Here is a 72,089-nt window from a genome sequence, read left to right as displayed (position 1 = left end):
AGGTTGTGCATCAGGGCTGGTAACCCGGTATGTAAAAATCCACTACCAATCATTAGCGGACCGGAGTTCTGCTGTGGCGACCCCTAACCGGGAAAAGCCGAAAGACACAAACAAACTTTTTATTAGTTCGGCTAGTCCCACTAGGCCAGTGTCCTCTTTTTTTAGACAAGATCCAAGGTGATATTCATATTGACTAGAAGAAATCTGGACAGGGAACTTTCTCTACACTTTTTTATAAGCATCATTGGATCACTTGCATCCACTTGAGCTACCACCAACTCATGCAGATGGGACCTGAGTTTAACATCTCATCTGGAGGACATCTGTGAAACAATGGCAGGGCAGGATGACATATTCTATTATGTGTTAGCCACATTGTGTCAAAAAAAAGTAGACTAAATATGTAAGCTTATAAATACAATACAGACAGTAGCTGAGTATTCACCGATGTGTTATAACATTGTATGACACTACATATAAACTGTAAATTCACTGGTTTAGAGAAATAAGCAGAGATTATTGAGACATCTAGCAATAGCCAGGTAAGAAGGATAACATTGCTTGAGACAGATATAGCTCTGGACAAGTTGACAGGTTATGGCAGATTTCATTGCATTTCAGAAATTCAAGTAAAGAAGACTGATTTGTAAAAAGATAAAATAATAAACAGAGAGACAGAGGGAGTTAATGAAGAAGAAACTTAACAGAGCGATGCAGATGGAACTAAGGCAAGTCTACATGCCATAAAAAGAGAATATTGCAAAAGTTAGTACATATACTGTGGTAAAGAGTATCCTTATAAAGAGAAGTGCCCAGATCTAGGAAATGTATGCAGAAATGCATGCTAAAAAGTCAGTTTGCTAGTGTATGCAGAAGCTGAGGTATTAATTATAAGAACAGTAAAAACAGAACTAATTTCAGTGATGGAAAATGTCAATAATAATAGATCATATGCAAGAAATCTGACCCAAAGGTAAAAATGAAGATAGTGATGAAAGAGCATTACATATCTATATATATATATATATATATATATATATATATATATATATATATATATATATATATTTATATTTATTACAACCCACAAGGGTCAGAAGTGGCACTGAAAATATGAACATGTTAAACAGGGAACAAATGATGGTGATAACCTTAGAATAATTAGTGATAATAACATTAATTTATGTATACATCAAGCTAAAACCAAGATAAAAAAATGAGCCAAAGAAAAAGAGCTCCAGACAAAGAAAACCAGGTCCGATAATGAAATAAATCTTCTTCCTTACTTTATTACAGTCCACAAGTATACATTAAGCGCTTTTCGTCATACCATTTGGGATGACTTCTTCAGATAAAATACATATAGCAGCCTCCAGCTTAAATACTCCATTCAAAACCAATTATCTAATTAACAAAATGAGTTACTTTAAATTACAGGATGTTTAGAAAAGAATCCGCCCCTGAAGTTAAATGGGCGATCCTAGACTGCAAACTGTGTAAAAGCATATATGTAAATCTTTCTTAAAGTGTTAAAAAGCTCATAGATAACCTAAATCTCACTAAGCTTGGACCCCCCCCATACACACTTTGATTCTTTTGTTTTTATGTATATAAAATTGTCCAAATGTACAAGGAAGATGTATGCAAGAACACAACAATGAGCACTCGAACTGCGATCCCTATGCTATGGTAATAGTAGTAGAAGTGGCACTTAAGTATGAAAGTTACATATATTTTTGCGTGATTACCTATTACTTAATATTAAATCTTAAGACATTATAAAGCAGATATACTCACCCTAGCATGTATTTAGGTGTTCCAATCTTCTCCTGTACAGCTGCCTTTTCGGTGTGATAAATCCAGGTGCTATAGACATAAACTGAGCACTTTGTAATATGTACTGATGGCATGCAGTGCCATTTTAAATGTGTACTTAATATATGTTGTACTTACAGTACATAGATGGGACCTGCCATGTCATTACCATGATGACGACACTGTTCCCCCATGTGTGGGATGCCGGTTGCACAGGTGACATCCTGGGCTATTTTTTACTTCAGTCTTAAATTGAGGCCCATTATAGCCCTGTTGTATTAGCCACTGTCCTTAATCCTTATAGAGAAGGTAAAGATATAGTTTTATCACATTGTCATTTCACCTGTGCACTCTAAAATGAGCACTTGCCTTTCCATCCCCACCCATGATGGTCTCACCTTGGAAAAATATAAGAGAATTATAGCCCACATCAGGTCTTACATGTCCCATCCATCTGTTGTACAATGGTGTGCACTGACAAGCACCTCATTTGAGTGACAGATGGTGGCTAGGGTACTATAGAGACTGTACTTCTGGGGTTCAAAAGGGCAGTTTAAGGAGTGAAACATTGAGGTCCTCAAAGCCAGTGCCTGCTATTCAGTCAGAAAGTTCTACAGCAATTCCATGTCCAGGTAGCAAAATACTAAGTGACATTGCCCAAGTAAAAGCATAGTCTGACAGCGTGTGCCCAGTGCTGCCTGCAGGGACCCAGGCGAGTGTATGGCATGGAGTAAGATTCTGCACAATGTTTACCTGGTGTGTTCATTGTGCGAATTGAGTGATTCAGAAATAATAATGAGCTGAGACCTAATTAACATAATCGTCGCACCCAGATGGGTGCATCTGCATGATATAAGCATGATGAGCAGCACAGTGCCTCACTGTACTATGGGAGAAAAGACTGCTGCTAGAGTTTGACTCCTGCCAGTCGTTATTTTTTAAAACAAATGTCATCAGCCTAATATATCTACTTGTATAAGGTAAATTTTACTTTTTCCAAATTCATTTTTTTGTACTGTGGATGCTTTTAACTGCTACTCAACCTGTTGACTATCAGGATCATAGGAGGTCACTAGGCTATTGACCCTGAGGCCTTTATAAGCCTAGCCAAGAGTTTAGCCCATGTTTAGACAAGTCAGCACCCAGACCCCCTGTCCAGCAGGGACACAGGTGGGATCTCATGAGTCTATTTTCTGTTTCCCTTCCAGTTATCCAGGTTGCGCTTAAAAAGGGTTAATGAGGTACTCTGCTTGACGTGGAGAGGGAGTCTATTCCACAGACAGGGGAGTCTCTGGGACACAAATCTGTCCTGCCAACAAGTCCTATTGATATCACAGACCAGGTTGAGGTCATGCATATTGGTTGTTCGAGTGGAGCTTGACTTGTGGATATGCAGTAGTCCCATCAGGGATGTTTAAGTTTGTCAGTACTTTTAGGATGTGTTGGTTGAAATGCAATGAGGGTTAGATTGCATGGGCACAGCAATTTAGTGACCTGTAGGGTTGTTAAGCTGGACAGGAGATACAGCCCTGAGCTCATATTCAGGGACTGTTAAATGCAGTATTAGTGTTTTATGCATGACATAGATGTCGGTAGCCAAAATATTTGTAACAGTGATAATCGCAGTGGTGTCCTTGATCATTTACTGTTCTGTCATTGTTTTGTGGAGATATGTGCTCAGTAAACCTAGATGCCTGTCATTTACTTAGAGTGTTGATACAGAGATCTAACTTTTAGGCATGAATACAGCGTACTATATGGCTAAGGAATATAGTAGTAGTGTTAGGATTTGTTACGGCCATGCAGGACCAAGGCTGTTAATTTCCTGTTTTCCATATCAACAGAACAATGCCTGCAAAACAGGAAAAACAAAAAGACTAATGCATTTGCTTCAGCATCAACATCCATACATAAGCCTGAATTCTCTGATGCAGAGAATGAGGTGTCAATTTGGGCCTTTCGTCTCCATGGCCAATGGCTCTTTGATGTGCATGCAGCTGCATGTGGTCTGCGTGGGCTGAGACTGCCACCAATCTGAATGTGGTTGGTGGGCAGGACCAGAGGTATGAAATGGAACACTGGAGGGTCACTGATATGATTCATAGTGCCATTCACAGAGCAGACGTCATGACATGGGAATGTTTGGGAGCAGATAGGAGGGCTGTCAATTGTACCATCTCCACTGAGTCTCATGCTGTGGTATTGGATGGTGGGGCAGGGCAGAGCAGGACAGGACAGGACAGGCTCAATAGAGGATCCACTTCAGATGCCCTAAGTATGTATCCCTATTTCACTGTATCAGTAACTGCAAGTCCTCTGTAGCCCTTTGCCAATATGAAACAATTAAAGCTGTCTGACTTACAGTATGCAGGTACATCTGGGATTCAACAGCCACAGCCATCTGCACACAATATGGTCACAGGATATTAGTTTTTGGCATGGTTTTCACTGTAAGAATCTCAGGTTCATGAACACATCTAGTGATGGATCATACTTACACTGCATATCTTATCTTTGGTGTATTCCCTGTGTGTTAAAACATCTTGATTAATATCACATATTACATAGTAAAATGAGCGCACAGTCAATTATAAAACAGAAAAAAGCATTAAAATGATTTTTTCCCTTTATACATGTTATATAAATATAATTTTTTGTCTTAATTATTCAATTTAACATTACACAGATTGCTCAAGTCCTACCTTCTATGGAAATATCACTCCTTCTTCAATGTTTACAGATTCTGTGTATTTCTATGTAGTTTATTCCTTCCCTTTTTTAATGATCCCACCTCCATTTCTTTAGTTTCCTTTATAACATTCAGTAATTGTAATAGTTCTGTTACAGTTGGGTTTGATTTCCACTTCTTAGCAACTTTAGTAATTGTTTTTTGGCAACCAACAGCATTAAACTTAGTAGGGCTTTATTGTGTCTTGGGAATTCAGTTCCTATATCTCAGTTCAAAAGAATAATTTCCTTAGTTAAAATAATTTGCTCCCCAATATTTCTGACATAGTAACCTATTTATCAACTTGTTACATTCCCCCCACAAAAAAAGTGTTCCCAGGTACCCTCTCTTTCCCATTACACATAGCTCCATGGCAGTAATGGAACAAGCTTGTGCCTCCAATTGCTGTCTACCTGTGAAAAAAAAAAATCTCTGATGTTTACTTGGGGTATAAAAATACCTATGCAAACACTCCCTTGCAAAAATCCTAAACATTCTAGATTTTGTTGCATACTTGGGTGCATACAAATATCTTCCCATTGTTTCTTTGTATATTGCCCTTGCATTCTAATTTCCCAATCTTGTCTAAACTTTTCTGATAGGTTCTTATAGTGACCATGAATTATTTTATATGCCTATTAATTGTGTATTTTTATTGCAGCTTCTATTCTAGACTCTGTTATAAACTCAACCAGAGCAGGTAATTCTTTATTCAGCACCAGCACTTCAGAACTGACTCTGCCTGAAGCAGCCTCTGATAATGGTAGGAATGATCTGGCAAAGTTAGGATACAGAATGTGCACACTAATCACTGGGAATGTGACCACTGCCTCATCTCACAGACTAGGGACATGCCCCTGTATGCCTGCAGATACCCAGACATTAAAAAGAGAACATGTTGATGGGACACCATCTGTTAGGTAAGAGTGCTGGTTGCCAGAAGAGAGATGTATGCATCTGCCCCTAGCATCCATGGTCAGAGAGAACCACACAGAGTGGTGGGTGGGTTAGTAATGGCGCCCAATGCAGACATGGTTACCGCCCACTCAACATATGTGCAGGGCCATTGAGGAGACCCAGGCCAGTTCCATAATAGCCATGACAGAGACAGTAGGATCTTCCAGGGTGTGCATGATGAAATATGGGAGTGCATGTCCCTTACGTGTGGTTACTTGGATTAACTGAATTGCGCACAAGAAAGTGCAATGTCTTCCCTGGCTTACCTGCCAGGGGTGAGGAGCCATCCTCACAGCTTGTCATCTGCTACATCCATTGATATTAGTCAACATTGACATTGACATGTGAGCTCCCACTCCCACAGTGCCACCACTTCTACAACATCATCTACCGTGGAGGTGTCTGCTTCCCTGGGAGGTCATCCCCATGGTCATGACCATCATCATCATGCCACATGTGCCAGCAGACACCGCTCAAGGTCACGCGACACACAAGAATCTAGTCATGGTAATAATACATCCAGTGCGACTCTTGGCTGAGCCAGCTTTTGTGGACACAGACATGCATGGGACACGGAATCCTCTGCCATGCATGCTCTGGACCTGCCCAGTAGACCATACCACAGTGCTGCAACTCTTGCTAAAGCTTTGTCCCTGCAGACATACACTTACACCACCTTAGCACCCCAGCACATAACACACCTCCACTAACCTTGGGCTCTTCTCAACATTAAACTACCCCCCCCACATACCTGAACTGACATTTCACATAAAAGCACTTTTTACTTCCATACTGCTCAGCACTCATACTTACTCACTTCCTTATGAAAGACATGCACTCCTGTACTCTATTCTCCACCTGTTGCAAATGATAACTGGGCCCTGTGCTTCATGCACTGTTACTTTGATTGCCTATGTTTGAGGAATAGAGTGGCCAACCTATGCGTGGGTAAGCACAGCCTGGTTTTGGTTTCCATGCATCATTTTTACTGTAGTCTAGCTGCTTGACTCTTGTGTACTATGTTGCAAAGATACATGCAGTCTGCTGCCTTTTTGCTTGAGCCATGACATACTGTGCCCACCTCTGTCTGGCATGATCTTTCCCTACTGCTGGCTCCTTCTCTGACTCTTCTAATTTAACTTCCACTACCTGTTGTGCTGGCAACTGTTCATGGTGCAAGTGACCACGCTGCTGTAGCTGCCTCCTAAATATAATTTTGTGGAATACTTCACACACACACAGTATTTTTGCACTTGCTAGGGTCATACTGTGGGGCACCACTGGATGAATCCAAACAGCAGAAGTGTGCCTACAGCAGCCTGAACATACACCCAATAATGTTTCGAGGTTGTGAAGGTGCATATATGGCATCATCAACAAAATGGGTCTGTGGGAAGTCACCCCCCAAACTATTCGTACAGGTCACAAGTGCACCATGTATGGGAATCATGACAACTGCCTGGGTAACTTGCACACACATTGTAGATGATACGCTGTGCATTACAGACCACCTGAAAGTTGGAGTGACACTCTTTGTGGTTCATATACCTCCTTCCCAGTTCAGCAGGTGGGGCCTTTATCTCAATGTGGGTACATTTTATGACTCCCAGTATCTCAGGGACATGGGCTATATCATAGAAATCCCACACTGTGTTGGCTGTCTGTTCTTGAATATGTTAGAACCACATATATCCCTCTACATGCTGAAGAATGGTGTTGAGAAACTGATGGAGTGTTCTCAAGGCAGATGCGTCTCCAGTAGGTCACTAGGTAGGACTCTATGGCTCCTCAGGAACTGCAGATGAGGCTGACATATTTCCACAGTTTCTTGTATGGTGTCCCTAGAAACACATTACCAGTCTGCAATGTCTGTGTCATGGTGACCATAGAATGTTAAGTCAGGTCGAATGACTCTGTGCCTCCTTGGCTTACGTTGCACACCATCACACATGGCAGAGTCAGTAAGAGCCTTTTGCAGATACACATTTACAATAGCTGTGGCAACCTCTAACATTACATTATTAACATTAACTAATTAACATTGTCCGGACATGAACAATGGGTCAAGTTCAAAGGTATAACGGGGGGCAACTCTGTTGTGCAGCATTTAGTGTTTTCCCATATTTTCATACATTACTCATTATACATACTCATTATCTGGTCATTAATATATAGTGGATATAAAAAGTGTACACACCCCTGTTAAAATGCCAGGTTTTTGTGATATAAAAAATGAGACCACAATAAATGATTTCAAAACTTTTCCTACCTTTAATGTGACCTATAACCTGTACAATTCAATTGAAAAACAAACAAATCTGTTAGGGGAGAAAAATATAAAAAAATAAAAATGTACAATGCGCTGGTTGCGTAAGTGTGCACACCCTTAAACTAATACTTTGTTGAAGCACCTTTTGATTTAATTACAGCATTCAGTCTTCTTGGGTACACACTGCCATCAATTAAAGGACTCTGATTAACCCCAAATAAAGTTCCACTCTCCTAGTAGGATTTTCCTGACATTTACTCAGTTGTCTGCTACAGCAAAAGCCATGGTTCGCAGAGCGCTTACAAAGCATCAAAGGGATCTCATTGTTGAAAGGTATCAATCAGGAGAAGGGAACAAAAACATTTCCACAGCATTGGATGTACCATGGAACACAATGAAGACAGACATCAAAAAGTGGAGAAAATATGGGACAAAGGTGGCATTGCAAAGAACTGTACGTACCTCCAAAATTGATGAAAAGACAAGATGAAAACTGGTCAGGGAAGCTGCCATGAGACCTACAGCAACACTGAAGGAGCTGCAGGAACTTCTGGCAAGTACTGGTTGTGTACTACATGTGACAACAATCTCCCGTATTCTCCATATGTCTGGACTGTGGGGTAGGGTTGCAAGACAGAAGCCTTTTCTTACACACAAAAACATCCAGGCACAGTTAAAATTTGAAAAATAATACATCAAGTCTCCCAAAAGCACATGGGAAAATGTGTTATGGTTTGATGAGACCAAGGCTGAACTTTTTGTCCACAATTCCAAAAGGTACGTTTAGCGCAAAAACAACACATCACATCACCAAAAGAACACCATCCCCATGGTGAAGCATGGTGGTGGCAGTATCATGCTTTGTGGTTGCTTTTCTTCAGCTGTAAATGGGGCTTTAGTCAAGGAGGAGGGAATTATGAATGTCACTTTTGACCAGTCACTTTTGGCCCAAAACCTTCAGGCGTCTGCAAGAAAGCTGAAGATGAAGAGGAATTTCATCTTTCAACACAACAATGACCCTAAGCATACACCCAAATCAACAGAAGAATGGCTTCACCAGAAGAAAATTAAAGTTTTGGAATGGCCCAGCCAGAGCCCAGACCTAAATCCAACAGAAAATATGTGGGGTGACCTGAAAAGGGCTGTGCACAAGAGATGCCCTCGCAATCTGACAGATTTGGAATACTTTTGCAAGGAAGAGTGGGCAAATATTGCCAAGTCAAGATGTGCCATGCTGATAGACTCCTACCCAAGAAGACTGAATGCTGTAATTAAATCCAAAGGTGCTTCAACAAAGTATTAGTTTAAGGGTGTGTACACTTACGCACCTAGCTTATTGTTTGTTTTTTATTTTTTGCTCTAACAGATTTGTTTGTTTTTCAATTGAATTGTACAGGTTATAGGTCACATTAAAAGTGGGAAAAGTTTTGAAATGAGTTATTGTGGTCTCTTTTTTTTTTATATCACAAAAACCTGGCATTTTAACTGGGGTGTGTAAACTTTTTATATCCACTGTAAGCCACCAACAACCATGTTATTTGAGCTAGCCATGTCATGTAGCTTGGTTTTCTGAAATACTCTGCACATGGCTCTTCAGTATGCAAGTTCGCTTAGAGCAATGCTGCAACGTTTGCTGAATCCAGCCCCTTGTCTTGTATATAAATTTAGTTTGTTAAAAGTATTCAAACTGGTTGAGCATGCTAATAATTGTAAAGTAGCCTGTTGTCACTTTAGCCAGCATGTTAATAGATATTATTTCAGATTCATTTATGAAGTTTACACTTGAATTTTAGTTTTGTGCTTTTAGTTGTTAATTGACAAGAAATGGCCCCCTTTGCTTAATTTTGGACATCTGGCATGATGAGAAGTACAAAGTAGAATTGTGTATCCCAGTAGATGTATATATATATATATATATATATATATATATATATATATATATATATATATATATATATATATATATATATATATATACACACACACACACACACACACACACACACACACACACACACACACACACACACACATTCTGAGTTTCTTTTATTTTGATTAAACCACAGCTATGAGTAGAGATCACACCATAGCCATGGAGTTTACATTTAAACAAGCTGGATTTGTTTAAAGGATGCATGAACGGTTAGAGACTACAGCATGAATTCACTGTAAACAGATTTCATAGACTTTAATAAATATGAATTCTTTATAAACCAAATTTTAGCATCTCCCCATTTCCCAATAAGTACATTTATCAAAATAATCTTACTGCAGTGCACACTTGCCATCAAATTAACAGTACCTGATAGTAATCCAATTTAAAAAAGCATTGACTATTGAATAGTTGTATTTGCACAGCTCAGTCCACCAGTATCTGTCACTTATACTAATTTGACTAGGATAAACTACAGAGATTTCCTTCCAAAAATATAACCTTTAATCAGGAAGTGTTTTATTCTTAGAAAAACTAACATTTCACAAAGGCCTTGTCCTACCCCAACCTCCACAACAGAAAAGCAGGAAGGTTACTTACATTGCTGAGGATAACAGTAAGTCCAGCAATTACCAGGACATTTTATATGGAGACCAGAACTTTGAAACAGGTCCACAAACCAGTAAATGTAGAAAGTGGCAAATTTAAGTAAGCGCATTCACTAATATAGTGTAATGATCATGTCTGGTTAACTTAATACACACCAGGATGCCATACAATAATGATGGCTAAAGTAGTCTTATAATAGCGTAATAATTCTTTGTATATGACTGATGCAGGTTATTCCAAATCATATAGGCTCTAGGGCCGATAGCCTAGTACCAACCAACCTATAATCAGGGCTAGGAGAGTCCATTTTTGGGCAAAAGTCTGCTTGACCTCAGTGGTGTGTCAGTTGTGAACCACCTACCCTTGCACATCTTAAATTGTAGACACATTGTTGTATACATTCTCAGAAAACACACACACACACACACACACACACACACACACACACACACACACACACACTCTCTATTAGTAAGGGAACGTTGCTGCACAGACCTGTAAAACTACATTTCTCTAGTATAGACAGACACAAAATGTTTTGATGCTTGTCTTGGCTGAATCTGACATGCAATTGTCTTAGAGGAACTTTGGATCAGGTACCCTGCCTTGGTAAGATAAACGCTGCTTTTGCACATCAGCAGTAATTGGATTCTACAGAGTTGCCAGGACTCATCATTATGACAACAAAGGCTCTCCCCTTAGCATTTCAGTCTTCCTGCATACGAAACAGAACTCTGTCGTATGTTGTGGGAGTCAGACACACAGCTTACAATTTCAAATTTCATAGGCAGGCAAGAAACCTAGTCATTTACTAATATGAATAGAGATTTTGCTTTGGTCTGATATATGCCATCATTAGCTATAAATGAGATCACCTGCATAGTAAGTGAGAGATGCTCTGATATTTTATATTGTATGAGCACAGTTGCCATATACATGCATATATTCAGATCATAAACTGTACACATTCCAGCTTCATATGTACTACAGCACCAATGTACTATTGTAAGTATAACGTATAGACAGTCCTGAACAAAAATGCATTATTTTCAGCAAAATATTTTAATGACATCACTAGACTACAAAAGCAAGAATACAGATGTCTTAACTACTTCACAAACATAAAGATGCAAATATTTGGTATAAGGACGGAGGACATATGCATATTATGGAGTCTAAAACAAAATGTATACATTTCAGTAAACTGTGTGTTTAACTTTATGTTAAGTACATCACCCAAACTGATCAGAAGGTGCACTTATAGTCAGAATGCAGATGGAGCTGTGTGTGCATGTGAACTGTGACATCATGGCTGCCACAGTGATTTTTGTCTGAGGGTGCATCTTCACACTCAGATGTTTTAATACTCCAGTGAATAGCCCAGTGCAGCCACATTCCAATACCTTTTCAACTAGCAGGTTGTATTAGCTTTATAGCTAGGTTTGTAATCCAGGCCTGTTGAAAGGCACTTTTGTACTATTCCTGGGACAGTGCATGTTAAAATGATCTTGCTGCTTAATGACTCTAGAAATTCATGAAGCAGTAATATTTCAAACATCTCTTCCCTCTTTTTGATACTGCGAATAGATGCAACTCTGTTGTCATGTTACTTGTCTAGGTAATAGGGAAATGTAGTGAAGGTTATTTATTTATCTGTTTGATGCCATATGGATTAGCCAAAGACCCTTTTCACTCATGGCTCAGCTTAAAGTTACATGATGTATTGGGTCTATATTAGTTCGCCAAAAGTTATTTTCAGTGAACACCTTTCCTTTGACCCCTATTCAGCAAAAATCACTTCTGCGATTCGCTAAATTTACCAAGGGCAAGGAAACAACCCACAGCCCAAAAGAACCAACAGCTAACTAAATCAAACCAACCCAAGTGGGGGACTTTACCCCCCAACACCCCCAACTATATATACCAACTCCGAGATCACACTACAGTGGGGAAAAGGGCAAAATTGTGTAGTTGACCAAATACTTCCTTGCACTTGGTAAAGTCAGCGAATTGTGGAAGTGATTTTCGCTGAATAGGGCTAGAAGGGAAGGTGTTCACTGAAAATACAAATTAGTGCAAACCAATACAGAACAGTTAGTCGAATATGATAATGGTGCACTAATTTGAGAAGGCTAAGTATCAGCAATAAGTGCATTGGAAAATAACACAATATTGTCTTGGCAGAAAAAAGTAGCAGTGAAAGAGACAGAGCAAACTGAGCTAAAACTGAAAAAGTGCATACACGAGGTAACATTAGGACTTGTGAAAAGTAGAAATTCCTAGATGAGGGTGTAGAAATCTTGTTACAATCAGCTAATGCCTGCACTGGGTTTAATGTTCTTCCTGAGGATTCAGGAATCACTTTTAATCACTGAATTGACAGCCTTAGAGTAATCTCTTACATGATCTCAAAGGTCAGGGGATATTCCACAGAGAATTGTATAGGTGTAGCATCTCACGATGTAAATTGATCTTAAACCATGAAACAGTTCTGGATGGTGAAACCACACATTGAGGCATTTCAACAATAAAGCAACCATAAAGGTTAAGAATAGTGACACTTCACGTAAAGGAATGGGAACTTGAGTGGGGCATGACCATTTATTTCTGTGGGGAAAGATATCATGACCATGGTGTAGTAACTTCAAAACAAACATCCCAAGGAAAAGACTTGTGCTATCCAAAATACAGAGGATTTTTTTATGAAAAGAAAAACAGTGGTGCAGTCTTGTTCCAGATATTGTCATGAACTGTCAGATCTTGTTCAGAGTGATCTAGAGGAGTCTTTTATGGAAAGACAAAGAACATTTTCAAGTCTGGATGCCTGGCTAATCTTCACAGTAGAACATTTAACTTCAAGGGTGTGAAGTCTTGTTATTTTCTGACTATATTTTATTTGGTAATACTTTAGCCACAATAAACTCTGTATTCTGTTACACTAACTGTGAAGAAATGAGCCACATATGTATTTTTATTTACTTATTTATTTACATTTGTTAACCAGGTAGTGTCTGACTGGGCAAGTAGCCCATTTCCAGGGAGACCTGGGAAGAAAAGCTCTAGTGCATTAACTCTTAGTTAAGAATACATGTAGTAGTGAATACAGTAATATTACAAAAAATGCAATTAAATAAAAAAATACAATTAAACAATTTAAAAATAATAAACAACATGTCAGGCATGAAACTACAGAGGTATACAAAATCTATCATACAAGAATTGCTGTTTGAAGAAACATAAGGTTGTTGTTGTGTCTTTCGGCTTTTCCCAGTTAGGGGTCGCCACAGCGGAACTCCGGTCCGCTAATGATTGGCAGTAGATTTTTACGCGCCGAGTTACCAGCCCTGACGCACAACCTTCAACAAAGGTACACCCATTCACACTTGTCTCCCCACAGAAGACGCTCTAGCTGAGAATCGAACAGGACAATGTCTTACTGTGAGGCAACAACGCTACTGCAGCACTAATTGCTTAAAGGTGTTGAAGAGAGGTACATGAGAAAGAAGATAGTGAATTACTAGGAGAAAGACACTAGCCAGGAGCCATGCAGGGACAGAACCAGTTGCTATTGAGATAGTCTTTTAGTTTTTTTTTAAATGAGGACAAGTTGGGATTTTTTTTTTTTTGAGGATGTGCTGAGGATCCATGTAGATATTTACAGCAGCAGAAAACCTTAAGGTTTTGCTGATCTGGTCAAGAGTTGCTCATGGTAGGTAAGTGTTAGGGTTTTTTGCAAGGACATAAATAACAGTGAGTATAATTTTTCTAAATTAGTTGTGAGCCTATTTACAGCCATCTAAACCTGAACCACCATATGATCTTTTTATAGGCTATTTTTGATCTCAGAAGCAAGTGCTTTCAGCCCCAAAATAACTAAATCAGCCACAGAGAGAATCAATGTAAGGCTTTCATATCAAGTGTGGGGTCATTAATCATATTGGAAAACCGGATGGAGCTTTATATATACCCCATCAGCTCAAAAAAGTGCCCAAATTTGTATCATATCTGCCTCAATGCTGTGTGAAAAGTTCTGTTTAAAATGTAATTGCCCAATCAGGTGAGTATTTAATACTGAAAAGCACATTATTTCATTGTTGATAGCAGACTATTTCAACAGATATCATAGGTTCATAGGTTCATACTAGGCTATCTGCCCTAGGGCATTTATAAGCCTAGCCAGAGTGTGTTTGGCTTTCGCCACCCATTTTAAATTAATTTTGCTATGCCCTTTTTCGAGGTTAGTATACTGTGCCTCTGTCTAACAGTGACACAGAAGTGATACCCGGAGTAAACCTACGATCTCCCATCCACTCATCAAGATTCCTCTTGAAGAGAGTCAATGAGGGACTCTGCCTAACCTGGACTGGGATTTTATTCCAGAGTGAAGGGAGCCTCTGGGTTATGAATCTGTCCCTCCAGCATGTCCTATTTATTTCAGTGCTGAGGTTCAAGTCTCTCGAGCGTGTAGCTTGATGGGATTTGGATTTTCTGAGGTGCAGCATATCCCTTAATTCCGGGTTGGACATGGCCTTATACGTCAGGCACAGGTCACCTCTGAGCAGGCGGTATGCCACTGAGTAGAACTGGAGTTTCTTTAACCGGGCAGCATATGGCATCTGTTTGAGCCCTTTGATCCTCTTGGTGAGGTACTTTTGGGGTCTTTCCAGTTGCTGCAGGTGTTTGGTAAGGTACATCCCAAAAGGGGCATTGCACTCGATTATGGGCCTGATGAGGGATGAGTAAAGAGGCACGATGACCTCCCCTAATCTAGATGTGAATCCCTTCATGATTAGGTGGGCTATATAAAATGTTTTTCTAACCACTTTGGCCACGTGGTTGTCAAATGAGAGATTGTTATCAACTTGGGTCCCCAGGTCCCTAATTACTTCTTCTGTACTTAATGGATTACCACCTATGTGGTAATTTGTGGGCACTTTGTTTTGCCAAAGGGGATGACTATACACTTTTTGGCGTTTAGCTTGAGGCCATGGCTCTGGCACCAGTTGTCTGTTTCTATAAGGCCCTTTTGGAGGATGCTTGTGTCGGCTGGAGAGTCGATTATGGCGCCCAGTTTGCAGTCATCTGCGAACTTGGTCAGCCACAGTCCTTCCATGTTGGCCTGTACCTCCGAGAAATATATACCAAACAAGAGAGGTCCCAGGACTGAGCCTTGTGGGACGCCACTTGTAACTGGTTTAGAGTCTGACATGGCTCCAGCAATTCTAACCATGTGGGTTCTGTCCTTGAGCCAGTTTGAAACCCATCTAGTGACATAGGGGTTTATATTTAAGCTGGTGAGCTTATCTATAATGCCCGAGTGGGGTATTGTATCGAAGGCTTTTGCGAGGTCCAGATAGGCTGTATGGACCACCTTCCCTTCGTCAATGGCCTTGGTGACTGTTTCAAAGAAGTCAACCAGGTTTAAGAGGCAGGATCTGCCCTTAACAAAGCCAAACTGGGTAGGATCCAGTGTCTGTAGGTCCCCAATATCTTTATTTATGAGGTCCATGATGATCCTTTCCATAGCTTTGCAGACCAAGCTAGTCAGGCTTATGGGGCGATAGTTTCCAGGGTCCGTTGAGGCACCACCTTTGTGGAGAGGGACCACTGTTGCTGTACGCCACTCTTTGGGTACATATCCTGTAGTAAGGCTGAGATTGAACAGTAGTTTTATGTTTGGGTTTAGCTCTTCTTGGAGTTCATGTAGGACGCAGCCTGGGACACCGTCTGGTCCCATTGTTGCTGTGTTTTTTGCTTTGTAGAGGACGGCTCCCACCTGAGCATCTGAGATGTCAGGGGGGGCAGCACTCCGCTGGGATAGATATTTGCTCTTTTGGTGGGGGGGGAGTTTGCGCTGAACCTGTCAGCTAGGATGTTGGCAATGTCTGTGGGATCAGTGTATTTTTTGTCATTTTGGACTAATTCTGAGCATATCTGGGAATTCCCACCCAGGTTCCTAACATAACTAAAGAAAGCCTTGTGATTATCCTTAGTGTCCTGTGCAATTTTTCTCTCGAAGCTGGCCTTTGACGATTTTATGAGTGCCCTTAGTTTTTTGCTAATACTGAGCAGAGATGCCTTCCCTTTTGGGATTTTGCTCTATCATGTAGTAGCTTCCTCCTTCTATTGTATAGTTTGTTTATGGCTGGGGTCCACCAGACAGGTTGTCTGCCTTTGGAGGATTGGGTCTTGGTTTTATTTGGGATTGCATGATCCATGCATTCCTGAAGGTGTTCATAGAATGCATTTATAAAGGATTCTGCGGTCTGGGCCGTATTTTCCAAAGGCCCGGGGGCTTTGAAGGATTCCACCTCGGTTTTGAGGAGTGTGAAATTTGCTTTAGAGAAGTTTTTCACTGTGGTTTTCTGGGCAGGGGGTGGGGTCGGGATGTGAATATCCAGTGAGATCAATTTATGGTTTGATCTTACCAGTGAGGGATACACTTCTGGTCTGGAGCATAGAGTCCCCATGTTGGTGATGATCAGGTCCAGTATGTTTTCCCCTCTTGTGGGAGTGGTAACAAGTTGTTCCATAGCATTTGAGTTTATGAATTCTAGGAACCTTTGGGCAAGGGTGTTGGAGCTAGAGTAATGCTCCCAATCTATGTTTGGGTAGTTGAAGTCGCCCAATATAATGGTGTTCAGAGAGACCTTCATATTTTCCAGTGTTCTCAGGAAGGCTGAGTGGGGTTCCTGGGTTTGGGAGGGTGGTCTGTAGCAGGCTATAAACTGGAAGGCAGTTTTACCCACTGTTAGTTGCACATGGATAGTCTCTGATGCTTCGTGCTTTGCCACCAACCTGGAGGTGTGGGTATCTTTGATGAATATCGATACTCCCCCTCCTTTTGTGGTTCGGTCCAAGTTTTGGGGCTGAAAAGCATGGTATGAGGTATAACCTGGTAGTGCTGGGGTGCTCTCGGGAGTCCTGAACCAGGTTTCTGTTACTGCACAGATATCGATGTTCTCCATGCTAAGGAGAGTTTCGAGTGCGTGCATCTTGAGGTTTAGACTTCTAGCGTTGAGTAGCATTACTCTTAGTTTCTTATCCCTTGTGATACCTATGGAGGTGGGTTTGTCTTTTGAGCCTTGCCTAAAAAAGGCACTATGGGGGTAGCAAGATATCTGAAAGCCCAGGGGTGACAGGTGCAAGCCGTCCCTAGCAAAGCATCGTGGCTTGTCGTGCATATCATCCCAAGCTGACAGGCATTGGATCCCCTTTGAATGACACCAATACATAAGCCAATTGTTGAAATTGATCATCTTGTCTTCATATTGTGGCATCATTCTTGGTGAGGGTAAGATGCTACTCAAGGTCAGGGTCATACCAGCCTGGGCTACATGCTCAGAGAGCTCCTCTATGTCTCTTTTCATGTAGTCCAGGGAGGTACGTCTCAGGTCATTCACACCAGCATGGACAATGACTGAGTCATATTTGTACTTGCCTTGGAGTGACCTGAGTGCTTGTGTTATGTGGCGGATCCTAGCGCCAGACAGGCTGCTCACCGTGACCTTCTCCTTGTTCAGCCTGGTGAGCGGGACGTTAGTGTGCCTGACGATAGAGTCACCTATTACAAGTGTATCAGGTGTGTTGTTTAGCCTTAAGGGCTGTGACTGTTCGGCACACTGGCTTTGTGAGATATGTGTTGCACGTGTTTTGTTTTGGGGTAGCGGTTGCTTGGGTGTCTGCTTTGGAGGTCTCTGCTGCTTAGGCAGATCTTTATTTAGAGCCTCCGAGTATGTTTTTGTGTGATTATGTGTTTGTTTGCTGTCGTGGTAGGTCTATGTGAGACTGGAATTGTAGTGAGTGTGGTTTCCTTCTCCTCCTGACTAGTTATGCCTGTACTGAGTTGAGAGAGCTTAGCCTCCAGTTTGGCTATATGGTTGCATCTCTCACATGTGTTGGAATTTGTTGGGAGGAGGAGAGGGTTGTCTGTGTACATGAGGCAGTTGTAACATTGCCTCAAGATTCCCATATTCACCAGCTGGACCGGAGAGGAGATTGACAACTGACCTTTGGACATGCTAGAATAATATTGGGAATTCCTTTATAATTGAAAACAAGGGCCAATGGGGAGTGAGGGTGTAGTGCTTTTAATTTTTAGTGCTGACTTATAATTGCTTTAGTGAGCAAGTGCCAGGTAACAAGTGCAATGTGTTACAGGTAACTTAAATGCAAAACCGACAAACAGTAACTTTCTTTCAAGCGAAGCAAGGAAATAAGTACAGTAAGCAATGCAGATATCACTAGGGATCCACAGAAGTGCTGAGAAGCCGCGTTTTAGGTGGAATTAGCGTTCCAGGGAAATAACAAGCAAACAAACAACAAGCATACAAACAAAGCTAGATTCAGCAGGCCTGGATCTAGTCTATGCTACAACAAACAAGGTGTACCAATTTCAGTAAGATACAGTTCAAATATTCAGGCACTATAAACCTTTAACCAGAAATTCCCAGCTCAGAAGGGCAGAGTCCAGCCTCTCCTCCCACAAGAGTGCAGACCACGAACCTTCTTAATGTAAAATAACTGGCCTGAAGCCCAAGTGCTTAAACCAGAGCTAATACACTTTAAGAATAACAGACACTGAGCTCTCAATCAGCAGTTCCCAACTTAGAAGGATGAAAGCTACCTGTCCTGCCTCCACAGTGCATGCCACAAACCTTCCTAATGTAGAACAACTGGTCTGAAGCCCAAGTGCTTAATCCAAAAGACTTAGAATGATAGCTACACTTTAACCAAGTTACTACCAAGCAGTAATAAATACAACTGAATACTTTAAATAATGCCTGGATTAGTGCTCAAGTTATACAAACAAAGCTAGATTCAGCAGGCCTGGATCTAGTCTATGCTACAGCAAACAAGGTGTACCAATTTCAGTAAGAAGAAATTCAGATATGCATGCACTATAAGCCTTCAACCAGAAATTCCCAGCTCAGAAGGGCAGAGTCCAGCCTCTCCTCCCACAAGAGTGCAGACCACAAAACCCTCTTAATGTAAAATAACTGGCCTGAAAGCCCAAGTGCTTAAACCAGAATTAATATACTTTTAGAATAACAGACACTGAGCCCTCAATCAGCAGCAGCTATGAGAGCTATTTTGCCCTCACTGCTCACTAATGGAGTATTAGTTAACCGAAAAAATAACATTCCATATAACTATAAGAGATGAGAATGTTGTTTTTTTTATGCCTGAGATGTAAATGAAGAACATGGCAAATAATGCAGTAACAAAAGCCAGGTATGTCTTGTGAGTTGCTAAGCAGCCATTAGTGGTGAGAGCTATAGGCTAGTATTCATAAATACAATTATAGAGTCTAGTATATAAAAGATAAGAATCCTTGGAATTTAATTTTGGAAGAAAGAGAACTTATCTGGCAAATAAAATTACAAGCAGATTCTTGGCCAGGTTTAAATGAAAGGAGTACTATAGGGCCAGTTCTAAAATTAAAAGCGTTAACTCGTAATAAAATTAAAGATTAATACAAAATTTATTTTAAGAATTTTAAATTAATTTCGAAGGAAGCTATGGAGTAATAGTTTAATATAATATAATATAATTAGTTAAAAATATCACATTTTAATTATAATATTAAATTTAATTTTAGTTATGGATGAAATGGTTTTTGTATAATATATATTATTATTGGTTAATTATAGGCATAAATAAAATAATAGGTAAGTGGTGTGTGAAATTGTTTTGTATATTATAATTATTTGATTTTTTTAAGGGATTGAACAATGTTTGTGTTTATTAATAATATAATATGTATTTATTTATTTATTACTATGTAATTTTAATATGTACATTAGTATTTAATATAATTAATTCCATTCAGCTATTTTATATCCATTGTATTTATGCATTCCCTGATTTTTGGTTACTTAGAAATTCTGTCTTCCATTTATTTACAACTGAGCATGCCCCAATTTGATTTAGAATTTGGCGCACTTTTTGAATTTGGTAAAGGTTATAAAAGGAAGTGATGTCATGGAGTTCATTGTCTGATGAAGTTTAAAACTTTTAAACGAAAGCGCTTACATATATTTGTGTTTTTTGGCGTTTTTAAAGTTCGTTTTGTGGCTGTACAAGTTTTATTTCGTTATTAAATTGGATTTATTCATCTGGCTGGTGGCTTTTCATTTACATTGGTTCAATTATAGAGTCTATTTAATTAAATCATCCACAGGGATACTATACCTGGTTGATTATGGGTAGATGCTAAGATTCCCTAAGGCATAGAATGGTGCCAGCAGTCTAGATATGAACAGGAATTAAAGTTAATTCATTTTATTTCTGAAAGTAATTCAGAAAGAACTAGAAGCAGACAAGAAGGAAAGGATAACAGAAAAAAATGGTCAGCAGGCCCAGGCAAAAATGTATACTATCATTGAGTGAGGAAAGCTCTGTTAAAGTTGAATAGTAAAACACTCATCCTATACTAAATTTATAATAGCCAAATTCATAAATGACATCAGTATTAGAGTGTAATGAGCTTATAATGGCAGAAGCATATGGAAATCTGTAGAAGGGTGATATAACATGGTATAAACGTTGAAAGATCTTAAATGATTTAATAGCTTTAAAAAAGTAATCCCTGCATCAAGGCATAGTATCAGTAGCTAAAGCAGTGTGTATCAATCAATAGCTGAGAAACTTCTAGAGGTATTTTGCAGAGATAACAATGATGGACACAGCTCAGAACCAGCTTAAAATGATTGCTGATTATATACTTCATAGAGATTTGAAACATAATGTACCAGTTAGAATTACCTGTAAATCTTAAAATAGTATACACCCCCTTTCTTATGGCCCCCTATTACGATGTCGCAGATACAGGTTGTTGAATGCATCTTTGTTGAGCTGAAAAGCACAAAAAGGCAAAATAGCAAAGTGGCTTTTCAGCGAATTCTTTCCCTGGGAAAGAATGTGTTTGGCTGCTTTCGCTACTTTTCCTTTTTGGCACTGTAGTGCAATCTCGGAGTTGGTATATTTAAGTAGGTATGGTGTGGGGGGCACAACTCCCCCCCCACATTATGTAATGTTTTAGTCATTTATTTATTTATTTTTGTTTTGGAACAACGATTTTTTTCGCTGTTCTGAAGTTTCGACGTTGTAAGCTTTCGCTTACATGGGGTCGATTGTGTCGTTCGCTCTTCTGAGTGTGCGATATAATATAGACCATTTGTTATATCTATCAATTTTTTTATGTAGGAAAATATTTGGTGATATCACACTTAAAAAATATATATTATTCCTTTGGCAATAAAACATTAGTTTACTATGTTGTAATTTCAGTGTCATTTTATAGCCAAGAATGTCTATGATTCATTTAGGACCATAACTGTAGTATCTATCGTAGGCTTAATCTTGAGGTGGAAAAACTTTCTAAATTGGTATATTCAAAATGTCTGTTGAGTCCAGTACTTTGATTTTTTTTTTGTTTCATATCATACAGAAACAAGTCATTCATATATTTCAGTATTTGTGGTATAAATATTTCTGTTGGAGACAAACTTCTCATCGGTGGAGGGAGTAATTTGGTTATTAAACAAGTTAGTGAATCTTGTTTCTACAGTGTCACCTTTCCAGTTTTGTCATCCCTTCCTTCAATGTTTGTACAGTCTTTTTTGCTAGGCTAAGTGTAGCTTAAAAAGTATTTACTTGACTAGTTTTATTCCTGTTCACAAGGTTTGCAAATTTCACACTGGTGAAACATCAGTTGTCAGACATTAACATTCCTGGACTACCAATACTCAATGTTTGTATCAGTTTTTCAGCAGCTTGCATGCACATTAGTAGAATTCATCACACACACACACACACACACACACACACACACACACACACACACACACACACACACACACACACACAAGTCCAGTGTGTTTGGTTGTATGTTTGTTATGTCAAACGTTTAGTTAGGAGGACTGTTTTATCAAACTGCCAGTTCATTGCAGGATACCAGTGTTTCTTTTGCGGGATGGGTATAACATGGGTAGTGGGATTTTTCCCTTTCTCCACTGGTTTGTGATCGTAGAGTTGGTACATATAATTAGCAGGTGATGCGGGGATGCAGTGGGGCTTGCCCCCGCCTGCAAAATTTTTTTTCCATGTGTTTTTTTTTTTAATTTTACTTTTGCATGCTCACACTCTCAGAGGTTTGTGTTTGGCACGTGTACCAAAATGTTCATGTACTAAATTTTGACCATTTGCGGTTGATGTAAACACCCATGCATCCACTTTGAATTAGCTTCTGTGCATGACTAGAAACATTTTCAATTACTGTGCTAGCATAGCCCATGGGCAGTTTATAGCTTGGCTTCTTTGCCCTCCATAGTCATGTAAAATGACAAATTCAGTGGCGACATACATCAAATAACTTTATTTCTATTTTCACATACTGATCCATGCCCACTTAGTTACCTTACAAATGAACTGATTAAACCTTCCATTATGAAAATTCCAAGGCAAACTTGATGAAACATTTTCACTTTTAAAGAATAACCTTGTGGAGATAAGATGACGTCATACCCCTAAATATGCAACCACTGCTGAAACTTAATATTTTTAGTTTTCTGGAATTAAATGGCATAATGTTTGGCTCATTTGTTTAGGCCAGCCCTGTAACATGTATACATGCACTTGTGACTAACTTATACCTTTGGTAGCACATAGTTTAATTTATGTGGCATATTCATGTATGCTGCCTTTAACAGCTAGCAGCAGTGTCTGATCAATTGAAACATGCAGATTTAGCAACTGCTGAAGCATGAATACTGTCTGTGATTGCTTTTAGCATACTCTCTTCTTCTTTAAATATAGTTTCATGTTTAATAAGCTCTATTTCTAGATTTTTACTATAAACCCCTAAACCTTTCTGAATGTAGCATTGTAAAATAACTCCCTGTTGCTGCTTTAATGCTTACCCTAGAATCTCTGCTTTTTTCTCTTTCCAGTCAAACTTTACATTTACCTACAGTAGCGTACTGCAGCTACTGCAAAACAGTGTTTACAGGATTGCAATTGGCCACCACAGTCTATAACAACAAAACCTTTTTCTCTCTCAACAATTAAACAGTGTAGGTTAAAAATATAAAAAAAAATTGTTGAGCTCTCTCTTGCTGTGCTGTGTGACAAAGCAAGTCACCATTTTTGGTCAGTTATAGGGCTCTTTCTGCTTTATCTTTTGTCTCCTTTCCCTGTAACTAAAGTAAACTGATTCATACATTTGCCTCTCTGACCTCAACTTTTACAGCTATACCTTGTACCTTTGTGGCTTTCTAACACTCAGACATAGATTCCTGTTTGAAAGTTTTACTTATTTGTCTGACATTTGAACAGGTAACCCTGATAAAAACCTCAAAACTGTATACTGTTGGTCTGCCTGGTCTGGTTCTGCCTGCACCCCCGAATTCCACCCACCCCAATTATCCTCAAATTTATACTTTCACCTCATTGTCAGGTCACTCCCATAGCCCCTCCCACCACCATAACTTGTGCTCTCACCCTTTCACTCTTTCCACCTTGTCACCAATCCTTTTCCCCACCCACCTTGAGCTGCCTCCTCTGTGGCTTGCTTCTCTCACACTTAACACTCTCACTCCCTAGCACACCTACTATCTCCTCACATACTCACTCTTTCCACCCCTTGATACTGTTCTTTGCTTCACACTGTTTATTTCTAGCCACCACCCTTCCCTAATATATTTCTTTCTATGTTTCCTATAACTCTTCCCCTCCTTTTTCCATCACACAATGCTATCCTTACTGCTATTTCTCCCACTTCAAATCTCACTAGCCCTAAGCATTTCCGACCACACTGAGCTCCATATCTTCCCCTCTCCCCCCACCTTTCTCAGACCTCGTCCAACATATAATCAAGCTCTACTGACTATTCCCCCCTCTCTTTTCTGTCTCTCCCCCTTTCAATGTCTTAAATTTAAACTCATGGCCTACCCCACTCTTACTCCTAATCCCAAACTCAAGTAACCTATTCCCCTTACTGAACACCCTCACCTTTTCCATCTTGTCTTTGCTCTTTTAGTTTCTAGTGACATCCAACCTAATCCTTGTCCCTCCACTCACCCTCCACCTTCATCTGCTGTCTCCCCAAAAACATCTTCAATATCTCCAGCCTCAAACATCTCTCGCTCCCTCTGCAATGAACATCCAAAGCCTAAACAGCAAAACGTCCGAACTTCATGCATGGTTGGCCCAACACAAACCTCACATCCTGGCCCTATCGGAAACCTGGCTTAAAACCTCATATCAATTCCTCTGAATTTCTCCCACCTCAATACAACATCTATAGGTCTGATAGGACACCCCAAAAAGTGGTGGGGTGGCTATCCTGTACTCTGTTTCACTGACGCTAACACCTATTGGACATTACCCTTATTTCTCCCTTGCTAAACTACTGCTCCTAGACTGCCACATCAATAACTATAAGAAGTTTGCTATTGCCTCTATCTGTATCCCCCCAGAGAAAAACATCCCTATCCTTGAACATATACTGTCCTGGATAAACACCTCCATCTTCTATGAAATCATCATTCTTGGAGCTATAATAGTTAATATAAATTGGAACTCCCTTGTTGGTGACTCACCCCAACATTTCATAAACCTGTATGGATTCTAACAACTGATCATTACCCCTACCCACTACAGTAAAAATGCTACTTCTTCCACAATTGACTGGATCTTGACCAACTCTCCAAACAACCAATGTAACACTTCAACCTTCCCTGACTCTATTAGTGACTATTCTCCCATCTCTATCTTAAGGCACTCTCCTCATCTCTCTAAGCCCTATCTCTACAGAGATTGTAGGAAAATGACTAATGTTTCCTCTGAAACCTTTTAACTATAGACTCTCTGCCATCAACTGGTCTTTCCTACAATCTCTCCTGCTCAATTATGCTGTTACTAAATTCAACCATATTTTCCTTGATGTCCTAAACTCTCTTGCCCCAACTCGCAAAATAAGAATCAAATCTAATTTCACACCCTGGCCCTCCAAAGCTATTCATGCTTTGATGCATAAAATAGATGCTCTATGGAAAAAATGTCAAACCACTAAAACTCCCACCTTTCTCCAAGGTTAGAAGCAACTTGGAAACCATGTAAAAAAACTTATATTGGATAAACACCAATCTTCTTCTGGCTTTTCCCAGTTTGCCACAGCGGATCACTTGTCCGCTCATGATTGGTGGTGGAGTTTTACGGTGTCGATTTGCCAGCCCGGCGCCCAACCTTCATGAAAGGCATGCACTCATGCCTAGGGCCAATTTAGAGTATCCAATCCACCTACAGCATGTCTTTGGGATGTGGGAGGAAACCCACTCTACCACAGGGAGAACATGCAGACTCCCCACATAAGGCACCCTAGCCAAGGATTGAACCAGAGAACCTATTGCTGTAAGATGATTGCATAAACACCAATATTTCACTAAATTTCAAAGCTCTCACCTAAATGACCCCAAATAATTCTGGAGTACTATCAACTCCCTGCTCCACACTGGTTCTCCTAACATTCATATCACTCTCCCTCTGAAACTGCAGACTTGCTCAACAAACACTTCATAGACAGCATCTCTAAACTCCTACCCTCTGGTAACTCTATTCATTCCAACTCTTCTGTGTCACCCTCACCTCCTCCTAAACCTCTATGCTCCTCTGTCTCTCAGCCTGTCACCTTGCAACCTGTTTCTACTAAATATATCAAATCCCTTCTTCTTAAACTAAAACCACGCTCTCCTTCCACTGATAAACTCCCCCCTCAATTTCTGAAAATTGCTGCTGACTCTGTTGCATATCCTGTATCTATCTTAATCATCTGCTCCATTCAGGAATCTACTGTACTGGAAATATGGAAATCCTTCTATACCACTCCTCTGCACAAAGGAGGCAACTCTGTTGAACCCTCTAACTATAGACCAATCGCTATTCTCTCTCTCACCACTCTGTAAGAGCCTTGAAAAATGTATACATACTCAACTACTGTCCTATTTCATTCACGAAAATCTCCTCAGCCCCTTGCAACATGGTTTCCTCCCTAAACACAGAACCTCGACTGCCTTACTATCCTTTACTCAAAAGGTTGCAGAAGCTAGGAATAACCTCCTCATCTCTTGTTTATTCCTTGATCTCTCTAAAGCCTTTGACACTGTGTCTCATCCCATTCTTCTTAACAAACTCTCAGACCTAAACCTCTCTCCTTCTAATCCTTTGCTGGTTCCAATCCTACCTTACTGGCAGAAAACAAGCTGTTAGATGGCAGCAGGCTTTCTCACCCTTCCTTGCTGTTCAAAGAGGAGTAACCCAAGGCTCCATACTTGGACCACTCCTTTTCAACATTTTTACCAACAACCTACATTCATCCTGCAGTCTCTCATCTGTAATACAATATGCAGGCGACTCTACTCCCTTATCTGTCTCTGAACTACACACATTAACAGAGAATTCCTTTATCACTGTTGAAAAATGGCTCAGAAACAATTGACTAATCCTTAACCCTAAGAAAACTCTACTCCTTCTCTCCCTACCTCAGACACTCTCTCACCTTAAATCCAACTTTTCTGTCTCCTCCCTAGATGGCACCACTATCTCTGCCTCACACACCAAACTCCTTGGGGTAATAATTGATGACCGAATAAAATTTGACTTGCACATACAACAGGCCATCAAAAAACCCCACCAAAACTTTGGACTACTTTATAGGAACAAAAAAATCCCCACTACTGCCACTAAACGCACTCTTGCGCAGGCATTTCTCTTACCTAGTCTTCTGTACCCTTCCCCCATCCTTACCAATATCCAAACTGCCTCAATGCAGAAACTGGAACAAACTTACAACAAAATTGCTAGATTTATTCTAAACCAACCACTATTTTCGCATCACTGCCTCTCACTAAACAAACTGCAGTGGCTGAAATTTCCGCACCTTCTCCTGCAATCGCAACTCCACACTACCTTTTTCATATTCAACAACTCCTCTGCCTGCCCTGCTCTCGCCTCTCTTGTTACTCTCTACTCCCCCCCCCCCCCCGGCCTCTCCAGAATGCTGATCAGCAGCTTCTCTCAGTTTATAAACCCAAAAGGAATATTGGAAAACTAGTTTATAAACACTCTGTCTCACTAAATTGGAACAAACTCCCTTTCCATATTAGATCCAACCTTTCCTTTCCCTCTTTTAAAAAGGAGCTTAAATCCCACCTACTAAACTTGAAATTATGCCGTTGGCTTGACCACACGTAGTCTTAGTCTGTCCTACTGTATAACTTGTTGCATCTCCTAACTTTCTTTTTCTATTAATAACGTCTGCTTAAACTAACTTCCTAAACCCTCAGCTCTACTACTATAGCCCACTCCTTTCTCTCCCCCCTCTCATTCTCCACACTATTTATCTTTTTCCCCACTTCCTGTTAATAACTTCTGCTTAAACTAACCTCCTAAACCCTCAGCTCTACTACTACAGCCTGACTATAGTCCCCTCCTTTCTCTCCCCCCTCCCATTCTCCACACTATTTATCTTTTTCCCCCCATTTCCTATCAATGTTTATACATTGTCCTTCTTTTGAACAATGATTATCTTTTTTGTTCTTATTCTCATATATAGTAAATTTTAGACCACTGCTATCAGTGCAACCCTTAATGTTCATAATTTTTTTCTTTTGTTTTTCTCTTTATAATTAATTTCTTATTTGCATTGTTATTTTTGTAGTTTTTTTTTGTCCTGTATGTTTATCTTTGCTTATGTTTGCTGGGGCTTTTTCCCCTCGGGTCTCCACTGAAAATGGGTTTGTTTGCAAAATTCTTTTTTATAAGACCCGTTGCTCCTACTACTATTGCAACTGTCTGGGTATCCTTTTTCCACATTGCCCTCATTTCTGCCTGCAAATCCTGGTATTTTATGACTTTGTGTCTTTCTCTGCATAAGACACTGTAATCACTGGGTGTAGCAATTTCAATGATCAATGCTAAATTTGTCTTCTTTTCATGGACTACTGTATCTGGGTTTTTTTATCTATTTTTTGAACTGTCGGTAAAGGGTGATCCCATGTGTGATGACCAACCACCGGACCAATAATCAAGGAGCCTCAATCCTCACCACTGGCATCTGTGGGGAAAATTCACTGGGAGGATAACAGGTACACACAAGAGCATTTCCAGATGCAGCTCTCTGCATCAAGTGCAATTTCCTTTAAGAGCACACAAAGGTCACAGTCAGTCTGGAGCTGGTTCCTCTCTCTTTCTCCAGATCCGCAATAAGATTCCCCACTAGCACAGCTATTGAGTTGAGTCCTTAGAGTTCCAAGCCAGAACCTCCAACACTCCCACTGTCCAACCAGTGTTTTGTGTCCCTGCCCAAGTAGTTGACACAAACACACTCTGAGATTTGATTTAAACGCACACACATACACACACCCTGCTGGGAAAGGCTGGCATAGGTTTATTAACTATGCCCCCATTTGCCCAGACTATAAGGTAACTACCACTGCCACCAGTACCCCTTAAGTCTCTTCCAAGGGTACCCAATATAATGAGTGAAATTAGCATTAATACAAATGGTATTTTGACCAAAAGCAAGGCTATTAGGAGTGGCCCACACAGTGTCTTCAAATAAATAAGCAAGTACTTTCAAAACTTAAATATATCTACAAAGATCACCCACAATGAAAGGTTTAAATATAATTAATTATAAATAGTAAAAGAACAAGACAATACTAAATATATATTCACAGTGACATCAGAGTTCAATTCACAGGAAACATTTAAGATAACATTGCAGGACAGGCTCAGACAAATAAAGAAAAACATCTAGACTAAGCTTCATTATACTCCTGACTGAATCTAAGAGAATTACTATACCCTAATAACTTACTTAATAGAGCAAGACAGATGATGTGGTGAGTGGTCCTTCTTGTTGTTGTCAGGCCCAAGACAGAATGCCCGGTCTCTCTAAGAGACTCCTCAAAATAATATCTAAAATATTACTACTGGGATAGCTTGTGGAAGGACATCATTTCCGGTAATCTGAATTCTAGTTTCCATGCAAAACCACCATTTCTGGAAGCTGGCAGGATGTAGAACCTACCTGTAAAATATACGCAAGCAAGGGCTTTTGCTCAGATCTTTGGCAGGTACTGGAATTTGTAAAACAATTACATACCTCTATGCTTCCAGAGTAGTTATTAGTTCACCCCAAAGACAATATAGAAAACTTCCTAGTGCAGACTTTGTGTCTCTGGCTGCATTGAAACCTGTGAGATAACATCTTTATGGCCTAGCCTGTAAAGTGATTTAATTTTAAATATTTTTCTAAAGTTTGCTGGACTGAGGTTAACTCTTCAGTTTTCTCTATTAAAACATATACATTTATCTTCTCTCCAGTAAGGCACACTGTGTATGCATTTGAAACGCAAGCACTTTACAAATACCTTTTCAACACAAACGTCTGTACAAATCAGTTTGATATAAACATGACATACAGTTCTAATACATTTGTAACACCAGCATATTGTATAAATCAGTTTGATATTCACAAATGACATATAATTATTTACAAAATTCCAGCTAGCTGTGCTGGCAATACCTCTTTTTGTCACACTCCCATCTTCAAAGACTAAAGCTAGTTTTTAAAGTGTCCCTTGAGAAAAATTGCTTGGGAGTGATGAGCCTATCTGGGAATACATTGCCCTATACCCTGTCTTCAGACCCCATCTTCACTGGCATTGCTAGCCCCACTGCAGTGCTGCACTATCATATATGCCTGCTACCCTAGGCTCCACCTTTAATAGCTTGGCATTTTGCTGGCTGGCTCAATGTAGCCATGTTACGAGATTGTGGTCTGTAACTACAGTGAATTTCCTTCCATACAGATAAGGCTGAAGTTTCTGCAGCACCCATTCTATGGGCAGACATTCCTTTTCTACAGCTGCATAGCATTCCTCCCTGGGTTAGAGCCTACGACTGAGATATAACACCGGGTGCTCTTCTTCCTCTGAGGAAACCTGGCTGAGTACAGCCCCCACCTCATGGTTTGAAGCATCCACCTGCACAACAAATTCTTTGCTGTAATCTGGACTGGCTAACACAGGGGGTCCTCCCAATGCTCCTTTAAGCTGCTGGAATGCCTGCTGATATGCTGGGGATCATACTATCATATCTGGCCTGTTTTTCCTTGTCAGGTTTGTGAAAGGAGCAGCTATGTTACTATAGTTGGGGACAACCTTTCTGTAGTACCTTGCTATCCCTAAGAATGCCCTCACTTGCTTTTTGGTAACAGGGGCAGGCCATGCCTAAATGGCTTCTACTTCGGCAGGTTCTTGCCTGATGTTACCACTCCCCACTGTATGTCCCAGGTAGGAGACCTATGCCATACTCACTTGACACTGGGCTTAATGGCCAACCCTGCCCTCTGTAGTCTGATCAGCACCTTCTTGACATGCTGAAGGTCCTCTTGCCATGAATGGTTGTAGATGGCAATATCATCCAGGTAAGCTAGGGCAAAATCTCCTGCTAGGATATGATCTATCAGCCTCTGGAAAATCACTGGGGCATTTTTCATCCCAAAGGGCATCTTTGCGAGCTCATACAAGCTGAAAGACGACACAAAGGCTGACCTCTCTCTAACGTTGGGAGTCAAGGGCACCTGTCAGCAGCCCTTGGTAAGATCAGTAATAGTAAGATACTTATCCCCACCCAGCTGCTGTAGGGCTTCATCTGTCCTAGGCATGGGGTAAGCAGGTGACTCTGACTATTTAGTTTCCTGTAGTCCACAGAGAACTTGGTGCTGCCTGCCTTCTTTGTTACCAGCAACACTAGTGAGGCCCAGGGACAGCTGGACTCCTGGATTACTCCCAGTTCCAGCATTTCCTGTATCTCCTCTGTCAGAATTTGTTTGACTCTCTCATGCACCCTATAAGGGGTCTGCTTGCTAGGTCGTTGAGGTCCTGTATCCACATGGTGCTGCACCAGGTGGGTACACCCTGGTTTTCAGTGAACATGTCCATAAACTCCTGTAACACTGCTTGGATTTCTCAAACTTGGGTAGGGAATAGCTGCTGGGACATTGCTACCCCTTGCACTGATGTGTCAGTCCGAGCCTCACTGAGGAGATAAGTCACCAGATCCCCCTCAGACTCCTCCCACCATCCACTGCAAATACTCAGCACAAGGACCGCTCTATCATGGTAAGGTTTCATCATGTTAACATGGTACAGTTTGTGTCCCTGCCTCCTGGCTGTTAGTTAACATCACTGACATTCCTTTCCACTTTGAATGGTCCTTCCCAAGCTGCCTGCAGCTTATTGTATCTGACAGGAATGAGAAACATAACCTGCTGCCTCACAGCATACTCTCTGGCTTGAGCATTCCTGTCATACCAGACCATTTTCTGCTGTTGGGGTCCTGCCAGGTTCTCCTGGGCCAAGCCCACAAGTTCACTGAGCCTTGTCCTGAGGCTTAGGACATATGCCACAACAAATTCCTTTGTGGGATTCACAGTCACTCCACCCACTCATCGCAAATCAAATCTAGAGGTCCCCTCACCCTGTGCCCATATAGATTCCTGGGGCACCTCTCTGTAAGAAAAGAACAGATGCAAATATTTGGCCCACTCCATTTTAAACTGGTCTGCAAATGTCAGTGGCATGTTCTTTAGTGTAGTTTAACCTCTCCACAAGACCATTAGTCTGGGGGTGGTAGGGGGCAGTCTTTAGGTGCTTCAGCCCACAGTGCTTCCACAGACAAGCCAGCAGGTCTGGTTTGAAATTGGCACCTCTGTCAGTCAGTATTTTTTTTGGGAGCCTACCCTGCTGAAGCAGTTGCCCCTTTTTCTGGCCCAGTGGAGGACAGGGCCACCGTTTCAGGGTATCTGGTAGCATAATCTACTACCAATAGGATATGCTTCTTCCCTGTGGAAGTTGGGGTACTCAGAGGCTCCTCAGTATCTATATCTACTCTCTGAAATGGCTCCTCAATCACAGCAAAGGCATCAAAGGAGCTTTGACCTTGTCTGATGGCTTGCCTACTTTTTGGCACTGCTCACAGGTCCAGCAGTACCCTGTTACATCCCTTGCAATTCCAGGTCAATAAAAGTTCAGCATAGTATGTCTCTTGTTATGCTTTATGCCCATATGACCTGGAAAGAGAATGTCATGGGCTATAGCTAGAAGTGCCAGATGGTAGGCTTTGGGCACTACCAACTGCTGTATTCTCTCACCTTCTAGCCCTCCCTCAGGCGTCCATTCTCAGTACAGTATCCCTTTGTTCCAGTATACAGAATCCCCTTTTCCTTGAGAATCAGACACCTCCCTCCCTCCCTCAGGCCTTGTAATGTAGGGTCTGAGATCTGAGCCTGTCTCATCTCTCTCTTAGTAACCCTTCCCAGCTCCCCTTCCACAGGAACTGTGGTATTCTCTGAAAGTGGTGCCTCTCTGTCAGCCTGGGTACTACTACTCACCTCTGCCCTTGCAGTCACTCTGTCCAAGGGAACATCAGTACCCACCAGCAGCTGTGGCTCACCTTCAGTCTCACTTCTACAGGGTATCTCCCTCTCTGAAGTAGCCACCTCATTAGTCCTGGCTTCAAGTGTGCAGTCTTTCTGAGTCCCTCTCAGGCTACCAGACCCACATGCCTGTCTCCAAGCCTAACTGCGTGGCACTGCATGCACACAAGGTACTGCATTATCAAAATCATTCCCCATCAGGACATCTACATGGATATCCACAAACACACCTACTTGCTTGCTTCCTTTTCCACCCTCCCAGTCAAGGTGAACCCTAGCCAAAGGTATTTGGAATGGAGTCCCTCCTAAAGCTCTGACTAGAGTAGACTGCCCAAGCAAGTAGTGCTCTTCTTTAACAATTGTAGGCTTCACAATGGTTAGGTCAGAGGCTGTCTCTCTCTTAGCAGTGGTCTGTTTCCCAGCTACTAAGACAGGCTATAACCTCTTGTGGTAGTTTGGTATGCTTGTTATCTCCAGACAACTTACCACTGGCATTCTATTATTCCCACTTGCTGGTTCCCCTACCTTTTGTTCCCCACCTTGCCTCCGTGGACATCTATATGCCACATGACCCCACTGGTTAGAGTTTGAAACATTTAACCCTTGATCCTGGCTATGTACCTGAACTAGTGGGTTCCCCTGTTAATGCTGGATTCTGTTGTGGCAGTTTAGGCTGCCCACCATGGGTTCCCTAATACCCATGTGCAGCACTGGATATCCCTTTCCCGTGCAGTGATGCCCTGCTTGGTTAGGTATAGGTCTCCTTTTTTTCCCCAACTCATCTGTGATATTGCATTCTCTATCTGCCAACCAGATTCTCATGGCCTCAGGCAAAGTGCTAAGGGCTTGTTCCCTCACCAAAAGGTGTACCAGCTTTTTGAAAGTGGTGGCCTGGCATCCACTCACCCACCTATGATAATAAGTGCTTAAGTCAGCAGTATAATCACACACACTTTCATCTGCCTTGTGCCTTTGCTCACAAAACATTTTTCTACAAGCTTCAGGTGTTAACTGAAAACACTCTAATAAACATTTCTTTACTTTGCTATAGTCTAGACAATCAATATCAGACAATTTAGAAACAGCAGTTACAGCTTTACTGTGGAGTAATGGGGTCAGGAACCGTACCCAGAGCACTTGGTCAGCATTATACTGTTTACATACTCTTTCAAACATATGAATAAAATTCTAAAAATTATCACCCTCTGTAAATTGTGGAAGAAATTTGCTGACCTTTATTGCTTCTGGGGTTTGGTTACTCCCTTCCCTGTTATCTCTGTGACTCTGGCGAAGAGTCAGCATCGCCTTATCATGTTGCCTCTGTCTTTCATTTTCTTCAGCTTCCAGATGTCTCAGTCTCTCTGCTGATTCTAATTCCATCTGCTTGGCCTCCAGTTCAAGTCTCCTTAACTCCAGATGCCTTTTTAAATCGGGTCTATATTAGAAGCCCGAAGATCCGTTTGAGCGAATCAGAAAAGCGCGACACATACTGTGTGAACTACGGAAACGGCGAACATCCAAAACCACGAAATTTGAAATGTCATGGTTGGCCTGTCTGTGGTATAGCTCGTAAGGTAAGTGTGGGATAGTTACGGACCTCAGGGTTAGGGTGCTGGTTAAAGTAAGTGCATAGATAGGTAATGTATGTAAGGTTTAGTGTAGGGTTAGAAGTATGGTTTTGTTTAAGTGTATGTGTGTGTATTATTTGTTTTGTTTGAGTATATCTCCGTAGGGTAAGTGTGCGATAGTTATGGACCTTAGGGTTAGGGTGCGGGTTCAGGTAAGTGCATAGATAGTAATGTATGTAAGGTTTAGTGTAGGGTTAGAGGTATGGTTTGGTTAGTGTATGTATGTGGTTTATTTATTATGTTTGGGTAGGTTGTATATAGTGGGCAGTGGGGTTGGCCGACTATGATGATTCAAGATTCTAAATTTCATGGTTTAGGGGGTTCAGCATATTTGCGGTTTGGGCTATGTGTGTCGCTGTTGTCGTATTCGCTCAAAAGGGTTTTTGGGTTTATAATATAGACCCTTTTAAATCCTCTGTGGATAGGTTGAACTCTCCATTTTCTGAGAGTTGCACATCCCCAAGGCCAGTCTGGTTTTCCCCCTAGTTTGCTGGTCTGTGATGTAGCTGTGGCTAATGCTGCAATCATTTCTGCTTTAGAAAGGTTGGCATGCACCAGTCCTTTGGCTTGGCACATCTCAGCCAACTGGCTCCTTGTCAACTTACTATATTTCTTTGCTGACATCCTTTCCTACTCTTCCTGACTAAGTTAACAAAAAAAAAAAAAAAGAATAAATAAAACTATTGTGATATGAAACTCTGTCTACTGTGTGGCTGCTTGAGCATACAAACACCTTCTTTAATGACCACTGTTCATAGGCTGTAGGAGTTCAATATCCACACTACTGAATCCCAATATGTGATGTGGTGATTCCGCCACTGCTACCAAAAAATATGTGATGTGGATATCCCACCACTGACAACCAATAAATCACTGCCAGCACACTATGCAGAATCAGCTTCATAATTTTCTGTAATGCTTTGTGGCTCATGTTTCCAGCGTTTTTCAGCTACTTCAGTATTCTGTTTGTACAATCCCCAATGCAACAATCTTAGCATATTATTATGCTTTTCAATATACAGTCTTTCAGCCATTAGGATATCACAGCCAGCAACAAGATGTGCAACTGTTTCCAATTTAGTTTTATAAAACCTACATTTGTCTATTTCTCCCACATGTTCAATGGACTTTGTAAACAACGTGTACATAGTCCACTATCTTGGGCTGCCATATTAACCTTTCGTCTTTTGGTTTGAATTCGCCTCTCCTTAACCATTCCTCTGTTCGATCCTGATCAGCATGAGGTTCTTCCAAGAGTTTTCTATACTTGCTACTATATCTATGCATTTAACACATTTCTTGACTTCTCATCTGATACTTCACCTTATAGTCTTTCTTTTGTTTTTAGGCACATTCAGTTGCTGCCTTATTTTTATCTAGTTCTGGTTTGATTTCCATTCCTGTTTGACGTCGATATGCTTCTGCTAAATTAAGCAGGGAAGTCATTTTAGACTTATTCTCATGTTTCAAAGCTCGGTACTTTTGGGTCTTGTGAGGTCAGCAGATGTGTATGCAGTCCCACAACTGCAGATTTATACGTGTAATCAATTTCAAGGAGGCCCATACCTCTTTCAGAATGGGACTATAGTCTTGGTATGAACTGATTTTTATAAATTATTTGTTGAGCATGAAACATTCTTCTTATTTTCTTGTCCAACCTATCCAACACCTTTTAGGGTCAGTCAATCACTCCAAAACTATAAGTTAGGACAGGAAGAGCAAACTGATTTATAGCCTGGACTTTGTTCCCAGATGTCAGTGCTGTTTTCAGTATTAATTTAAGTCTTCTAAAATATTCCTTAATAAGTTTTATTTACATTTGTTCATATGTTATTGTTGATACTTCAAAGGTTAGAAAATATTTATTCAATCCCTCTTGCTCAAGTTCTTTTATATCACATTCCTGTCCCAAACCGATGTCTTCTTGGTGCTACAGCTTTCCTATTTTAAAGGTTGCTTTTGCACATTTATCAAGACCAAATGACATTCTTATATCTGAAAAAGTTTTGACCACTTGCAGTTGTGCTTTTCAGTTCCTCATCTGATGAACTACACAGTTTTAAATCATCTACAAAAAGAAGATAAGTCTTTACACTTTGTTGTTTTCTGAGAGCCAAATGTAGCCATGACCTAATCTGTTAAGTGGACAACTTAATGGGTTAAGGGCAAGACAAAATAGCAGTGGTGACAGAGACTCATCCTGGAATATCCCTCTTTGAATTTTTATTCCTGGAATAATAATTTGTCCTTTATCATGGCTTAACTGCAAAGTGGTTTGCCACTATTTCATGATCACTGTAATGTAATCAATCAGTGTAGGTTGTATCTTATCCATTTTAAGCACTCATTTATCCATGAATGTGGGATACTGTCAAATGCTTTTTTTCTAGTCCAGCCATGCCATACTTAGATTCTTCACCTTTTTACAGTTCTCCATTATGACTTTATTTAATAACAAATGATCATTTGTTCCATATGGCTTTCTTTTGTTACTCTTTTGTTCAATTGCTATGATTGAGTTTTCTTCTAAATGACTATAATCTCTGTCTGCATCAATTCCAGCGTATAGTTTATACATCATTGGAAAGGCAAGTTATTGGTGTAAAGTTTTTAGGATAAATTGCAGCTTAGCATTTAAGTAGGAGTATTGTTTTTCCTGTTGTTAGCCAGGCTGGAATCATTTTGGGGTAGGTATATAAATAGTTCTTACTCATGGCTAAATCCTCATGTAAAGATATTAATACTTTTAGCGAGAAGTTAGGTACTGCAACTGGCCCTGGGGTTTTTCATTTTGGAGCTTTCCTTAATTTTGTTTCAATCTCTTTGTTACTTTATCTTGCACATTTGAACTTCTTCTTTCTTTTACTACTTCTATCCATTTAGCATCTTTGTTATGTTCCACAGGATCTTCATAGATATTTCTCCATATGAATCTATTTTTTCTTTTTTTTTGGTGGTGTTTCAATTCCTTTTGCCTTGTTTCCAAATTCTCATTAAATCTTTTTTTGGATCATCAATAAATTGCTTATTTTGTACTTTTCCTTTTTATTTATCTGCATATCATCTAAGTTTTTCTGCTTGTGCTGATATTTTTAGTTTATTATTTGCGATAGTGCACGGCAGATCCTGATCTGTTCTGATACTGTGCATTGCGTTTATCACGTCTATCTTTCTGAGTATTTTTGTTGATCTGTTCCATCTTCTATACTCTTCTAACAGTTGTTCTCATCTTAATTGCTTTATAGTTTTCTCTATTCAATACTTCCATGATGGCATTCAATTTCTCCCCTTTCTTTCCCTTACTACCTTATGTTTTTGTGGTAAGACTTTATCTGTTATTAATTTAGCTGCACATTAACATATCCTCTTTTCTGTTATATTGCATGAATCTCTATGGAGAGTCCTAATTACTGTGTTCATTTGTTTTATCAAACTTCTAACTTTTTGGGTTTTAGTCCTTCATTCTGAAGTATCCTATTTCCAGAGAGATTGTAGTCGTCCTTTGCTTCCTCCCAGTTCAGGTCCCTACCTTGCCTTATTAGATAGGTCCAGTGACGTATCCTGGATGTCCCTTCTGCCGGATACCAGCCCACTGTCTTGTCCCTCTTCTCACTTATTGAGGATCTGATAGGAAGGATAATCTGTTTCCACTGTTGTAATGGTTTAGATGAGAATAATTTCCACAATTCCTCTGCAATAGTCAGCAGCCGCAGAGTATGCAACTCCTTTCTATGTATCCCCAGATTAAGTCTAATAAATCCATATATTTCAAGTCAGGATTTAACTATAGTACCATATCATTCCATTTAGCTTGATAGTTCCTGCCTGTCATTGAGTATAGAAGGTTATTGTTAGGGCTTTAGGGCAATACATACTCCCATGCTACTCCTGGTCTCCTGCTCTGCCATATGAAAGGCTTTGTCTGCTTTTCCAGTCACTGCATTTCCTTCACTTCCATTGAATCCAAAAAGGCTTGTCCTTGATACAAAACATATGCTAAAAGGTGCCAGTCTAAGACATGTACCTTAGTGTCAATGTCTAAATTAAGAGCCTTCCTTTTTTGGAGGTCTTGATGAATATTTTGCTTAATTCTATAGCAGTTCTTATTTCTAGTTTCATCCGTGCTCCTTGCCAATCATATTCACAGATGTTTTAGGTGCTCACCCCCCACACATTTTAGGGGTACTGCAGAGGCAAGTATTGTACTTTCTTTTAAATTAATATCAAGGGCTTGGTTGTTGTCATCTTTTGTTTTGTACCCCAAACAGTAGCCAACGTTTCCGCAACTTGAGTAGTTCTTGTTCAGGATTTGCCATAGTGAGAAGGATAAAAACAGAGAGAGTTTTAAATTCTTATTCCCCCATAGGCAGCACTGAATTGTGGAAACCTGAATTTTTTCCATCAGTGGTGCATGGTCTATAGTAAACAGGAGTGGGGAGAGTGGACATCATTGTCTAATGCTTTTCATTACAAGAAACACTTCTAAAAGGCTGACACTCACTTTTACTTTCGCCACTAACCCCTGGTATATCTTCTGTAACAATTAAATTAGTGCCTCTAGGAAATGCATAGCTTTCAAAACTAAAGTAAGTCCATTCTACCCGATCAAAGGATTTTTCATCATCTAGCAATATCAGTGCCATGGGCAATCTCTCTCTCTCTGCACTTTGTGCAAAATCAGGAGCGTGCTTATTAGATCATCAGTGCACCTTCTACTTTCAATGAACCTTGTCTAATTTAGGGGACATTACCTCTGGCATTACTTTATTATCTCTCTGCACTAAGACGGACCTGAATAATGACTGAAGAGTGAGATGGGTTGGCAGGAGGAAACTATCTCTGGATCGATCTCTTCTTTATATATTGGGGATATAACTGCCTGTTATAACTGGGATTGTTTCCTATGTCATGAAATGGTTAAAAATCTCACTCCAGATATTAACAGTTTTCCCGCCATTACATTCAGTATCTGTATTGGCAGGCCATCTTTTCCTGGGTATTTTCCTACTTTTTGTTTTCCATTTGCTGTCACTATTTCCTGCTCTGACATTGCTACCCCTAATTCAACTGATTCCTGATCGGTAATCTCTAGCGTTTCAAGTAGTCCAGATCATACTCAACTTGGCCTTCTGTATCATCTTGATCAGCTTGGACTGGTATAATTTCCTGTGGTGTTCCTCAAACATATTTGGTAATCCAAGCCCCTGTGCATTCTTGTACCATTGCTACACACAGGGTTTAACTTCCCTTTCATGCCCTTGCTGTTGCAGCTGCATGGCTAGTGCCCAAAGAGCTCTGGTGTATTGGTAAAGAGTATCCCTGGAATTTCTTTTAAAGAACTTATTGTCTTCTGTTCTTAAAGCTGTCTTATTAATTCCTGTAGCTTTAACTGTTCATCTTCTGATCTAGTCTTTACTTTCATTTGCAACTCTCTAATCTGCTGGTTATTTTATTTATTTTGCACCCTGCCTCCAGTAGTGGTCTGCCTCTCCATCACTGGTATATCCTTTGCAATCTCTCATCTACGCTTCTCCTGTCCTTTGATCATTGTCTCCCACTCAGCTTATCTAACTGCCTCTCCAATATTTATTTTCAGTGATTCACAAATTCTCTTACCCGAACTTATAGGCTGGGAATCTCCAGTGCTTAGCTAGCTGGGGTTTGCTCTGAGGATCTATCACAACTTACAATGATGCATGACCTATGAGAGATATGGGGCTCACTTTGTTCGTATGTATCTGGTCTAAGTACACTTTCATGATATATCCCGTCAATTCAGGACCATGTGCCACATCTAGCCAACATAATTAGCCGAGGAGCTATTCTTCTTGAGTTAGAAGTGTTACAGAGAGGGCTACTAGTCTTGGTCTTTCCCTTTTTATTAACCCTAGAATACAGTCCCTTTTTACTGGGTTCCAATTTATTATCTTATCTTAGTACTCCCTATTCTGGATATTACTTCTTTCTTTCTTTGCTGCTACCTAGTTCCATTGCCATCTTACTACTTAGCTCAATTCCTCCTCCATATTTAGATAAATTGGGTATTTCTGAAGGAAAACAAAGCTTTTTGAATTTAGAAGCATGCAACATTATCTTAAACTTTTTAAATACATAACACAATGTACTGGTGTCCTCTTTGTCCTTGCAAGGCATGGGTAATATGTCCCCAAATTAGACCCTGCAGTACCAAACCTATATACCCCATGCAGGACTATGTTTCACAGTGCATACAGTGTCAGGTTAAAACCCCCCCCCGGCCCAAACTCACTCTTGGTACCTTCCAAACATTGTGTGTTTACATTCCCCTTATTGCCTTTGTTTTAATTCTCCATTTCTTCCTAGCAGTTCATGCCACAACCCTTTCAATCAGAAGTCTTAGATACTCTACTCATAGTGTACAAACTGCCTAACTTTGCCTCTTCTCCTTTATAGGTTTGTAGTTTCATAGGAGATTACTAGGCTAACAACTCAAGAGCCCTTACAATCCTAGCCAGATTTTACCCAATTTTCTATTCTTAGGGGAAAGATAAAGGTCAACAAGCGGGGTTTTGACAGTTTTTACAGACTTCCTCTGTCCATGAGGGACATGGGGACCACCCCAGGACAGAATTTGTGATTTCCCATTCATTGATCTAGATTGTGGTTGAAGATGGTCAGTGAATGGCTCTGCTTCATGTGAATAGGAAACCTGTTCCAGAGGAGGGGCAATCTTTGGGACATATATCTGTCTCTGTAGTATGATCTGTTTGTGTCAGAGATCAGGTTTAGATCTTTGGAGCAGGTAACCCTCATGCAGTTATTTTGGAGAATATGCAACATTTCCATCAGGGCTAGGTCGGACTTCGATCACCCCTCAGTAATTGGTAGGAAACTGAATATAGTGATAGGGCATTTAATCGGTACACATATAACATGTTGCCTATATCCTGTATTGTTTTGGTGAGAAGCTTCTGAGGACGCTCTAGCTGTTGCAGGTACCTGGTGGTGTACATGCCTAAGGGTGCACTGTACTTAATTACTGGTCTGATGGGGGCCGAGTACAGTGGCACTATGACATCCTTGGATCTGGATGCTATGCCCTTACTTATAAACTAAGCCGCACAGAATGATTTCTTCACCACTGTGGTACATGGTGGTCAAAGTTCAGATATCTATCTGATTACCCAGATCTTTCATCACTGGGTTCACTCTTGGGGGAGGGGGTGCTACCAATGATGTAGTTTGCAGGGGAAGTTATTTTCCCAAAGGGTAATGTTATGTATTTCTTCACATTTAGTTTAAGGCCATGGCTCTGACACCAACCATTAGTCTGCATCAGTCCTTTCTATAGGATATCAACATCATTTGGGGAGTCAGTGATTGTCCCCAAATTGTAGTCATCAGCAAACTTGATCAGCCAACAGTCATCTGCATTTGCCTTGACATCTGAGAGGTGTATCTCAAACAGGAAGGGTCCCAGCAGTGAACCCTGAGGTACTCCATTGGTGACTGGCCTCTTGCTGGATGTGGATTCCTCACTGTGATAATGTGTCCTATTTATGAGCCATTTGGTGATCCATCTGTTGACGTAGATGTTTATGTCCAATTTTGTGATAGCAGACCAGAGTTCCGCTGTGGCGACCCCTAACCGGGAAAAGCCGAAAGACACAACAGCAACAACAATCAATAATACCTGAGTGGGGCATTGTGTCAAATGCCTTGGCCAGGTCAAGGTAAGCAGTATGCACAGCCTTACCTCGTCCATGGTCTTGGTGACCTTCTCAAAGAAGTCCACCAGACTGACCAGGCAGGACCTGCCCTTGATGAAGCCAGATTGGTTTGGGTCTAGAGTCTGGAGATTTCCTATGTTATTGTTTAATCAGGTCCAAGATTATCCTTTTCATAGCTTGCATATGAAGCTAGTCAGACTTATGGGTTGGTAGTTTCCTGTATCCATTGATCCTGTATCCATTGATAGTCCCCCCCTTGTGCAGAAGGATGGCGGTTACTGTCCTCCACTCTAGTTGGGACAAAGCCTGTATGGAGACTGGTTAAATAGAAATTTGAGTGGGTCTGCTAGGTCATGTTTCAAGCTATTTAATAGGCACCCTGGCATTCCATTATGGTCCACTGATGCCATGTTTCTAGCTTTAGAAAGTGCAGTGACGACTTGTTCTTTTGTGATAACAGGCAAAGGAATGTTAGGGGGTATTTCATGGGGCATGAATGGAGGTGATGGGGGTAAAATTTGAGCTGAATTTATCAGCCAGCAGATTTGCTATTTCTTCGGGCTAAGTGTAGGCAGTGCCATCTACAGCCAACTCGGCACATTGTTGAGCATTTCCCTTAAGATTTCTGACAAATACAAAATTCTTTGTGCTTAACCTCTGATTGGGAGGTTATTTTAATTTCATATTTACCTTTTGAGGACTTGACTAGTCCCCTGATTTGCCTGTTGAAACTAATGAGGGATTTGTTTTCTATGTGTGCATCCTCCCACTTGCTTCTAGAAAAGAATTTCTTTCTTCTGTTGTATAATATATTTATGCCAGCAGTCCACCAGGGTGACTTGTTTTTTTGGCTAGACCTAGGTTTAGTTCAGTCAGCTACTGCCATTTCTATGAAGCTGTTTAAGTAATTGTACAGGGCATTCCTGTATACTTCTGCATAGACTTTTATATTTTCAGGCTTTGGGGGAGCTTTAAAATCAACTATGCTACCACTTAATAGAAGGTAATCAGCCTTGGAAAAATTCTTTAGGGTTTTAGGATTTGATGAGAGTTTTACCGTCACATTTATTTCAAAGGAGACTGATTTATGATCTGATCTTACCAATGAGGACATTATGCTGGGGGTGTAACACTCCTCCATGTTTGTGAGTACTATGTTAAGGATATGCGAGTCCCTAGTGGGAATGCAGACCAGCTGTTCCAGAGCATTTACATTGACAAAGTCAAGGAATTTCTGAGTCTGCAATTTTGTGGCCATGAATACTCCCCAGTTTAATGAAGGGTAGTTAAAATTGCCCATGACTAGTGTATTGGGTTGAGTGATAAGTGATAACAGTAACTTCAGGTATGTTGAGTGGTTTTCATGGTTCATGGTTGGGGACCTGTAGCGATGTTATGGTGGGGGATTTTGCATATGGTCAGATGGACATGGAGTAGCTAAAGTGAGTCATCCTGCTTGACCAATTTTGCTGTTTGATTGTTTTTATGTAAATGGAAATACCCTCTCCTTTCATTCTTTTTCTTTTCAGAGGGTTGTCTGAATGTGGATAAGCACTGTGGCCTTGCACTTCTTTCAGCCATGTCTCTGTAACTGCACAGACAGCATTCTTGAGGACAAGGAGAGCTTCCAGGGAGTACGGTTTCTTGTTAAGGCTCCTAGCACTGAGCAATGGTACCTTTAGCTCAGCATTAGAAAAAATTGTTATATTGGTAGGTCTATATGTTTGGCAGTGCCTAAAGAAGGAACTATGGGGTGGTTAATGCCTTGGCCTAGTGGCAACAGATGTAGACCATCTCTGGCAAAGCATTGTGGTCTGTGGATCATGTCGTCCCAGGCTTGACAAATAATAGATGCCCTTGGAATGACACTAGTAGCTAAGCCAATCATTTTCTGTTTGTATTATGATATCATTCTTGGTGAGGGTAGAATGCTGCTCATTGCAAGGCTCAAACCCACCTGCAGCATGTATTCAGAGAGGTCCATCATGTCTCTCTTCATATAGTCCAGGGACATTTGTCTCAGGTCATTCACACCCACACGGACTATGACTGAGTCATATTTGTACTTGTGGTTACATGGCCTGAGTGTCTGCATGATCTGCTGAATCCTGGCCCCTGAGAGGAATTGACTATAGCCCTTTCTTTATCCAACCTGGTAGTGGTGGTGGTGGTGGGGGACTGTGTTTCACTCCTATGACCAAGATGTTTGAATGCGTGGTGTTTCACCTTAGAGGCTTGCTTGTGGAGACACTGTGATGTGCAGTTTAATATGTAATGGTTGGTGTTGACTTGGATTTATTTGCAAGTGGTTTCTGAGGACAGTGTATAGGAGGCATCTGAGGTTTTGGGAAGTTACTTATGATTACCTCCAAATATGTGGTTTATGTGTTTGCAACTTATTTAGTGAGGGAAATGATGTGCATGTGCTGACAACATGTTTGACTTTTGATTTGTCAGGATGTGAGAATCGTGTCTCAATTTTTCAAGTGTAACTACATCTCTCACTTACTGTTTGTTTGTTTCAGGTTAAGTGGTTCTCAGTATAAATGAGTCAATTGCTATATTGCCTCAGGTTGCCCAATTCAACAAAGCTGGCAACAGAGATAGCAGGAAAGTGCCTGTCCATGTTTTCAGTTTTTTTCACTATGTGTTTAACCAGGGAGAAGAGTTGGTAGATTTGACTGGACTAGGATCATAGCATACAGATGAAAAGCAAGTGCTATACTCTGTGTGAGCTGCAGCTATCTAACAAGGTGATACTGCTCTACACGTAACTCAGGTGCTCCTAGAGCAGTAGGGGGAGACTGGGAAAGGTTGCAGAAATAGCTGTTTTAAGAGAAATGTTAACTTGAAAGTATTTACATCTGTACAGGGCACTGCTAACTGCAGCTGTGCAGAGAGCAGCTGGGCGCAAACACTGGGATTATATAGAATCAGAAAAAAACAAGTTTTACAACAGCAAGGCCTACAGACCAGTCAGGAAAACATACAATAAGTTTGTTACAGCACCCATCTGCCATAAGAGTGCAGTCAGAAAACCCTCTTAATGTAAAAATGCTGGTTTGGCACTGTAAATCTCAGGCAAAGTAGCCAAGCCAAGAGCAGCTCTGAGAAATTCAGCACAAACCCACACAAACACTGAGCGTATGACCAATCAGGAAAACACACAATAAGCTTTCAGCCAGCAGCCCCCAACTCAGATAAGTTTTCTGCAATGTACGAATGCTGATTTTAGAGCTCAAGTGTAGGGAAACCATACAATCTAGATACTACTGTCCTGTAAAGCTAGCAGACACAGTGTAATTAAGTACTACTGCAGATGTAGACATCATTCAGCTTTGAAATTCTACTAAGGTGAGAGAAATGTAACAAATAATACATGATTCTTATGAAATACAGTAAAAATAATCAGCAGAAGTGCAAAATGATGCTTATTTTCATTCTTTTAGCAACAGATGGCTTAGATGTAGCAGATGTTCTCTAAACAATAGGACATACAGGAGTACAGCAAACCATCCCCTCTTAAAAAACACAAAAGTATCAACAATCCATCTGCATGGTGTGATAGTAAAACCCACAGCCTTCTGTACCAAAGGCAAGTCTGGTACCTGTTGTGCTACTACCACTTATCTTCACCGATTTACTCTTATTAGCAGTGCATAATTGTTGGCACATTCCACCCATATTGTTATACTTCATAGCCATTCCCTATGTCAAAATAATCAGTTTCATTGTCCATACTTCACCTTCCACTCATGAGTTTTTTAATCTAGCATCAGAACTCCCCTTGTTTGTCATTCACATGCTTACTGTTAAGGTGGCACTCTGTTTGAATGTTTCATTATGGCTTGATAAGTTTTGAACAAAGGAAATAACCACCATTGCCACTCAGTTAGGGGTGTTGCTTCACTCTCATGGTTTAAATGGCTACTAACCTCCAGTAGTTCCTGGTGCATGTCTTTCCTAGTTGGTGTTCGGTATCCTCTCTTTTCTAGCCAACACTATGCCTCCCTTGAGTCCACTGTTGTCTTGACGCCTCCTGCCAAGAAGAATTTACAAGCTGCTGAAGTGCTGCAGCTTAATTCTTGTCCCTTTATACTTTGTTATTCAAATAACCAGAAGGAAAGCTATCCTTTGCTTTCCAGTTTCTGAGGAGTAGCCTTAGTCCACATAAATCCAGGAGAGTCTACTTAGCCGTCATGCTTCTGGTTTCCAATGGAGGGTTAGCACTTGATCTTCTAGTTTGAACTTTGAAAAGTATACTATGATTCACTGGAAGTTTCTCTGGCTTCTGATGCCCATGTTCTGTATGCCTTCTAAATTTTAATCTCTTCCACCTGTATTTTATTCCATGCTTTGATTAAATTGGCCACAAAATTTTCTGCAGTATCTAATCTCTTTCCCCTGAAGAATCTCATTAAGGCATGTGTCCTTCCTCTGGTACCTGTATTTTTGGTCCATCAGACCAGCCTAGCATCAATTGCTTCTGCCCTTAGTTAAAGTTGGTATGTCTTCTGGATTGTGCCCTGCTGGACATCACCATTGTTGTTTAAGGCAGTCTCTATTTCATGGTGTTTAGCCTGACTGTCTGATTTGAATTTTTCAGTGGTTAATGGTCATGTTCATGTTCATTTTCTTCAGCTCACATAGGACCTCTTTCACTGTAACCAGGTCCTTTGGGTCTGCTTCTGCAATGTGGTTGCAATTCTCTTCTGGCTGGAGTTATGTAGCCATTACTGAGGATAAATTGCACTCCACTTTTGTTTCTAAATTGTTTTTCTTAGCAGCATACAGGTCTCTAGAGAACAGTGATTTAGAGTTAAGGGTTAAGTTTTTGCCTGCATCACTTATAGTTTTGTTATTCTGTGCCAACAGAGGGAGAGTGTGTTTGCTCTACAGTGCCATACTGGAAGTCCCATCCAAGATAAATTCTAAGATTTTTTGACAGAAGACAATTTGCCCAAGTCAGTGTTCCTTTTATATATTAGCCAAAAGAACTGCACATCTTCCTTCTATTAAGATATATGTCGAAGAAGCCAGCCAGTGTATAAAAAAGATTTGCAGAACTGAATAAAAAAAAAGCAATGTAAAAATCTTCATTGCAATATTTCTTTGTTGTATTTTTTTTTGTCAGTACTGAGTTTCAGTCCTAAGTCAGATGAAAAGTATTAGCACCTGCACTGATGTAGGCTGCTGGGGTGAAGGAGCTAAAATTCTTCAGTTTGGTTTTAAAAAATGATATCAGATTGTTTTAGTCTATGTCCGAGAGCACCAGCTGCACTCATTTTTCATGTGTGCAGTTAATGCTTAGATTTGGGAATCTTTGGAAGCTTGGCAGACTATCCATGTTTTCATTTGCAGGGATGAGTTCCTGTGGTTTTGTTTTTACTAATTGACAGTATTCTGAAAAAATAACTCTGGTGTAATGAGAGACTTCAGACCATATGCATCTTGAATAGCTTTTCTTTAACAAAAGAAAAAACTAACTCAGAAATTAAATTTACTTTCATTGTGCAAATCATCAGCCACTTCCCATAAGCTAGATCTGATCTGTTTTTCTGTTACCTGCTATGTACCAGTCAGTTTTCTAATGCTTTTGTAACATACCTGCTCTTATTCTTTGCCTAGCTTTCTTTTTACATTAAACATTTATTCCTCTTGTATGCTTTATTTTTTTTCTTCCTTTTTTTGAACCTTTTCTCCCTCTTGTGAGCTGGACTTGTTCCCACTTGGCCAGAGCTGCAGTCCCACCCACTGCATAGTTTGGCATCCTTTCTCATAGCTAATTGCAGATTGTGGCACATGCAGCTGCACGCCACAATAACTAGTTATGGTAACTCTGCAAAGGACAAGGGACAATCAGCTCTCTAGACCTGGACACAGTTTGGATGACAGTTGTTTACCCTAAGCAGATTCTCAATTTGTGTTTTTTCTCTCCTTCAGTCCTTTAACAATTTACTTCTGTGGATGTTCAGAACAGAGGATTGTAATAGTGCTGCCATGTTTATCAGATACTTGCTATCACATTTGTTGTCAGTTTTAATTAATTTTATGTATTTGCTTCCCTTAAAATGTTTTGATGTCTGTGTTTATGGGGGCAGTCCCTATGTGTAATTTGTGTCTGTCTGTCTATCTGCCTGTCTAGACACAAACATGCACACACTATTCCCAAAGAGCATAGTTAGTTCTGTTTAATGCCAAGGAGGCACTGGCATATGTCCCTCTACTTCTATGTGACCCGTTAGGTGCCACTGAGTACCTGTTCTGTTAGCTTGGATTTCTACTGGCTATTGAGTTTGCTTTAGGGTAAAAACCCTCAGAGATGAAAATATAACACTCTTGTTCTAAGACAATGAGCAGATCAGTAGGTATAACTGTCTTTTCACCAGTCAGTACAAAGGCAGCCACTAGCTGTAAGATAGGCAAATAATCCTGGATGAGTACAAACGTGTGCATGCATGCACGACACACACACATTTTTAGGAAGTTTAGAGGATCACCAACACGTATAATAGTATGGCTTTGGGATGTGGAAGGAAATGGGGGTACCAAATAAAAGCCCATATAGATACAGGGAGGATATGTAGTTTCCACAGTGAATGTGTCCTAGCTGGGACTGGAGACACAGATATTTTTAATTGATGTACTTATCTTAAGATATCTATAGAAAGAATGCCATCAAAGGATACTATCTTTAAAAGTGAAAAACAGTGTGGTGAGGTTATAATATATTGAAGCTAGAGAAAGGGCTGAAGGAAGGCACACACAAATCTTAATCTGAAAAAAAATAACCTAGGAAAATGAGAACAGCCACTGACTAATCAAATATTAAACAGTAACCTGAAGGTCCAGAGTGTTTCTAACTGTTCACAGAGGTCTTACAGCTTTTGATAATAGCAGCAACTGTATAGAAAATATTGAAGGCTAACTATTTTGCTAAAATTGTGTACTGAACTCATGAAAAATCACTGCCATTTATACTTTACAGCTTAAAAAATTAGACAACCTTGCATTGAATTTTTTGCTTTTATTACAATGTGTTGTACTCATAATTCTAATTTAATATGTAGATATAGTGGCAAGCAAATCACTACTTGTTTTTTTATCTTAAGTTAATAGCATGCACTGTACTTGATTTGTAGCTCTTCTGTGATTTTGCCTATATATAGATGTATTGTTTTGCTAACCAAATAGACAGTCTGGACAATGAAAATGTTAAAGCAAAATATGAGAATAGTGGATGACACACAAAAAACAGATAGCTACAAAGTAATTTAAGACAATGTATACAGAAATTTAAGCCAGCAGTGCAATATTTGTATAATCCAGAACAGATTACTGATAGACAATTTGCATTGGGGCTGTTTGTAAATGAGCATGCAGAGCATGCAAAGAATGTTTTACCAAGTATGGTAAGCAGGGTAAGAAACAGTGACATAGAAGGGCATCGGTGTCAGCCCAGTGTTACCTACAAAAGCCGAGGCACAGGTTAGCGCATTGTACTCTGTTTCTAGCATTATATACTATAAGAGCAGATGATGGTTGCAATCATCTTTGAGGTAGTTACTAACAAAGCAGCTTCACTACAGACATGGGCATGTATCTGTTGCTGGAGGACAGAAGTAGCACAGAGAGAAATAAGGGCATTACTGTATGACGCAAAGGGAAGAGTTGAGGAAAACCATGTCCTACCAAATCACAATGTACATTGGACAGACAAGGGTGTGGTGTATAATGGAGCGGCCTTAAGTCAACTGGTGCCCTAGGCAAAAGTGCTCCATGGTGCCCCCAACACACCACCCAGTGTCCCCATCCTGGCCTACCCGCAACAAGTAAATACTGGAAAAGTGCCCCTGCTAGAGTGGTGCCCTAGGTGGCCGCCTAGTTGGCCTATGCCTAAGGCCAGCTATGTGGCCACCCAAGCCACATGTACAGAGAGTAGTAGTGAGTAACACCTTTTATCATCGCATTTAAAGTAATTCATGGAAGATGTCATACCTTAAGCATATTCAAGCCATGTAATGCAGAGAAAGCGCGAAGACTGCTACATCACATGGCGTTGTGTTGTTGTTTCAAATTATTTTCAAAGTAGTTGTACAGTGAAGTTATTCTCTAGACAGCCATGAATAGATGGATTCAACTTGGAAATGCTGTATACTCAAGTATTCCTAATGGACATGTTTATAATCCCAAGCTTAAAAAAAAAAGAATAGCCAATTACAGTTAACTGTATGGACAATGTAGTAATTAAATGTCAAACAGTCAAATAAAATGCTTGTATGTTACTTTGATGACTTTTACACCTTTCCTGCATGAAACTTTTCAGAAGTATGCAACTTCTATGGATAAGTTCCATTTTGAGCTTCTTCAAATTAAATTTTACCAACATACCTTTGATCACCCAATTTGCTAAGCCAAGTATGAGAAGAATATTGAGAAATGAGAATTAAATTTCTGGAGTTTCCTCATTTTGGACTTGCTCTAAAGAAAGAAATTCAGATAAATTGCCATGTAGGGCTTAATGAGTAAGGACCCTGAAATGTGAACTTGGCCTCTTCTTTCAACTGCTTTTCATTTAATTACTAGGTTGATATTTTAAACAACTAAGCCATAGTATTAGATTTAAAAATATAACCACCATTAATTTTTTCTACTACTATTTTCCAGGGGCTTTCCATTTCATAGGTAATGTAATTTATAATTTAGCACAGAAGAAAGCCCTCGTGGCTTAGAGCCAGCAGACTATAGGAGGATATATGCACACACACTACGGAACTCATGGAACATTTGAAACTGCAACATTTTGGTCTGCAGTCTCCAGAAGCAAGGCTATTTATTAATTCCTTAGGCAAGGATGCTAAATTTTGAGTGATGTGACAAAAGCTTCTAGTTTTGGAAGATAAAGTTGAAGTTAGTGGTAAAACTTTGTGTAAAGGTGGTAGGGAATGTGAAGAATGTTGGTTCTTGGAGTTCATTTTGATTGTTATTTTTTAACCATTTTTCTCAGAAGGGGTTCCAGAACACTAACATATTTAGTGGCTTTGTTACAGTTATGCAGTAAGTAAATGGAGCTTGAGGGAATGAAAGCTTCCTTATCACTGGTCAGGTGTGTTTTAGTAAATGTCCATTTTTTTATTTTTCTTTATGAAATACATTAATTGCACATAAGTGGCTGATATTCTATAATAGTAAACATGCATCTGAAAACCCCATGACCCCGCTGAAAACAGATTCCAAATTCTTCTCTCTTTTGGCTGTTCCCGTTAGGGGTCACCACAGCAGATCATCTCTTTCCATTTCTTCCTGTCCTCTGCATCTTGCTCTGTCACACCAACCACCTGCGTGTCCTCTCACAACACATCCATAAACCTTATCTTAGGCCTTCCTCTTTTCCCCTTACCTGGCAGCTCCATCCTTAGCATCCTTTTCCCAATATTCCCAGCATCCTCCTCAGCACATGTCCAAACCAATGCAATCTAGCCTCTCTGACTTTGTCTCCAAACTGTCCAACCTGAGCTGACCCTCTAATGTACTGATTCCTAATCCTGTCCATCCTTGTCACACCCAGTGCAAATCTTAACATCTTTAACTCTGCCACTTGCAGCCCTGACTCCTGCTTTTTTGTCAAAGCCACTGTCACCAACCCATATAACATAGCTGGTCTCACTACCCTCTTGTAGACCTTCCCTTTCACTCTTACTGGTACCCGTCTGTCACAAATCACTCCTGTCACTCTTCTCTCCCCAATTCCACCCTGCCTGTACTCTCTTCTTCACGTCTCTTCCACACTCGCCATTATTCTAAACTGTTGATCCCAAGTACTTAAACTCATCCACCTTCGCTAACTCTACTCCCTGCATCCTCCCCATTCCTCTATCCTCCCTCTCATTCACACATATATTCTGTGTTAGTCCTGCTGACCTTCATTCCTCTCCTCTCTAGAGCATATCTCCACCTCTCCAGGGTCTCCTCAACCTGGTCCCTAATCTCACTACAGATCACAATGTCATCTGCAAACATCATAGTCCATGGGGCCTCCTGTCTGATCTTGTCTGTCAACCTGTCCATCACCATTGCAAATAAGAAAGGGCTCAGAGCTGATCCTTGATGTAATCCCACTCCACCTTAAACGCATCTGTCACTCCCACTGCAGACTTCACCACTGTCACACTACCCTCGTACATATCCTGTACCACTCTTACATACTTCTCAGCCACTCTTGACTTCCTCATACAGTACCACAACTCCTCTCTGGGCACACTATCATATACTTTCTCTAAGTCCACAAAGACACAATGCAATTCCTTCTGACCTTCTCTATATTTCTCCATCAACACTCTCAGAGCAAACATCCATCTGTAGTGCTCTTTCCCGGCATGAAACCATACTGCTGATCACTAATCATCACCTCCCATCTTAACCTAACTTCCACTACTCTTTCCCATAACTTCAAGCTGTGACTGATCAGTTTTATCCCTCTGTAGTTACTACAGCTCTGCACATCACCCTTATTCTTAAAAATAGGTACCAAAACACTTTTTCTGCACTCCTCAGGCAACCTCTGATTTTCCAAGATTTCATTAAACAATCTGGTTAAAAACGCCACTGCCATTTCTCCTAAGCACCTCCATGCTTCCACTGGTCTGTCATCCGGACCAAGAGCCTTTCCATTTTTCATCTTCTTCATATTCCAAATTGCATTCTACAAATAGACAAATCGACCAGTGAGTAACAAATGTGACCATTAACTTGATGCAACTTTATAAATCTGTTAGTTTAGTGCAGACAATTAAGGCTAGGCTGTGTTAATAAATTTTGTCCTGTAGTTTAGGGTTTGATTCCCTCAGCCTCACTTAACTAGACAGTGCATCTTGATTACACTTGAGAAAAAAAGGCTTGTTACCTGTGGGTTTGCTCAGTAAACAAACAAAATAAAAATAAAACATATGAGCAATGACTGAGCATACATTCTTAATCATGAGAAGGACCTTCAGACGCATTAGTTTCTGTATTTATTTATTATTTTATTTATTTTACATTTGTTAACCAGGCTAGTCTAACTGGATATATTTCCATTTTCAGTAGAGGCCCGGGGAGAAAAGTTCCAGTGGAACAAAATAAAAATTGAAATTAAACATTTAAAAATTAAAAAACATTTAAAAATTAAAAAATAATTAAAAAACAGTTAAAAATTAAAAATCAATACATAATAAATGAACGGATTTCAATAGAACATTATTGAAAAAGCAGGAAGTAATTAGAATACAATAAATTACAGCAATATTACTAGAGTAATGTAGGTATTTACAATAGTAGAGGTGACAATATGTATAGGATAATTCAATATGCAGTGAGATACATGTAGACTATCAGTATATTAACAGGATAGAGATTTTCAGAGCATTAAGCAGGATAGATTACATCAGTATGTTGAATTCTGTAAAGCAGTTACAGTCCTACTGCAAAGAATGTGAAATAGGTAGAGGTTCAAGAGAAGAAATATTTGTAGTGAAGGAGAAGATTAATCAGGGTTGCTACAGGGGCATAACCAGTTTGTTTTGAGGTGTCTTTTGAGGTTTTGTTTAAAGAGAGGCAGTGAAGAAATTAAAGTTAGGTCATTAGGCAGTAGGTTCCAGTTGTATGCTCTGTAATGGCCACCTTCTCATCTCTCTTAGGGTAATGCACCTGGGGCATAGCAAACAGATGGAAAACTGTAGTAGTAGAACACTTCAAGAAGATTTGTTATCAGTAACTTCCAGATAAAATGAAATAGGTGGGTTTGAATAGAATCAATACTAAGAAAGCATCAGTCTTCTCACTCAGACGAGTGTCTTCACATTTTATCAGTTTTATTTGTACATTCTGTCTCATTTTATTTTGCAGGATACTGTATTTAAAGTTTTACATGATGCTGTTATACATTGTAATTTAAGCAATTCTGGAAACAAGTATCTAAGGTTAATTCCACATGTGCTAATTCTTGTAATAACTCTGATGCTACCAGTGGCTAATTGAAATCCATCAAATTACTGACACCATGTATCCTCTAACCGACTGATAAAATATGAAATTACTAAAACTAAGTGACTAAATATGAAATTAAGAAATTGAGCAAGAAGATAAATGTGTAAATGTTTTGAAGTCCTTTTAGGCAAAATATGAAAGGAATATATTGGAAACACACACACACACACACACACACACACACACACACACACACACACACACACACACACACACACACACACACACACACACACACAAACACACACCCACACACACACACACACACACACACACACACACACACACACACACACACACACACCACCCCCCACACAGCAGCAAAAAAGAATTAAAACAGATTTATGATTAAAAGTCTATGACTGAGCCAACTAGATGTTCTGTCCCTAACTATTAAAAGCAAATAGGAACCACAAAATTGCCCTTTCCTGAGTTGCTTTGAAAACCAAGTCCAAGAGGATGACAGACAATTCGAATATTAAATATTATACTAGAAATGCTTCAGATCCTTGGCTGGATGGTCTCCTTGAAAGGTTATCCAAAGAAATTCGTATTTTCCAGGCATTTTTAATGAAATCCATAAATTGTTAATTACATGAATCGAAAGAGCATGAACTGCATGTATACTCATGAACTGCAGCTATAGCAAGCCATTTACAGATAACAGACTTAATATTCAATTCTCATTTAATACACGTATATACACATGAATGTGCCCGTAAAATTTCATTACTATATAATGCAGCCAGTGTAACTGAAAAGACCTTCGTTCTTTTTGTGTGCACTTCAGTTTTGAAAAGAAAGATGGCCTGTGATATCATATAGGTAGATGATATATTGCTATTCAAAGGTATAATCTATTGGAAAAATCTGAATGAAATTAGTTAAGGATCATAAAGAAGAGGTTATGGCTGAGATTTGTATCTAAACCTGCTAATCAGATCAGCATCACAATCTTCTTAGCATATCAGATGCCTGGAATCAGGGTTAATCTCTCTCTCTCTCTCACTATACCAACAGTGCTTTCCTTACTACCTCCCCTACATCTGCAGAATAATCCATCCTCCAGGTATATCAAAGTATCTAGAAATGTGAAAAATATTCTGTCCATGCATGTCTCACCTTAAGAGGTCACAGGAAACTCACTGTTGTCTAATCTGTCTCTAATAAGAATGCAGGAGATTCATCTGATATGCAAGGAGACCAGGTCTGGTGAGCTGAGTCATGGGAAAGACAGGTGTAATAGAAGAATATGGACAGTTCTTGTTCTTTAGGAAGTACTCAGGAACAGTAGCCGTATGAGGTTTCTTAAATATCAAGCATATAGGAGACATGCTAGCCAAGGATAGAGTGGAGTCATTCATAGACATGTTTTAAGTGTATTTAGAAGAATGCAGATGCCATAGAGATTTCACTAAATGCCCAAGCAGAAATAAGAAGTAAGAAAAGAGCCGAAACACCCCAGTGTATGACCAAAAGAAAGTCATATGACCTACAGTAATCATGGAGTTCTAGAATGATTCTAGAACTAGTCTAAGCTGAAAACATGAGCAAGTAAATAAAAGATTATCCCAAGGAGAGTGGAACTCTCTGGACACAGTGAGGGGTTAGGTTCCTACATTTTAGGGGAGGCTAGTTGTTGGTTTTGCTAGATTCTGGTGATGTGGAGGGTGACAAAACATGGTCCCACCCTTACAATTAGTATCTGTCACACACACACGAGTATAAGGTGACTAGTGCAGGTCAACTATGACATACCAGTGTATGTTTTATAAATAGGTTAAGATTTATACTTCTGTGAGACAGTCTTCTAGATTCCTGCTACTTATGTCAGGCAGTAAAACTGTGACCTAATGCACTTAAATAATTTGTAATTATCCATCTGATATCCAGGCCACCAAACTTGGTTGCGGTGTAGTACATCATTGGTGCTTTCTATGCACAGCACTCCAGCATCACTTACGGATCTCATCATCTAAATCTTTTCAGTATATCTCTGTCTTTCACCCAGACCCAGATCCACAAATGAACATTCTCTACCACTTTACAAGAAATAATTTTATTGCTCATCTTTGAGTTTTCGTTTGAATTTGCTGAACTATTCAGAAATTCCAGTAAATAACGTTTTGCAATAGGTATTAGGGTCAAGAAGGTTAATTTGTCTTCAGTCAATGTTTGCAACAATAAGTAAGTCTGTTTTCAAAGTTGTCAAAGGTTTTCACTAAATAATTGAAATGATGCGGTCATTATATAGTATTTACAAAATAATACTCTCAGTCCAAAATATAAGAGTAATAAAAGCTTAATATGAGCCAGCATTTTCCCCAAGTAAAAGACTGGTATGGTCTAAAAAAGCAAAAGAACGTGTAGTGAAACAAATACTTCAAGTAATACTGACATGAAAACACCGTTGTAGGAAATTTGTTTTAGGTTTCAAATCAAATCCATTGGTTCACATTGTGATACATTTTTTTCAAGTCAATTCAAGTTCTCTTTCAAGTGATAAAACCCTCTGTTCTAAACATGGAGGGAAAATCTATTCATAAATTAAATTATAGTAAAATGTGTGCATCTATCTTTTGAATGCCTTTATTTTAAAACTGATTTCTAAGAAACAGCATAATTGAAACCAGGCTCACAATCAACCCGTATTCTTACAATTCAGCTAACTTCTGATTCAGTGAATGTGACAGTGCTACCCCAAAACCCTGTAGAGCAGAAAATGTGAAGCTATATCTGATACCTCGAGGGGAGATCTATGCCTGGCGTACAGAGCATTGTCAGACCCCACTCCGATGGACCTCCTGCATATTAGCAAAACAAACAGCACCATAATTACCCATTCTAAAGACTTAAACCTTGTCTGTGATATAAATAGGACCTACTGGAGAGACAGGGATAAATCTCAGTGACTACCCCATCTCTGGAACAGGCTTCCCACCCATGTGAAGCAGGGTTCCTCCCTAAACCAATTCAAGTGTAACTTGGACAACTGGATGAGGAACAATAAATTCATCCCTGGCTTGGCACCTATATCTCTAATGGGCAGAGGCAACCTGTAAATGTTTCATCTCTCAAACCCCTGCTGACACTTATCAAGGGTACCAGAACTTGTCAGAGATATGAGATGCATGACTAGACTTAAGAAGACCCTTGCAGTCGTTAGCCAAGTGAACCTAGAAACCTTAATTTTTGACTTGTGTTTAGAAACAGTACTGCTCTCATTTTTTATTAACCTTTGACATCCTCTAGAATGCGATCCTTCAAGTTGCAGTTTGCTTTAGTCCACTTAAGTAGCCTTTTACAACCAAAAAAAGGAAAGTAATTGCATTTATGAGCAAGTCTGTATTTCCTTTCTTAAGCAAAAAGTTGATCATGAAATGTTGTTTTAATTTACTAATTAATTTTAGTTATGTGATTCATATATTTATTTTAGTTGAGTGCTGCTTCATTTTGTAACACCTGAGAAACCATTTTTTTACAGTTTGAAAACGTGTATATTTTAACTGGATTAAACTTATTGCTTCCTTGGATCTTGAACTAACATTTTCTTCCATTTGGTTTATTGCTTTGGCTATTTGTTTCAGGATGTTCATAGGTGCTGCAGTTTCCTCTAGCAATTCAAAGGAACAATTCACAAATGTAATTCACTGACAGTGAGCAACAGGGAAATCATTGACCTTAAAACAATATCTAACACGTCTGTAGTCAAATTTTCTGACAAATTTAAAAGTTCAGATATTAACATGCAGGACAATGTCACCCTAGTAAACTATAACACCCTTATGCAAAATTAAAAACACTAATTATATCTGTGGACCCAGATATTTTTCATGGAATTTCTGTTCAAAATTAAGGATAGCCTGATTAAACCATTACATATTTTTAAAAGTAACAATGGGAAACATTCCTAATCTAAACCAACAACCTACATTGTCCCTTATAAGCAAAGACGGTATTACCTCAAACTGTGTTAATTAGCTTAAAATGTATGCAATGCAAAGATGCAGAAAATGATCAGATATCTACTGCACCCATATTGAAGTATTAGAGGTAGATAGATACAATGGGATGAAGGCCTTATTGTTCACTCAGACTGCCTTAAATTAGACAGTGCAGTGGTAGCCATCCATAACCTACCTTAATATAAATGAAGCTTAATGTCAAAGGTCATCCCTAAACCAATGAAGTATTACTGTGGTTTGTGCTATGTCTACCTTGCTGATGGTATCACTCAGCTTGGTTATATCCATTCGTGTTCTACTCTTGGTGTCATGGCAGTTTATGCGATGCATAGTGCATTGTGAGCACACACAGCTTATGCCTTCCACGTGCAAAGCTCTGCAGTTAAACACCATGGATTAATGTCACGGATAGCTCAATATATATAATGTCACAGTCTGGTGCCATCCACAGCCCATTGTGAGTCATACTTCTCAACCTCTTAGCGCAGGAAATCTGGGCAAAGACTAAAATAATGGGGGACAAAGGTCCAAAAACAGGGACGGACTTTAAATATTGCTCATAAAATTAGCAAGTTGCTGGAATAACAGGTCTTGATTTACCATGCCTTTTCTGAAGGATATGAAGTCTGAAACTCAAATGTATATCATGATTTAGTGACTTCAGCCTTCAGGGATTTGCCAGAAAATCACAAATTTTATGAGGATCAGACTAAAAATATGAGGAAAAAATCTGGACATTCTGTTAGTCCGACAGTTGAGCAGTATGTTGTGAGTATGACTATAGCTTAGTGCCATCCATGGTTGTCACATCAGCTTGAGCTATTTATCCATAGCTTATTATGAATATCACTGCAGCCTGATCCCATCAGTAATCCACTTTGAATGTCATTGCAACCTGTTGCCTTCCATAAACCAATGTGAAGATGAATGCAGTCTTGGCATAGTTCACTGTGGATATCATTCCATGGTAGGATCACCCACAGTCCACTGTGTATATTGATTCCATCAACAGTCTCCGTTGATTGTCACTGCAGCCTGATACGATCCATGGCTCACTAGGTGTATCTCACTTACTTGGCGCTGTGATTATCTAGTGCAGTTCTGTGCAATCCATTCAATCCCTACTGTATATGTTTCATTAATGGTACCTTCCATATCATACCATGGATATGACTGCAGTGTGGGTCTTTCTGCAGCTCATTGTGAGCATCATTGCAGTTTGATGCCATTGGCAGTCCTCTGCAAATGTGGCTGCAACTGTGTGTGCTAAAACCACTATATATACCACTGCAGCCTGGTACCACACACAGGCCACTGTATGCATCACTGTTGCCTGTTGCCATCAATGGCTCATTCTGAGTATCAGTGCAACTTGGTACAATCCATAACTTACTGAATGTATCAGCACCGTATAGTATAATCCATAGCCTGGCAAAGGTATCAGTCCAACCTTGTACCATCCACAGGCTATTGTTTGCACTACTACAGCCTGTTGCCATTCAGTATAGCCTGGTATCATGCATAGCTCACTGTATGCATCACTGAAGCCTGGTAACATACATAGCTATCTATATGCATTTCAGCAGCCTGGTACCACTCACAGCACTCTGCATATATCACTGCAGCATGGTACCTTGCACAGCACTCTGTATATATCACTGCAGCCTAGTACTATGCATAGCTCATTGCAGTCTGGTACATGCGCAGCACTCTGTATATATCACTGCAGCCTGGTATCATGCTACAGAAATCTGTATATATCACTGCAGCCTGGTACCATGCACAGCACTCTGTATATATCATTGCAGCCTGGTACCATGCACAGCACTCTGTGTATATCACTGCAACCTGGTACCATGTATAGCTCTCTGTATGCATCAACACAGCCTGGTACCATGCATAGCTGTCTGTATTCATCACTGTGGCCTTGTACTGCCAGTGATATACTATAGGTATTGGTGCAGCTTTTTGCCATGTGTAACCAACTGTATCACTGTCCATAGTGCTGTCCATAGCCTAGTATAGTTATTATTAGAGCTTGGAATTATCTGTAGAGCACTGTGGGTATCTTTACAGTGCGATACTCTCCATAGTCCACTGTACGTATCATTCTAACTTGGTACCATCCAAAGTCTGCAGTGAGTATTATTGCTGCCTGTTGCTATTCACTATAGCCTGGTACCATGCCAATTCCTCTGTATGCATTGCTGCAGTCTGTTACCATGCATAACCCTCTGTATGCATCACTACATCCTGATACATTGCACAGCCCTCTGTATGTATGTATCTCTGCATCCTGGTACAACCAATGAAATACTAGAGGCATTGGTGCAAGTATTTGCCATGCATAACCATCTGTAGGCATCACTGTACATAGATATATTCATAAACTAGTCTGGTTGTTGCTAGATCTTGGAATTATCCATTGAACACCATGGGAAACATTACAGCCTGGCATGTTCCATAGTCCACTACATGCATCACTGAGCCTGGTACCATCCATAGCCCAGTCTGCTTATTATGTAGCTTAAAACTATCCATAGTCCAATGTAATTATTAGTCCAGCCTGATGCCATCTATTGCCAACTATGTGTACCACTGTAATATGACACTACCCCCCAGTCCATTGTGGGTCTTAGTGTGACCAAGTTCTAGCCATAGGCAACTGTGGGTAGCATTGCAGCTAAATATCACAGCTCAGCACCTTCCTTCCAATAATGGCACACAGTGGATATCAGTACAACTTTTAAACAAACTGTCATCTTAAAGAAAGGCCATTAGTATAAGTGGAGCAATAGGTAGCACACTCACATTTGGTGCTAGAAGTCCAGAAGGCTGTGGTGGGTTTTCCCACTCTGGGTGATTGGATTGCTGACCCTGCAGTGTAGCATTAGAGGGATGCTACATTCATGAGTGTGTCCTATTTGATTGAGTTGGTGGTAGTGCATTTGGATGTAAAAGATACCACGGCACCTATTTAAAAGAGTAGGGGTCCTTTAATTATATACAAAAATAACTCTTACTTACAAAATATTTACATATTTGCAAATATTTACATATGTACAAATATATAAATCTGTTTATAATTTCATAATTTCTTTTACAATCATGCTACATTTTTATCCCTGTTAAACCCATACTCCTTTTTCCATAACCACCATCTGATTTTCCTTAATATTGTTGCTATAATCCATTTACTATTAAACATAATTTAATTTATTTATTCATTCAGTATAATCCATATAACATAAAATAACTTTTCATCTATTCCTTTAACATATTCTTTACTTCTGTTCTTATTATATCCAAATTTAATCGTATCCATTTTTATTTTACCTACTTTTATAATTTCAAAAAAAAATCTTCTTTACATGGTTTTCCCCATAACTTTTTTACAATTCAAAAACCCATGTTCTTTAGATGATGATTCTTGAAATGTAAACCTTTTTTATCACTTTTCTTTTTATATGGCATATTTTCTTTTACTGGTGATTTATGTTACCAGTCTCCACAAAAAAAAATCTTGACATTCTACTTTCTGGTTGCATCATTTACTTCTTATTTTCATAGCTTTATTTTTTTCATCTTTTAGATTTTCTCAGTTTTACGTAGTGATGCTTTGTCATTGCATTCTTATGCCATACTTTTCTATCTTTTTCTATATCATCAATTTTTATTTTCCGCAAAAATATTTTTCTTGGTGACATTTTATTTAATTTATACACTCTTTTTCACTTTTACTCTTTTTACTATACCACAAAGTTTATCATACTTGTATTTATACAGTTTTACTACTAATCTGTCATCTTTTTCATTTATCTACTTCAACACATTGTACAAATTTAATGAAGCAACGTATACCACTGGGTTAATTAATCCTAAACCACCCCCTCCTTTATTTACATGCAAAACTCCTCTTTTTACTGGGTTTAATCTAGAACCCCATTTAAATGAAAAAATATATCTGCAATAATTCCTTTTCAAATACTGTTGGCAAAACAAATACACTTGCTAAGTATACTATTTTTCCCATCAGTACTGAATTTATCAAATAAGTCTTTTTACTGAATGATAATTTATATGTTCTCAGGAAAAGACATTTTTGCTTTATTCCTTCTACTGTTTTTTTCCCATTGAATGCTATTTACATCATTATTTAGTAATTTTATACCTAACAGAAATGTCATTTATTGTAAAATATATACTCCTGATCTTTATTACATCACCTAAACCTTTACTTTTCTCTTTATTTAAAGCCAGCCCTAACATCTGCAGAGACTCATTTGTGCAAATTATTACTACTTTTATCCAAATTTTATTTTTTGCAATTATAATGTCATCTGAATATGTTAACAGAACTGGAATTCTTAACCCTTTGTGTGTTATATACCCCACCTCCTTCATTTTGTAATTTATTTCACATGCTATCACATTTCTAACTAATGCAAAGAGTATATAACTCATTGGACATCCCTGTCTTACACCACTCTGAATATGTACCTTTTGGCTTAACCACCCATTTACAAATATTTTTTATTATTATTACTGTACACTAAGAGACAATTTTCTAACTTTTTCACTTGTATCATATTCTTTCATTATTACTCATAAGACATCATTTCCAATTATGTCAAATGCGTTATTAAGGTCTCCTATCATGATTTTCAGTTCTTTTCTGTTCATAATATTGTCCACAATTTCTCTATTATTAATAATTCTTGACAGCCCTTACCCTTTATACTATATATGCTATCTTCCATAATATTTTCCATTTTAGTTTTAAATCTCTTTTGTATTAATTTCATAAAGATCATATAATCATTATTATTCAGTATTATTGGCCTCCAGTTTTTTAATTCTCTTCTGACTTCTTTCTTCCATATGAATTTAATTATTACAGTACATAATTCTTATACATAAAACTTTCATTTAACCATTTATTTATTTCCAGTTTGATTACCGGGGAAGTCCACTGGGCCCAGAGAGCCCATTTTCAGTGGAGGCCTGGGGAGAAAAGCTCCATGAAACAGATTACAGTGAAGATAGCAGTCCAATAAAAATAAAAGTACAAGTACAAATACATATCAAATAATACAAAGCGTGAGGAATATTGCCCATAGTGGAAAAATATCATGCAGATACATTTTTAACAAATTCACACAGTTAAAGTCAAAAGTTATTTACAGAGTGTGAGAGATTGTATGGGAATTAACTATAGAAGATTATAGCCAGCTATAAGGTGCTTAGAAAGTCAGAAGGATACCCTCCCAGGGGCTTTTGTTAAAGAGTTCTAGGCAGGGAGGATGCAGTTACATTTCGATTTGGAGGAGAGGTAGTGTAAAGCTGAGTTTTGAAGTTGTTTGTGTTTGACATTGTCCTTTGTGTGGAAGGGAGAGAGTTCCATTTCTTACCTAAGGAGAAGGAAAGGAGAAGTTGTCCAGCAGGATGTTTAGGTTTGTGGACAGTAATTAAGTTTTGGTGTTCAGATCTGAGAGTTCTATTTGGGGAGTATGGGGGAAGGATGTTAGAGCGGGTCATTTGGTTGGATTAAATATTAGTCTATGTGCTGTAGTGAGCTGGAGGAAGTCCAGGTAATTTGTGAATTCTAACCAGTTGAGGGATTGGAGGGTAACACAGTGATGAGTGGAATGTTTTGCTTTGGTGGCAAATTTAGAAATTCATTCAAAATCTTTAAAAACATTTTTTTTGCCAACTCCTTAAATTATCTTCCATGTTACACCCTATTCCATCTGGGCCTGCAGAAAAAATTATATTTACTTGTCCTAACACTTTATCTAGTTCTTTTAAAGAAATCTCATTTTCCAAATCATTATTCTCTTTTTCTGACTCTTTACTTTCCATTTTTCCCTACCTTCTTTTTGACTTTAAACATTTCTTGTACATACCCTATTCATAATCTTTTCCTGAGTGCTTTCTGTTTTTCATTTTGTATTTTTTATTTCTCTCATTACATTATATATTCCTTTACTTATCTGCTTAAGTAACTCCATACGTCTCTTTTTCCTTGCAAAAAATATCTTTCGTTATATAACTATTCTTATATTTTTTCTTGATTTTTCATGTAATTCTTTTTCTTTGTCAACTTGCTTTCTATCATTGTATTCTAAATCTTCCAATTTGTCATTATGTTATTTTATATTTTTCTTTCTCTACTTTTCTTGCATCGTATTGCCACTGTAAAGAAAAAATATATTTCCCCTAAATATCCACCTTTCAGACCACTTTTTATAAAATATTCTCATAGTAATATGATCCTTCCCTAACTGTGTTACTAATCTCTTTCCTTCTTCATCCCATGCTTTCTCATTTATCCTTTTTATTCTTTTGCCTATTTTTATAGATTCATTGTTTTCTTTTATCTCTAGCCATATTGGAAGATGATCAACTACCTCTCCTTCTCCAAAACTAAACCTTCTGATACTATAAAATAATATTTTTCAGTTCTATACATCACACTTTTGTAAGTCAATGAATTTTTGTCCCAAAGTTTTAACTTACCACATCTTATAACTTCTAACATTTTTGTTGTATCATTTCCATTCTTTTTATGCTTGCCTCTTAAATCACAATTGACGTTTCCTGTTATTATGATATTCATACTTATCAGTTCACAGTCTAAAATCAGATGAAATAAGGTTACCGTTCTTTACAGTTAGTATAAGCATATCATGTTATATTTCTATATACCTGTTCTTTCCATTTTAAATTTGCAATGGTTAATCTTCCCATTTTTGCTCAAGTTATATCTAATGTCTTTACTGTATTTCTACAGACTATGTCTATTTCAGAACATCCCTCATTTCCAAAATTACAGATTGACTTTCCTCCCCATAGTTTCCCTGTTTGTAATCTTTCTTCATTTGTTAAATAAACTTGTGTCTTCTAATGTAATTTCATCTACATCACATTTATTACACCACTCCAAAATTCCCATTCTTCTGCCTATATTCTTAATACTATTCACATGTACAGAAAGCACTCTAAAATGTCAATTTTCCCTGCTCCTTAGATTCATGGTGTCATAAGTGCATAGCTAATTACTAGGCTAGCTTTTTAATAGGTCATTCTGAGCTTTACCAGTTTCCTTCTCAAAGGTGAGAATCAAAGACTGTACCTTGTGTCTGTGAGTCAAACCCATTAACCATTATATCAAGACCCAGTCTTTAGCTGTATGTATTCTTTCATCCATTTCCTTTCTTTTTTCTGTTTTACTTATCCCTTTAAATTTTCTTTTATCCTTTATAAATTAAAATGTTCCCCTTTTACTACCTCCCACTTTGTCTTCATCACTTATATCAAAACCTTCATCTATGTCCTCTATATTTTTCATCTGATTTTTCTTCTATTTCTACTACTACTAAATGTTTTCTCTTTGTTCATTTTCTTCTCTTTCTTTTTCCTTTTCCTTACTATTTTCATTTTGCAATCCATTCATAAATGACCAATGTTGTTACATTTATAACAATTCATTTCACATTTTTGCATCATGTCCCATTTCCCCAAACAGCTTCTTTTGTCATAGTTACTTATCAAATTTCCTTCTTTTCCGCAAAAAATGTTTTGCGTTGTCGCAGTATTTTATAACACCCCTATTCCCATTTGCATTTATCATGCTTGGTATATGTATATTTGTTTCTCTTTCTATTATTAACACACCATTACAATCCCAGCTAGCAGTCCATAAACCCCCTTTGTTATAAACTTTTGCAATGTCCAGTACTTTTTTACACAAAACTTTCAAATGTCCTTTCAATGTCTCTCTTTCTAGCTCTGTTTGAAATTGTACAAAAATCTTCTTTTTTGTTTCTCTGTTAAATGCTTTTATCACATAAAGATTCCATGGGTTACAGTCTTTCTTTTTCATATTCTCCAAGAAAGTTTTCTGTTGAAAAAGTCTTAAATATAGTGTCACAAAATGCCTATTTGTTATTAAGAATAAATGCTCTTTTGTCTTGTGCTTTTACCCCCAAAGGAGCTATTACATTGTCACACACTTCATACCTGCCCATTTCTTTGTCTTCTTTACTTTGAATCCTTACCACATACTTACGTTTTTAATTTTATTCTGCCTTCTTTTCTGTTACTCCACTTTTGCCTTGTTTTACTTTCTCTGCAGATGTTCTCTTTTCCATCTTATCACTATTCTTCAGGATTGTCTCTGCATCCTCCTTTTGTATTTTCTGCATAATATCCCCCCAGAAAATATCTCCTTTATTTTCTGGCTCAGTCTGCACTGCCATTTCTATAAGTAAATCATCGCTCAACCCTGCCAGCTGGAGGGTTGTAATTATATATCCATCATTTGCTGACTCACCTCCATCAATTGTTTTTAAACATTTCCTCAGAATCCTGCCCACATACTCTGGTCTTAATATTTGTTTTCTCCTTCATTTATTTCACTACTCCATCATCTCCTTCTCTCTTCATCTGCCTCCCTGTTTCTCTGGGCTACCTCTGCTGCTGGAATGGAAACAGGAAGTGCTCCTCCAAAAATAGTTCCCACTCAGAACAATGATGATTAGGGCAAGTTTGCTGATGTCCTGGACAAATTTTCCCTTGTAGTATAAATACCACGTGGGGTTTCCCCTGAAAAATTACTACTGGCCCAGTGGGACTAACCTAGTCAACAATGGATAAATAAATAGATTATTATATGTGCTACAGGAATAGGAGCAAAAATGTTTGATATTTAAATGGTAATTTCATGAATAATATGTTCATAGGTACAGGGCCAGCCTTGGGTAAACTGGTATCCTAGGTGAAAAGGCTTCATGGTGCCCCCCTGTTTACTTTCTTTTTACTTCCATTTTCTCCCAGTTTGCCTTATTCTTCAGTTTTTTTCCTATATTTATTCATTTAGTCTGCTCTTCATTCATTTATTCATTTGAGCATGTTCTGTCTAGGCAAAACTAATTACTGACAACTGTGGAGAAAGCAACTACATTAAGCCAGGGGTTTGGTTTGGCAAGAAGGTTTCCCAGAAGCCATGAGGTTTGTAGATACTCCGAGATAAATTTTAGTGTTTTTTTAAACAACTTTTTCCTCCAGTGATTGCTAGAACAAAAACCATGATCAAAGAAAGAAGTTTAGTCCTACTCTTCAACTTTTTTTTTTCCTGCATCCTGATTAACCAAGGCTAAAGACTACACTGTAATAACAGTAGTACAAATAACTGTATTAATCCATGAGGTTTCTAGATGTTCTGGGATGTATGTTACAGATTTTTAAACAACATTTTTTCACCCAGTAATTGCCTGAACAAAAAACATGTTTACTGAAAGAAATTCAGTCTTAATCTTTAACTCTGCTTTTTCCTGCATCCTTTCAGCACATCCCAACTGACCAGTGGTGGCTCGTGCTATTGGACTGCAGCCCCTCCATCTAAAAGTAAAGAAAAACAATAAAAAAAATATTTATTTAAAAAAAAATACTGACTGGCTTAGTGGCCTCACTGGCTTGGCTACATGCTACCTTAGATGCATGCGACTCCTACTGAATCGCTAAGTTCTGGCACTCGAACTGTGTGCTTGTAGAGGTTTTTAAAAAAATAGTTTCTCTCAATCCGGACTGCAGTTACACCAGTCCAGATTAATAACTGAAGGTTTACTATACACATGCCCACAAGTCTATGTGTTTTTAACCGCAGTGAATGGAAGGGGTTCAGACTGCCACGTCTGCAGCCACATACATGACATGGCTGGCTGGATGGGTACCGATTGGTTCTCGGCTCTTGCTCTTTTCTCACGCTTTGCTTGCTGGAAAAAAGAGCAAACCGAGAAACAGCAGCAGTATACTTTTGTTTTTTTGGAGGCCTGGAGTTCGTTTAATCGGAGGAGCGAGGAATCTCGGAGGTCAGTGGACACAGGCAGCAGAGCAGTGCACCTTGACCTGGCTGGTGAGGAAGAAAGAAGAGGCCAACACTTCAAAAGAAGAGGAGGAGGAAAGGAACTGAAACAGCAGGTTAGTGAAGGGGGATCTAACATGTAACTTGTAGATTAAGATTTTTTTTTTTTTTGGCTTTATTAATTCTTCATTGTTGTAAAGTATTTGGTAAATAGCAGGTTAGTGAAGGTGAAGGAGGATACAAAAAAAGTTGTAACTTGTAGAATAAGAATAAGATTTTTTTTTTGTTGTCTTTATTAATTCTTAGTAGTTGTACTTGGTAAAATAGCAGGTTAGTGAAGGTGAAGGGGGATACAAGAAAAGTTGTAGAATAAATTTTTTTTATTGTTGGCTTTGCTTCAATAATAATTAGTTGTATTTGGTAAATAGGTTAGTGAAGGTGAAGGGGGATACAAAAAAAGTTGTAGAATAAGTTTTTTTATTGTTAGCTTTGTGTGGATGTCACAGAGATTGCTACTTTCAGCATGTTACTTGGTACTCTTCTAAAGCTGATTTCTGAATATAAATTATAATTTGAACTGCAGTGCAAGGGGAAGTGGTTTGAGTTGAGTGCTGCTCATTTTTTTTTTATACTTGATTTTGGCTGGCATTCCAGTAATGTATTTAAAAAGTAATTTAGTTTTTTCATGCCTCACAACCTTTTTGTTTCTATCTAGATATTAAGCAAGCTGTCATGTAGCCAATGCATTGAATTATTTTTTTTCTGCTCTACTTTATTTTGCCTTGATTGGACTCTCATAATGATGGTTTGGCACCCAGGGCAGCATATTTAATTAAGTCCCAGTTTTTGTGGTTTTTCAGCATAGCCTCACCCTTTCTAGTTGGCCACACCCCTTCCCATTTGCCCCACCCATTCAGCTCTCTCATGCAGCCCAGTCACCAGCCATGACTCTAACTGACCAAGACTACCCTGTAATAATTAAATTAAACAGAAGGCTGCTAGACACCCAGAAGCTATATATGCTCTGAGGTGCATTTTATAACTTATAGGTTCATAGGTTGGTACTAGGCTATCGGCTCTAAGGCCTATGCAAGCCTAGCCATAACAATTCCCTGGATATTTCATCCCACAATATTTACTTCTCTGGGCCCCTTTCTAGCAGGGCGACTGACATGATCCCCGGGGTGAATTTCCTATCTCCCATCCAATCATCAAGGTTCCTTTTGAAGAGGGCCAATGAGGTGCTCTGCTTGACATGTATGGGCAGTCTATTCCAGAGTATGGGGAGTCTCTTGGTCAGGAAGCTATCCCTCCATCATGTTTTGTTCATTGTGATGATAAGGTTTAGATCCCTGGAGCGTGTGGCTCTGAGGGATTGGGATTTCTTTAAGTGGAGCATGTCCAACAGCTCAGGGTTTGACATGGCCTTGTATGTTAAGCAGAGATCGCTTCTGAGTAGACGATATGCCACAGAGTATAGCTGGAGTTTTTTTAGATGTTCAGCATATGGCATCTGCTTTAGGCCTGTGATTCTGTTAGTGAGGTATTTCTGTGGCCTTTCCAGCTGTCTTGTGAGGTACATACCAAACGGGGCATTATACTCTATAATGGGTCTAATGAGGGATGAGTACAGTGGGACAATGACCTCCTTTTTTCTGGATGAAAAGCCCTTAGTGATGAGGTGTGCCGCATAGAAAGATTTACTGACTGTTGTGGCGATGTGGTTATCGAAAATCAGACCACTGTCCACCTGTGTCCCTAAGTCTCTCATGACACTTTTGATGTTTAGTGTCCTGCCACCTATGTGGTAATTCATGGGTACATGTTTTTTTTCCAATGGGGATAACTATACATTTCTTGGCATTAAGCTTGAGCCCATGGCTCTGGCACCAGGCATCTGTTTCTGTAAGGCCCTTTTGTAGAATATCCACATCATTTGGGGATTCAATAATGGCTCCCAGTTTGCAGTCATCTGCACACTTTGTTAACCAGAGTCCCTTAGTGTTGGCCTGTACTTCAGAGAAGTAGATGCCAAACAAGAGTGGTCTCAGGACTGAACCCTGAGGTACTCCACTTGTCACTTGTGTGGAGCTGGATTTGGAGTCGGCTACTTTTACAGTCTGTCAGTAAGCCAGTTGGCAACCCATTGAGTGACGTAGGGATTTATGCCCAGTTTAGTAAGTTTATCTATGATTCCAGAGTGGGGGATGGTGTCGAAGGCCTTGGCGAGGTCCAGATAGGCTGTGTGGACCACCTTAACCTCGTCCACAGCTCTGGAGACTGATTCAAAGAAGTCAATCAGATTCAGGAGACAAGATCGGCCCTTCAAAAACCCAAACTTTTTTCCAACCTTTTGATCCAATGATGAACTTAACAAAAATCATGCATATGGAAAATAAATTCAATCCTACATTTTTTGTTTTAAGGAAACAATTTGTATCCAACCTTAATGCTCAAAACTGATGCTTGTGAGGATACATATATCTGGGAATAGTACCTGTCCCTATCTCTTCCACCTCAAAATAGGTAGTCAATTTTTGTATTCCCCACTCTTGTGTTAAATTGAGATTAGAATTAAGGCAAAAAATGCCCACAGTCATATTTCAAGCTGCTGCTGCTGTCATGTTTATATACAGCATGCCTTCTCATCCCTTACCTCCCAAAAGGCAGCCGCTTTCTGTGTAAATCCTAATGTCAGACCAGGACAAAACTGAAAAGACAAACGGGATATAATATATAATATATTTGCTGTCACACATAAAACAAAAGTATGCTTATTCAGTCTCCTATAGAAGATAGCCACATATATATGCACTAGATGTTTGCTTGTGGGGAAAATGAAAAAAAGAAAAACATGATGTAAGTAATGTTTACAATTTGTTACTTCAATAGACTATACAGTGCTCCTATACAAACTATAGTGATTCTTTGTGCATCCCTCCGAAGTTGGTGAGGAAAATTAAAGGAATACTGACCACACTGTCCAGCCTAATACAAGATACAGTGACCTCTGAGGTTTGGGAGGAAAGTAAATAATGACATTGTCTCCAGCCCCCCCCCCCCACACACACACAAGTACAGAGAACTTCTGTGTATACCTATGAGCAGAGCTGGTTTTAGACAAGGTGTGGCTTGTGGAACAGACAATTAATAAGCCTATGTCAAAATCCACTTACACACCCTTGATTTGTGAGGGCCTTCAGGAGTACTGAAGGTCTGAGTGTTTTGTGATGCATTTATCACTTTTTTTTTTTTGAGGGGTGAGTGTTAACCTGAGTAAGTGACAAAAGAGTCACTTACTTTTTTCCAACCCAAGCAAGCAGTTACAGCCATGTCTATGTACAATTCGGACATAAGATTGTTATAAGAGAGGATAACAGTGTATTTTTCTTTACATATCCACGTATTTCACCTTTATTTTGCTTCACATAATCACATTAATCCTGCAAAACCAAAATAAGCAAACAGCAGCAGGCAGCCAGTCATTTTCCTCCAAAGAAGTCACAAATTAGAATTAGTGACTTCTTTTATTTCAACATTCTCTTATTCTGTTAATTCTTAAGTTCATAGTGCTAATATTTTAAATGTGACCCTGATTACTTTTTGAATTTGTTTCCATTTCAGTTGAGATTTGTCTCTGATTTGTTGAGAGCTATGTCTGACAGCTATGTAGTATTTCAACTCCATACGCCAGACAAACAAGTTAACACACATTAAAGTATGCCAGTCCAAATTGTGCCACATAAATCATGAAGTCACAGAAATGTTGCCCAAAATATTTGGTTGATCATTGCCAGCATCCCTGTCAAAAATAACAGCTCTTATCCCACTTCAACTGTCCACAGAAATCACAAAGCCAGAAATACCTTGTTGATCACTACAAGCAAGACACTACAAGCAATATTGTAAGAATACTTATTCTCACTACCATGCCAGTCTTCTCAATGAAACTGTCCTCACAAAGCCAAAAGATTATCAAAAGGTATCTCGTTGATCACTGCCAAGTGTCAACCTTATTTCAAAATAATAGACTTAACTCCTTGCAATATGACCACAACTTTGCAGAATGACCCTGATTTT

The sequence above is a fragment of the Protopterus annectens genome, chromosome 13.part0 (genome assembly GCF_019279795.1).
Source record: "Protopterus annectens isolate FY-2018-M chromosome 13.part0, PAN1.0, whole genome shotgun sequence".
Classification (NCBI taxonomy): Eukaryota; Metazoa; Chordata; order Ceratodontiformes; family Protopteridae; genus Protopterus; species Protopterus annectens.
This window is presented reverse-complemented; position numbering follows the sequence as displayed.